This window comes from Mesoplodon mirus, assembly GCF_964341445.2.
Source record: "Mesoplodon mirus genome assembly, chromosome: 7".
Classification (NCBI taxonomy): Eukaryota; Metazoa; Chordata; class Mammalia; order Artiodactyla; family Ziphiidae; genus Mesoplodon; species Mesoplodon mirus.
The window spans coordinates 21,644,425-21,716,513 of NC_138983.1; positions in this window are offsets into that span (position 1 = coordinate 21,644,425).

Here is a 72,089-nt window from a genome sequence, read left to right on the forward strand (position 1 = left end):
GGGAAGATATTATTTTTTTAATGGAAAAATAATTTTTCCTTCAGCCCTGGATCCCTTTGTTTCCTGTTAGGATATGATCATACATCCTTAAGGAAATTTAGCCATGTAATATTGAAGAAATCAGCTTTCTCACTTCTCATTCCTGAAAAACTATTTCCATGTATCTCATTATTAATTATGTAACACTATTGGAAATTCAATATTGCTCATCTGGTCACAACTCTTACCTTACCTGTGAAAAAGCAGTTATTAAAGATTGTTCCCTATGTAAAATTCCATATTTAAAATTTGAATATTCTAAGCTCTTATCCCTTAAATCCATTTCTGATATTTGAGAGAGAATTGAAATGAGAGAATATACTAGTATTCACTCATTCTAGCTTTGCTGAAATCAAATACCAGTATTGTCTATCATCCTATACCCCCTTTCATTTTCCCAATGTATCTGGACACACATAGTATAGCAGAGTGAGTAAGATCATGGATTTTCAAGTCAGATAGACTAAGATTAGAATCAAAGTTATATATTTTATCAATTTTGTGGCCTTGAGAAATTATTTAACCTTTTTAAATGATAGTTTTCTCTCTGTAGAATGTTGATAATAAATCCTAACTCTTAAAATAATTGTGAAAGTATAATTAGATTATGTATATGATTTTTATCTATTTTCTGCCATGTAACAAAAACTCAATAAATGACATCAATCATGATCATTTACAGCTTTGAATTTACAAAATTTTATCTCAATTGGAATACTCGAAATAGGTTCCAATTCTTCATTAACAATGTTTCAGCATGCTCGGAAAAATTCTAGGAAAAAATGTCTACATATTATTCAATAGGAGGGGAATAAATTAAACAAGTTAGAAAATTAACCTTTTTCAGACATGGCTATGACTTCTCGAATGCACATCTTGAAAAAAATTGCCTTGTTCCTATCGCTAACAATTCAATACTCTAGGGACTGTTGAATAAGGAGGGGTTGTTATGCAGAAGGACAAATGGAGGTATCTGGGAAAAGCCCAAATTGGTTCATTTGGTGCTTTTGTATGAGTTGTCAAGTCATACAAAAAGTCAGTAGGAAAATAAGAAACTTCTTTATAATCAACATCTAGTACCTTAAGTACTTGACTTCAGCTCTGTGCTTGACTTTGGAACATATTTCCCTTTGCAAAGGCTGTGAAACTGTGCAATTTCAGGCAATTTGCTTTTTGTAATCCAAATGTGATTTTCTAATCAACAGTTGACTGTCATTTACACCATTCTGTAGGAGAGCAAACATGCATCAGATAGAATTTGTATTCCTGGAACGCTAATGAGTATATTGTGAGGAGATTATTAGCAAGAGAATATTTGTTGCTATGAACCATCAGACCCTTTTCAATTAAGTTTTTAAAAATGAGATGCTGAAATTTTCAGTGTTAAGTTATGTTTAGCCCCATCTCCCAATAATAATCCAGTAAACATGGGAGAATCACAGGACACTGATAACAACACCTGCTGACCAGGTTACACTGTCTGCGCTAATGAGAGTCATTTTCAAACCTGCCTGACATCCTACCAATTTTAAAGTGTACTTCACTTCAAACACACCATTAAATTAGTGGAAGTAGGGTAGTGAGGCACAACTAATCATGATAGGCTACCAGAGCCCATCACTGTGAATTTACAATGTTCTTTTAAGGGGACTTTTCCCATTCCCCAAAATAAAAGCCATAAGAAACTTCATTTTCAAGGATAAGAGTTGTAGAGAACCATTTAACTTTATGAATATGTTTTATTTTTTAACTGCAATTAAAAATCTGAGAACTACATATGGGATATATATATATATATATATATATATATATATATATATATATATCCCTGGGAGTCTATATTTTACATTACATTACATGAACCTGGAAATGTGTTGTTTCTGTTTTTTCAATGAGTCTAAAATTTGCTTTCAACCTCCTCTGTAAATGAAATTTGCACAAGTCAAGCAGAATTTGATCTACTTGAGATATTCACCATCATTTGATGTACTCTATAAAGATGTGTTAAATTTAATATGCTTTTCTGCTCCAAATGAAAACTGTAATTATTAAAAGTGTATACAGCCAAATGAATTCGTTATGAAAGTTAGTTTTATTATTGTTGTTGAAAAACAGTAAGCTATTAAAGTGCCTTTAATTTTTCTTTTGTTTGATGGTGTTCATATAATTCTTTTAACATCTTTATTGGAGTATAATTGCTTTACAGTGTTGTGTTAGTTTCTGCTGTATAACAAAGTGAATCAGCTATATGCATATGTATATCCCCATATCCCCTCCCTCTTGCATCTTCTTCCCACCCTCCTAGTGCACACATCTAGGTGGTCGCAAAGTACAGAGCTGATCTCCCTCCTGGAAATAAAAGCAAAAGTAAACAAATGGGACCTAGCATCTTTAATTTTAAACACCTCTCTCACTAAATGTAAATTGTAGACACTGGGGAATTTATTCATTATTAAAATAATAAACATAAACTAAGAAGTATTTTTAGTGAGACATAGAGTTCATCCATTAACTTCAATGGTATATCTCTGCCTGCCCACACCCACTCCCCATCAAAAAAAAGACTAGGAAATATTTTGTGGGAAAATATCTGAAAGCAGTTCTTTTGCCCCTTTGCTGTTTGCCCATTTCTGTTCCCCTTTAACCTTGAAAGAGCCTAAGTAATCTGTTGATTCTTTTCCTATATGAAAAGAAGAATGAAGAATTAAGTAGTTGAAGAGTGACTAGCTCTCTACCCCCAATAGCCCCCTTAGCAATACTGCAGGCAGATTATGTGGGCAAGATAACATCTGAAGAGAGAGTCAGCCAGCCTGCACACAATGGAGAATGATGCAGAACCCAACCTCCCGACTCAATGACTCACTGAGATTCTTCCTCCCTCCCCCTTTTTTCCTTTAAAAACTGTCATGGCTGAGCAGCCTTTGGAGTTGGTTTAGGGACATGAGTCCACCTTCTACTCAGATTACTGGCTTTTCTGATTAAAGCATCTTTTCTTTCTACTGACACTCACCTCTCAAATTATTGTCTTTTGAGGAGTGAGTAGCTGAACCTGAGTTTGGTAACATATCTACTTTTGTTTGAAACACAATTTCAAGAATTTTTTTCATGTTCAAATAATGCACAACACAGGGGAAACAAGCTGCTTTAAACTAATGTTCCATTTATGACTTTTAAGTTTGCAAAGTACAGTATGCTACTTAATTTATGACATGATGGGGTATTGGGGAGAGGTTGCTTTCTTGAAAAGGTAAACTAGCACTAGCAATAAAATAAAATAATACAGAAACAGCACAACAAGCTTCAAGGATTCAAAATTAATGAAATTTTCCCTTATGATTTTTTTTTCCTTATTTCTGGTATTTTATTGTCCTCCATATCCTTTTCCTTTGCCAGGGAGGAAAACATTCTCCTCTACCCTTCTAGGTTCTTCTGACTGATCTAAAAATGAAATTGGCAGTAGACAGATTAACAAGAGAAAACCAAACAACATTTAATAACATGAGAGAAGCCCAGGTAAAATGAGTAACTCACCAATATGACTGAAACCCCTCACCTTAAATACCATCTTCAGCTAAAGACAAAACAGGATGTTGGGGGTAGGGTTTGGAGAATTCAAAGGGGAACAAGGTAATTAACATGGAGATGGAAAAACAAATGTTTGGTAAATAAATGTTGGCTGGTCCTTGCAGAGACAGTACAGAGTGGGCTCTGATCTCTGAGTTTTCCACACCACACATAGCTCATATTCTTTGAAGATATCTTTGGCTCTATTCTGGGAACAGGCCCTCTATATAATTTTTATTTTTAATTTTTTAAAATTTTATTATTATTATTATTTTTAGGCAGCTAGGGGAAAAATAAAAGTTTCTTCCTGAGTCTTTTGGGCTTTGATTATTTTCAGCTCTAAATAATTGACATACCAAAGAGCATTTTGGGCTGGCAAGTTTTGCTCCCCTATACCTCTTTACAAATCTATTAGCGTTTCTCATATAGCTTAAAATGGCTTCCTTAACTTCTGAGTCTAGTACAATTCCACACAATTAGGTGTCAACATTCTTTCACTGTCCCAATTCATGAGAAAAATCCATTTGTAACAGTTCATCACTTATTCTAGATTAAGAAATTATAGTTTATTTATAACCTTTAAATGAAATTCTTTTCAATCATGTTCCACTCTGTCCAATCACCCATAAACTTAGATGTGCAATCATTTTGGTTAGACTCAATATATGAAGGTGTACATTAAGCAAGACTATTTATAGAGGTGGGTTCTCTAAGAAGTGGATGCAGGTAACATAGGGAGTTCAGTGCACATCCTTGACTCATTGTTTTTAAACAAAGGAAGAAAACAAACAAATGGTCCAACAATAAGGAATTATTAGACAAATGATGCTACCAATAGGTGATAGAAAAATATTTAGTAGTAATAAAGATTAATTAGAAATACTTTGAAGGAACATAGAAAATTATATGTGGCTAGGATAATCAAATATCCCAATTTGGGATAGTGATCAAGATGGCCTTATAGTTTCCCTCAGCTTGAACAAATTTTAGGCAGGCTTCCTCCTTCCTCCAGATCTCTGATCTCCATTTCCTAGAGCATTTACTTTAGGAAACTTGAAATTGCAAATTCTTTCTCTGCCACTGGGAGATATAATTTTTTTTAAAGTTTTTTTTGCCAGTTTTACTGCCAGGACTGTCTTTCTCAAGGGACTGAGAGCCATCCTCTGAAAGTCATCATCAAAGAGAACAGTACCCTTATTTCCCAGTCTCTGTGGGAGCGTAGGAGCCTGACTTCAGTGACTGTCCTGTTCCACATTGTAAGACTACCTCCTTTAATGAAGATATGATATGAGAAACTTTATTTTCCCTTTGGATAAAGCCAAATAGCAATTATAGATGGCTTATGGTCCCAACCCATCCCCATCCCAGCTCTTAAAATCTGTCCACTTTATTTCAGTGGAGTTGAGTTCAGACTCACTTCTGGCCTCTCTCCCCTATTGAAATAGCTTTGCGAGAAGTCTTGTTTGCAAAGAATTATCTAAATTTCTGTTTAATTCTGATTAAAAATCCTTCAAAGATCTTAAGCTCGAGTACTCAAAAAATGTAGTAAAGGAAACTTTAGCTTTGAAGATTTAATTCAAAAAATTCAAAAGATCAATCATTAAAATTTGTACTTACAAAATCAGTGTAGGAGGTGAAAAAATAAATTATAGAAAATTCAAATGATTACACATTTTGTTTTAAAAATTTAAAATATATCTACTTGTAGAATGTATTAGGGTTCTCCAGAGAAATGGAACCAAGAGGAGATAGATGGATAGATAGATAGATGATAGGTAGATAGATAGATAGATAGAGAGAGAGAGAGAGACATAGATAGAAGAGGAGATTTACTATATGAGTTGGCTCATGTGGTTAGGAAAGATGAGAAGTCCCACAGTTTGCTGTCTGCAAGCTAAAGATCCAAGAAAGCTGGAGGTATAATTTAGTCTGAGCCCAAAGGCCTGAAAAACAGAGGAGCTGATGGTGTAACTTCCAGTCCAAAGCCAATGGTCTGAGAAGTGGCAAGCTGATGGTGAACATCTTGGAGTCTGAAGCCCCAAGATCCAGGAACTCCAATGTCTGAGGGCCAGAGAGGATCAATGCCCCAACTCAGGAAGAGAGAGAATTCACCCCTCCTTCACCTTTTTGTCATATTTGGTTCCTCAACGAACTGCATTATGCCCACCCACATTGGTAAGTGCAGATCTTTACTAAGTTTGTTTCAAATGTTAATGTCTTCCAGAAACACTCTCATAGACCCACCATAAATAATGTTTAACAGCTATATGGGTATCCCTTAAACCCAGTCAAGTTGACACATAAAATTGAACATCACATAGGGGCAATATTTTAATGAAGTCCTCATTCAAAATTAGATGGATTTAGTTTTTTTCCAGAATTGTATCGAGTTGGGAAAACCAACTTTGCATTAACAAAGTTTGGTAGACTATTCAAAGTAGTCATAAATAGTGATTATTTGATGAATTTTATCTTATAAAAATATGAATTATAAATGAAGGCACAAGTCAGTATCAATGAAAATATTTGGGCTAAAATATTTATACATTTCAATATTAAAAAGTAAAATTAAAAATATCCTCCTGTTAGCAAAATCTGATCTGTGCATGGAATGGTGGCATACCAACAGCACAGACAGTATTTTTCCAATTAAAAATAGTACATTCTCTTAGTAGTAATTTTCAACAAAGCAAGGATCTGCAACAACTAATAGGAAAAATGGAACAATTTACATGTTTTTTATGTTTAAAGATATTAAAAGACAAGGAATTGTTGAAAATTAGATTAAATAAAGTTCAGAGAGAAGAAATTGTTTTTCAAGCTTGGCTAATGATCTGCAGACTTTTTTTTTCCCCTGAGGATATTTTGCAAAATACCATGGTCTAAGGCTCTGGTCTTCTCAGGTAGAGAGCCTCCTGTAGGGAAAAAGGAAACCAGCAAACATTTGGGGCTGGAGTGAAAAGTTAGAAATCAAAAGGACTCAAGCACATTACTCAGTGTCCCAAAATTTGGTGATTTCAATGCTCTATGGGTAAAATGGGAGATAGATTAAAAGCTTCTAAAAAGCAGAGTTAAATCTCCCATCCCAATAGACAAGGAACAGCATACTGTTTGAAATGGATCCCTATCAACCACTCCATGGATATCCACTGAAAATTTTTTTCCAGATCTAAAAACTGTTTGTAATGACAGTCTGGGCTTGAATCTCACAGTTTTTCAGGGTTGAGAAGTCCACGACCTACCAAACTCACAATCAGAATCCTGGAAGTGGTATCACCCTGAGAGCAAGAGAAAATTACATGTAGATTGTATCAAACTTGCAATTTAATGAAGTTTCACTTCAGTTTCTGTTTAGATTGGGGTTAAAACCTCCTGATTTGCCCAAAGGAGAAAATAACATCAGTTAAGTGTCTATATAGTTCGTGTAAGCAAGTCTGATATATATGTGACTTGTAAAAAGGCAAAGATACATGATTTACAATTAATAAGAAAAGCAAGAAAGATATGTACCAGATATTGTATACAAAGAATTAGCTCTGATGAACTTGTTAAACACAACATAAAAACATAAGAAAAAAATCAGTGAAAATATATAGAATTTCACTAGAGGGTTTAAAAGTTTTAAAGTAATAAAACGGACTTTCTGAAATTGAAAAAATGCAGTTTCTGAAATTAATATCCTAATATACATGTTTAAAAGCACATTGGCCACAGAACACTGAATTAATGAAATTAAACAAAGATCAACAGAAAATATGTAAAATGAAATATGGATACAGGGAGAAAGAGAGAGAAAGAGAGAGAAAGGAATAGAAATATAATGAAAAGAAAAATCTAGATTAGAGTTTAAGAGACAAGTAAGACACACTTTTATAAGGAAAAAGAAAATATCAACCCACAGACCCAATGAACACAGCAAATAACAATCAGGATAGATCCAAAGATAACCTCTCTTAAGCACATTATAGCATAAATGCTAAAAAACAAAAACAAGGGGAAAATACTCTAAAATTCACTAGTGAAAACACCACACATTGCTCTCAGTGAAGCAAAAGTCAGATTGGCAGCTGACATCTCAACAGAAATGAGGAAAGACAGAAGGAAATGTAATAACACTTTTAAATTGCTGAAAGAATATAACTACCAACCTAGAATTGTATACCTAGAGAATATACCAAAAAGGAAGGTGAAATAAAGATGTTTTCAGATAAACCAAGACTGAGGGAACATGTTGCCAGTAGCTTTGCAGTAAAAGAAAATAATTTCAAATAGTAACATGGATGTGTAGAAGGTAATGAAAAACAATATAAAAGGTAAATCTATGTATACATATATTGTCTCATGACATTATAATTATGTATATAAAGTGAAAATACGTAAATTATGTATATAAAGTTAAAATGATGCAAAAGGTGGTAATATATCAAATTTAAAGGTGTTAATATTTGAGCAGACTAAATTATTTGTATCAGACATTAATAAATTAAGAATGCATATGCTAATCTGTAAGGTAACCACTACAAGGATAATAAAAGAAAGTGTAACAACTAATAAAAGGAAAAAAAAAAGAATCATAGAAAGGTTTGATTAGTCTAAAATATGGCCAGGCTTCCCTGGTGGCGCAGTGGTTGAGAGTCCACCTGCCGATGCAGAGGACACGGGTTCGTGCCCCAGTCCGGGAAGATCCCACATGCCGTGGAGCGACTAGGCCCGTGAGCCATGGCCGCTGAGCCTGTGCGTCCAGAGCCTGTGCTCCGCAACAGGAGAGACCACAACAGTGAGAGGCCCGTGTATCGCAAAGAAAAAAAAAAGATGGCAAGAAAGCAACATCAAAGAAATATAAAACAGAAGATAAGTCTATACAAAATGAATAACAATATGGTGTATATTAACACAAACTTATCAACAATTTTAGTAATTACATAACATGTAAACATGTAAATGGAATATGTGTGTGTATATTTAGATATAGTTATGAACTTCAGGTGGATGGATAGATAAATATAACTTCAAACATCTCTATCATTTCATAACAATATAAAACAGCTCATTTTTTGAATTCCCATTACAAATACAGCTTAAATTTAATTTACTCCATTTTTTGTTCACCCTCAGTCCGTCGTTTGTGGTTTAGGACAGTAATTTTATTTTATTTTATTTTGTTCTGCCTTATGAGGCCTTATGAGGCCTTATGCTGCCTCAGAGGATTTTCTCACATATTAATGGTTAAGGATTGGTGAGCATTTGATATTCATCCACTCCATTTCTTGGGTGATCATAATTTTAGCTTTTATCTGTAAAGATTTATAAATAATGAATTCCTGTTTTCAGTTTAATCTTGTAAAAGGACTTTTGATTATTTCTTTAGTTGTCCTCTGCATTTCTCTCCCACTTAGGCAAAAAAGAAAATACTGTCTTATAACTTACAAACAGAATATCATATGGAAGTCTGGGCACACATACACCATGTTTGCAGGTAAAGATAATGTGATGATCCTTTTTTATCCACAGTGGCACACAGGATACTTAGTTCACTTTCGTTGGTTCTAGCTAAGCTCAGAGGCTATAGTTTCATAAATATAATTTAAATCCATAAATAAATATAATGACTGACATTTCATACACTGAATTTTAGTTGCCATTCTTCTGTCTACATTATGATATAGTGAACTATGCTGAGCTTTTAACTCAAACATCTTGGAATTTCACTATCTCATACTAAGGGACCCAGGCATCTACTGGGAACATAGTCATTAGACTGTGATACAATGAGAAGAAAATATTATACACGTAAAACCACTGAAATTTTAAGGTTGGTACATTATGTCGATGAATATATTGATTCAAAAGAAATGATTTTACTTTATCCATGCCATCTCAACAAAACTTAACCTCATCCTAACTGTGTTTTTGATGATACTATATAAATAAATTTAAGAATGGAACCCTACTAGATTTTATTAAATAGAAATGAATATGAAGAAAATGTTATATGTTTATATGTTAATGAAATCATCCATTTCATGTATATGTTGCTTTACTCCAGCAATAACTCATAGTGACAAATAAATAATTACTTCTACTGGTTCAGTGTTATCATAATACAAGCAGAAACTCTAGATTGGATTGAGAGAAGTAAAAGTAAAGGAGATCAGAGTTCTCTGCATGTGTGTGGCCCAGGACTGTACAAAGTCCTATATTTTCTTAAGTGCAGCATATCATGTGGCTTATTAAAAATGGGTAACTAATATGTTTAGGCAGATGACCTTGAAAATGAAATCCTATTTATCCCAACAATGATTAGAAAGTAGTGGAACAATTTCTCATGAGCCCAAATTTAGAACAAGTGTTGTGAAGCCCCATAAATAGCCTTGTTGAGTTTCCAGTAGCCAAAGAAAAATGTATGAGCCTCTTAAAAGCAGACTGGCCTGGAGAGACATTGAGGCCCAGCAAAGAGGGATGAAGTAGTAACATTTACTGTCCAAAGGAGGGAGACCTGGTAGGGATAAAGACCAAGTACCAGGAAAGAGAGATGTGGACCATCAAAGTCAGATCCCAGCCACAGCCTTGCACAGTGCAATGCAGATAGAACCCAAGGATGGTGGAAAGAATGCTGATTTAATTGATATGTATAATAAATCTTGCCATATCTTGAAATGGGAACTCTCTATAAAAATTAAGTTAGTTAAAAATAAAAGCAATTGTACTAACTTAACTGAACTGAGTGAATATGTACCTTGAGATTTTCTCACACCCAGAGTCAAATAATTAGTGGAAAAGTGAGATTGTTAATATATTCATGATTAGTTAATAAGTGACAGATACCATCAGGCTTTTGTTGTGGAAGAAAAATCACTGACACTCAATCTTTTAATCATTATGAAGATTAAAATATGTTAAGATATAAATACAAAACATTCATTTATATGAAGCATAATTCTATATGAGAGATAGATTATAAAAATATGGAAATTATTGGATACAGTAAGAGATTTTCTTTTATAGGTGTTTAAATATCTCTTGCATATATAGTGTGATATAAAATTTATATATGTCATTTTATTGATAACTTTTACAACATGAAATATTATGACAGAAAAATAACTAAAGATTGTATATCAAAGAATTGTCATCATAAAATTAAATAGCAAACATTAAATTTATAAATTCAGTATTTAATATTCCATTGAGACAAATATGATTAGAGTCCTTTTGGCATGTAATACACAGAAACATATAATATAAAAATTATAATTAAAATATTACTGTAAGGATACAAATTTTAACTGTGGCATACTTTACAGATTTATTTGTTAGATGTTTTCCATAGCTCTATGACACAAGTACATTTTAATGATCAGTTTTATTACAAAGGTAATTATGTTCATTATAGAAAATTTGGAAATGCAAAAAAGCAAACAAAATGAAAATAAACACAAATTTCTATGACTATCTGCATTTTGTGTACATTTTTGGGGAGAGACCGTTTAGAAAAAAATTCTATCTAAAGCCCATCATTCTGTAACCCACAAATGTAACAGCTTATACTTCTCATGAGTTGACAAGAATAATCTGGGAATTCTTGTCCATTGACAGTCTCAAGCCCTGCATCTCAATGCTCAATGCTGTAGGTTCTGTGATCAGACTGACCAGCTGCCATCATGGTTCCAAAGCTTGTTCTACAACCTTAAGCATAGAGTTTAATCTATGTGCGCTTTACTTTTTTCCTATTGAAAACAGAGGTAATAACATACCTAACTCATAGTTAACTTTTTGTAACAATGCCAAGAACATACTACAATGCATAAAACAGGGATAATTATCTAACCTATAGGGTGAGTGAAGGTTAGTCAGAAACTAGAGGTTGGTCTATATGAATGCCTAATACATTCATAGTACTATGCTCCATAAACGTTCTTAAAAACTTATACAGTTTTTGTTACAGTTACTATGCATATTAACATTATTAAAGTTGTACAACGATCAGTATACACCTACCAAAATAGGTTGCTTATCTTCAAAAACAGTGAATGTTAGACATCTGTATACCATGTGTTTTAACCACATTTCTTTAGAAGTTGTTCTTATTCTCCTTCATATTTCAATAATAAGAACCCAGCCTTTTAATGTCCAAAATCAAAACTATTAAAATTGATTTTGGAGGTTACCATGGATCCTTACTTTCTTATTTGAGAAAAGCAATATAGGAGGATAGATCATTGCCCACTTCTTCTCACCACCTTTGGCTCTGAACATTGCTGCCTTAGCTCTGGGCAGCAATCATGACACCTTTGTCATCTGCTCTTAGTCACCAAATGAGAAATGGCCGGTCTGAGGCTCACAACCATTCAGCAGATTAAAGGGCCCACAGACATCTGAAAGAAAGGCCATGATTTCTAGATATTGCTAGGCCCTGCACTAAATAAGGAAGAAACCATTTATGAACCCTAAGGGCTGGTTTTTATCTCATAGCATCCTTTTATTTCTGTTTTAATATAGTCTAAAATTACAGGTTTAACAAACTATAAAACAGTATATACCATGTGTATAGTATGTTTTCTTATATATGATATGTACTTAATATATATCCAGATATATACATTTTAATTGATTTTAATTGACTAATTATATTTTGAAGATATATATGTGTGTGTATACATATATATATATATATATATATTCCAATGCACAGCATAAAAAATTGAGTTTGATGAAAAGTAACTTTCAGTTGATTATTTGAAACACAATTCAGAATTAACCCATTCAAGGATGTTCATACAAATCTTGAAAATATAATATGTACCCTACTGATACAGGTAGAAAGTAAGGGCAAATTCTCAAAAATATAGCTTCTAGACCTTCTAACTTCACGTCTCTGGGTTTCCGCAAAAAGCAGAAACCAAGTCAAGGGATGACATGTGTGTAGTTTATTTTGTGAAGTGATTCTAGCACAGATGAGCATTATTAACATACTGGTCAAGTTAACCCCTTTCCAAATTACAGATGTGTAAATGTTGGCAGTTTCCAAAAGATGCCTGTCCCAGACTGAAGCCTCAGAAACAAGCTGGGCAGAAAAAGAAGATTCAGCTGAGGCAAGATGTGGTCACAGCCGAATGAAGCTGGTTACAACAAAAATGGTTTGCGTGAAAGAAAAGCACAATGGGATCTTGGAGCATGGGGATCAGTCACAGGACAAGTGCTGTGGAGTCTTGGGAGGCCTCAGAAGTATGTGATTCATCCATAAATAGGTAAAACACTACTTAGTAACTCTTATAAGGCAAGGGTTGATTTTTAAGACATTCTTTATCCTAAATGATATTTTAGTTTTGAAAATAGACAGTGAGAATAAGATTAAGTTTCCTCTCTAATATTTTCCAGTTGTTAGAGAGAATCCTAAGTGTACACTTACAATGTTTGCCCTTTTTGTTATTTTTCTTCCTAAGAATTCAACTACAGTGTTTGCTTCTTTTAATCTCTCTTTCTCAAAGAACAAAGCATAGCTGAGTAAGAAAAAAATAAAGACATTCTTATGATGTTGTGTGTTTGAGAAAAGAATACAAGATACACATCTAAAAGATGCTACCAAGTAGCTAAGTATCCCTCCATGAGTCACTTAACCTCAGTCTAGTTTTCTATAAGCATAGGTTATTCAGTTCAAATAATATACATTGTCTAGGTTAAGAGAGCAGACCTGCTTTTGGACTCGTTTAAAAGCTGATTAATATCATTGTCTCCTATTAATTGTGTGATCCTGGTTATATTACTTAGATTCTCTGTGCATCAGTTTCCTCATTTAAAAATAGGGGAAAATAACAGTACCTATCGAGTGCATGTAATGTGCTTAGAGTACTCATTAAAATGTGAGTGCTGAGAAAGTGTTCACCCAGAAATATGAATTGATTTGCCCAAGGTCACATAGCCAGACTGTTGACTTCCATCCCATTTAATTCCATGCCATTCCCATAGTGTCTTACCTGATGGTCTTTATGGTAATTTTTGCCTCTAAAATTTATTAATACTGTTTTTTAAATTAATATTTATGTAATAAGCTCATCAGTAATCACTAATCAAACAGTTTAGCTAATCATTATAGGTAGATTTTTTCATTGCTTTTGAGGTGATTTAAAAATATCTGGGTAGGGCTTCCCTGGTGACACAGTGGTTGAGAGTCTGCCTGCCAGTGCAGGGGACACGGGCTTGTGCCCCAGTCTAGGAAGATCCCACATGCCGCGGAGCGGCTGGGCCCGTGAGCCATAGCCGCCGAGCCTGTGCGTCTGGAGCCTGTGCTCCACAACAGGAGAGGCCAAAACAGTGAGAAGCCCGCGTACTGCAAAAAAAAAAAAAAAGAAAAAAAATCTGGGTAAACGTCCTTTTTTAAAAACATTTATTTGGAAAGTATCTGGGACTTCTTGCTCTTAAGGATTTATTCTGGTTCTTTTAGAAGAATTGCTACATTTTAGAATCTCAAGCCTTATCCAGTTTGGGTAATGTAGAAGACTGACAAATTGATTCTCCAAATAGATTCTCTAATACCTTTCGGTGATACTCAGCATAAAATGGGCTTATGATGCAGAGTAAGACCAGAAATCAGCAATCTTAAGCCAAACGCTGAGTAGAAGAGAAATTCCATGGGGATATCACTATGGAAACCAAAGAAGCTCAAGTTAGCAATATCAGAGGAAGGGAAAGTACAGCACAGGAACAGAGCCGCAAACAAAGTAAACCTCAAACCCTGTGGTCACAGCTGGAGCAGCATTTATAATCCCTTACAATGCATGCCTTTATTTCAGATTTCTTCTCCCAAGATGGTGCTAGACTCTGTAAACAACCCTGGCCAGCAAAGACTAGGCATTCCAATTCAGAATCACTACTTCATAACAAAACTTATTTCAAGCTACATTAGGCATCCACAGCTGGGCTAAACACAACTGTAATATAATGCTTGTTCCTAAAAAATAAAAAAGGACCTTTCATTCAGTAGCCAGTGAGCTGAGACTGCTGTATCTTAAGATCTCCAGTGAACTTCAGAGTTAAAAATTAGGTCCTGGTCTTCAGAGTTATAAATTAGACCCTGATTTTCCCTTTGTCTTAAGAGAATTCAGAAGAAAAGATCCAAATGATTTGAAGTGGTTTTACAGAACATCCACACCTTGAGAAATGTTTTGGGAAAGAGTTGATATCCAGACATACCCATACCATAAAGGGATAAATAAAGATTCTGATTGCTGTCCTTGAATGTATGCAAGTCATGTTGATTTCATCTGTACATCATTCACAGCATTTTCATCAAGGTTGTACATTCTGTAGCCTAAAATCATGTATATTGTGTCACTCTGTTAGTTCCAAGCAGTAAGGTATGTTGATATATTCTGAACAAAGAGGATCAAATACTAAAGTAAGCACAAACTTTAGAATATGCTAACACGCTCATATTTATTATTGGTGATCTAAGAATCACCTAAGGAGTAATTTTTGTCTCCTTACCTATATCTACCTCTAAAATTTCCTTATTTCCTCCTATTAGATTAACTGATTCTTTAGTTTGCATTTATCACACCTATCTCTTATGCTTGGTCTTTTATAAAATTAATGCTGGTCTACATTTCCCTCTGATATTACAATATTAGACAAGCTGGAACTCTCAAAATTAAGCTGTTGTTTTGAATTTCAGAAACTTGGAGATAGAACATCAAGTTCTGCTTGCTAAACATGTCATAAAAAACACTGCCTGGGGCTTCCCTGGTGGCGGAGTGGTTGAGAGTCCGCCTGCCAATGCAGGGGACACGGGTTCGTGCCCCAGTTCGGGAAGATCCCACATGCCGCGGAGAGGCTGGGCCCGTGAGCCATGGCCGCTGAGCCTGTGCGTCCGGAGCCTGTGCTTCGCAACGGGAGAGGCCACAACAGTGAGAGGCCCGTGTACCACAAAAAACAAAACAAAACAAAGCACTGCCTTCCAGAAAAACATGGACAGCAAAGGTTTTTGCTCCTCCTTCCCTAGAGAAAAGGACATGTCCTGTGATCTATATAAATCTACACAGGTCTTCACTCTCCAAGTTACCCCTGGATCTCTGAGGGCCACTGATGACTCAAGTCATAATAGTCCAAACTGTAACATGCTCCTTGGTAAACCCCTGAACGTGGAGCAAGAAAATTCGGATTTTCAGTATTATTTTGAAACCAATGCCTTATATGATTTGAGAAATGATAGTATTGCTGTTCGGGGAAATCTCCTTCTTTTTCTGCTGTGAACTATTAAAAGATAAACTCAGGAATATTAAAAATTTAAGTTTATTTGATCAAAAATCTATTGGAATCAGGCAGCACCAAACCAGAAGTGGTTAGGAGCACTCCACCCACCAGAGCCAAGGGCCAGACTTACCAGAGAAAGTGAGAAGCAGAGAAAGGAAATTATTTGATTGGTTATAACTTAAAACCTAGTTGGCTGCTTGTAACTGTTGTCCCTAGTGTTTTGATTTCATAATCTCGAGGCACTTCCAGGCTTAGATTCTGGTTTGCTTACATAGGCCACCACAGCATGAGAGCCGACTCAATCTAATAGCCTCCTTGTTTAACTAGTTTAACACGACATTATATATTTATTGGCATCGGAGAAGGTATAAGATTGGATTTTAGAGATGATCTATTCTAGTCCTCTCATGATTTAGATATAAAATGAATCTAACATAAATATTCCAGGCTTTTGAGCCATTTTCAGAATCTGCTATGAAAGTATTGGGTTTCTGTAGCTCCTCTGTTGCAAGCAGTACTGTTTGAGGATTTTCAGGGAATTAAAAGGGAAACAAATGGTAACTTGACAAAAACTGTAGATGCAACACTTGCTGAGATTCCTGTTTTAGTCTGTTTAAGAGCCTTTATCACACTGTGTATGTTATATAGTCAGATGTGTGACAGATTTCATTTATAGAGGAATCATTTATATATGAAAAAATACATGCAAAACAGGGGCTTTTGTACATAATGTTGAATTACAATGTACTCTGGATGGTTGTACATAAGTATACAACATACTTATATAATGGCTAATGTTTTGTTTATTTTTATACTGTATTTTTTATTACATCTTTATTAGAGTATAATTGCTTTACAACGTTGTGTTAGTTTCTGCTGTATAACAAAGTGAGTCAGCTATATGTATACATACAGCCCCATATCCCCTCCCTCTTGAGCCTCCCTCCCCCACATTTCCTATCCCACCCTTCTAGGTGGTCACAAAGCACCGAGCTGATCTCCCTGTGCTATGCAACTGCTTCCCACTAGCTATCTATATAATGTATTTTATAATGTATTTTTGCCTTACAGATTAACTATGCACTAGACAATAGTATAAATTTTGAGAAACATATGGAATCTAATGTTAATCTTTAACCTTGTCAACAAATCTCTCACCTCAACTCCTGCACCTATCCAGAGATCCTTAACATGATGAACTAGTTGTTCTGCTATAGATCACTCAATTAGAAAATAATTTGAGAAGTGAGAGCTTAGAAAATAATCCTGTGTGGGGAGGTGAGAGTTACAAGGTAAAGGGAACTGCTGCAATATTAAGGTAGATATTATTGATTATATTTTTCACAGGAAGGAAAAGTTGTTCAAGAATTTTTCAAACCACACAGCTAACAAAGAATGATATGGCAATTAATGCCCGCATATTTTGATTCTAAGTACACAACCCCTTTAATATTCAAAAAAAAAAATTTCACTTAAGTAATACGTTGCATAATTCTCCTCATACATTTTGAAACATTACAGATAACATCAAGATTCAATTTAAATCATAACCTCGATTCTAAATTTTCTACAAAAATATTTGTTTTTTGTCTATTCTTTCAGAATATTTTCTTCCACATTCAACACACACACAAGTATGTCTGCACAGAAAATGTGATGGTCTTTTTTTTTAAATAAATGATAGCATACCATACAATTTTCCTAAACTACTTTTTTAAAGACAATTTTTATTTTAGAATAATTTTAGATTTACAGAAAATTTGCAAAGATTTGCAAAGATGTATATACAATGTTTCCATATATCCCTCAAGCAGTTTTCTTTTATTAACATTTTACGTTACTGTGGCACATTTGTCATAGTTCATGAACCAATGCTGATATATTATTATTAAAGAAAGTCCATACATTATTCATATTTCTTTAGTTTTAATCTGATGTCCTTTATTCTAGCATAGATCCATGCGAGAATATCATATTGTGTTCAGTTGTCATGTCTCCTTCAACTCCTCCTGGCTGTGACAATTTCTCAGACTGCTTTTGATAACCTTGACAGTTTTGATAACTTGTAACCCCATGAGAAAAAACTTCATCAACAAGAGAACAGTAAATATACACAGTTCTTTTTGCCTTTGGTCTCATTTTCAAGATTACTTAAGTCAGCAACACTTTCCCCCATCCCCTTTAATGAGATTGTTTCATATATTCCTAACACAGATTGTTTTGTCACAGTCTACATTCTAGCCTGGGTTTCCCCAACGGCCTACATTTTTTTCTTTAAATTTGCATACTTGAATGTATATGCTTTGTGTTGTCAAGTTTCGTCAAGTTCTGCTGTCAAGTTAGTTTCACCAACTCCCCCAAAGCTCCCGTACTTCACATAGTAAAACCTCCACATCCCAAAACTTCTGATAACCATATATATGTTTACAGTCTCTATTGTTTACTTTTTCCAAATGTCATGTAAATGGAATGATAGTCTTTTCAGACTGGCTTCTTTCACTTAACAATGCAGATTTAAAATTCATCCTTTTTTTTTTTTTTTTTCATGGCTTGATGGCATGTTTCCTTTTAGTGATGAATAGTGTTCCATTGTATAAATGTACTGCTGTTTATTTATTCATTAACCTACTGAAGGGCATCTATGTTGCTTCCAGGTTTTGGCAATTATGAATTCAACTGATATAACATTCATGTTCCAATTTTTCTGTGGACCTAAGTTTTCAGATAAGTTGGGTGATACCTAGGAGTACGATTGCTGGATTATATGGTAAGAAACTGTCAAGCCGTCTTTCAAAATGATTGCAATATTTTGCATTTCTACCACAGACAATCATGCCATCTGTAAACAAATATGGCTTTAGTTCTTCTATCCTAATATATATATCTTTCATTTGCTTTGCTTATCTTATTACATTAGCTAGGACCTTCAGTATGACATTGAATAGGAGTGGGGAGAGAGAATACCCTTGCCTTGTTCCCACTCTCAGAAGGTAAACATCAGGTTTCTCACAATTAACTGTGTTGTTAATTGGGTTGGGTTTTGTACATGTTCTTTATCAAGTTGAGGAACTTCTTCCCTATTCCTAGTTTGCTGAGAGTTTTTATCAAAAATGGATGATGGATTTTTTCAAGTTCTTTTCATGCATTAATATCATCTTTTTTTATCTTCTTGTTGCAGTAGGTTAATTAATTTTTGAATGTGAAACCTGCCTGGAATAATTGGTTGTGGTGTATAATTATAATTATTTTTTCTACATTATTGGATTTGATATGCTAATATTTGTTGAGAATTTTTAAACTATGTTTATTTGAGATGGTCTTTAGATTTCCTCTTTTGAAATGTTTTTATCTAATTCTGAATTAGGCTAAAGCTAGCCTCATAAAAATGAGGTAAGAAGTGTTCTTGCTGTTTCTACCTTCTGGGAGGAATTTTGGAGAACTGGGATGATTTTTTTTTTTTTTTTTTTTTTTTTTTTGCGGTACGCGGGCCTCTCACTGTTGTAGCCTCTCCCGTTGTGGAGCGCAGGCTCCGGACGCGCAGGCTCAGCGGCCATGGCTCATGGGCCCAGCCGCTCCATGGCATGTGGGATCCTCCCAGACCGGGGCACGAACCCGTGTCCCCTGCATCGGCAGGCGGGCTCTCAACCACTGCGCCACGAGGGAAGCCCGGGATGATTTCTAATTTAAGTATTTAGTGATATTTGCTAGTCAAACCATCTGTGCTTTGTGCTTTCTTTGTTGAAAGTTGATTAACTTTTATTCAATTACTATAATAGTTGTAAGGCTTTTCCGGTTATTTCTTGTCTCATGTGAGTTTTGATAGTTTGTGACCTTTAAGAATTGTTCCATTTCATCTAAGTTGCAAATGTGTAGGTATATATTTGTGGAAAATGTTCGTTTCTGATCATTTTCTTCCTCTCTCTCTGTTTCCCTCTTCTCCTTTTCACAATTATTTATCTTGAGTACAGATATATCAATTTTACTGATCTTCTCCAAAAACCAGTTTTAGATTTTGTTGATTTTCTCTATGGTTGTCTTGTTTTCAATTTCATTGATTTCTGCTCTAACTTTAATATATCCTGTTTCTTCTCACTTTCAGCTGAAATTACCCATCTTTTTCCAGTTTCCTATGATGGAAACTTAGGTTATTGATTTCCGTATTTCTTTTTTATTTTCTTAAGTATGCATTTAAAGATACAGATTTCTCTCTAAGCAGTGTTTTTGCTTCATTCTATAGACTTTGATCAAGTTGTGTGTGTATTCATTTTCATTTAGTTCAAAATATATTTTTTTAATTTCTATTAAGACTTCTTTCTTGGGTTATTTAGAAATGCATTATTTAATTTCCAGATATTTATGGATGATCTGGAAATCTTTCTCCTATTTATTTCTAATCTAATTCCGCTGTGGTCAGAGAACACACTTCGTATGATTTCTATGTGTAATTGTTTCCTAGGGTTTCCATAAAAAAGTACCACAAACTGAGTGTCTTAAACTACAGAAATTTTTTCACTCAGTTTTGGAGGCTGTCCAAAAATTAGAAGTCCAAAAATTAAGCTATGTGCTCTCTGAAGACAAAAGGGGAGGATTCTGCCTTGCCTCTTCCAGCTTCTAGTAGTCCCAGGTGTCCTTTGACTTGTGGCAACATAACTCCCATCTCTGCTTCCATCTTCACATTGCTATTTACTCTCTAGATATCTCCACCTCTTCCATTCTTATAAGGACACCAGTCATATCAGATTAAGGCTCATTCTCCTATCCTCATTTTAACTTGATTGCATCTGCAAATAAGGTCAAATTCACAGGTTCCAGGAATTAGAGCTTCAACATATTTTTTCAACCTTTAACATTATTCTTTAGAATTTTTAAGGTGAGCTTTATAACCCATTAAGTGGCCGATTTTGGTGAATGTTCCATATTGGTTTAAGAAGCATGTATATTTTGCTCTAGTTCAAGGGAGTATTGTATAAATGGCAACTAGATCAATTTAATTGATAGTGCTGGTCAGGTAACGTATCTTTATGGATTTTCTGACTACATAATATATTAATTACTAACAGAGTGAGTTTTTTTGTATCTCTAACTATAATGGTAGATTTGTCTATATTTCCTTCCAGGTCTGTCAGTTTTTGCCTCCTGTATTTTGATGCTTTCTTGTTCGAGACACACACATTGAAGATTTCTGTGTTATCTTGGAGAATTGACTCCTTTATTATTATGCAATGCCCCCTCTTTATTATCCCCTGATAATCTTTTTTGTTCTGTAGTCTGTTTTGTCTGATATTAATAAGGCTATTTCAGAGTTTTGATTAGTTGTCATGTGGTATATCTTTCTCCATCTCTTTACTTTTAGCCTAGGTCAGTCTTTATGTTTAAAAGGAGTTTCCTTTTTTTTTTTTTTTTGCGGTGCGCAGGGCTCTCACTGTTGTGGCCTCTCCCGTTGCGGAGCACAGGCTCCGGACGTGCAGGCTCAGCGGCCGTGGCTCACGGGCCTAACCGCTCCGCGGCATGTGGGATCTTCCCGGAGCGGGGCACAAACCCATGTCCCCTGCATCAGCAGGCGGACTCTTAACCACTGCGCCACCAGGGAAGCCCTACAGCGGTTTCTTGTAGACAAAATATAGTTGGGTGATGTTTTCTAATCCACTCTGATGATCCCTGTCTTTTGATTGATGTATTTAGTCAGGTCACATTTAAAGTGATTGTTGATATAATTGGATTATTATCTATCATGTCTATTCTGTTTTCTATGCATCGATTTTGGTTTTTATAACTTTATTACTTTCTTTGCCTTATCTGTTTTTAATTGAACATTTATATGATTTCATTTTATCTCCCCCTCCTTAAAATATAAGATATATTTCTTTTGAAAATAAGTTTAGTAGTAATTCTATAGTATATATTTTGCATTTTAAACCAGTTTTAGGGACACCTTTGCAGGTACTGCTTCATGTGTAGTGAGGGAAATATAACATTGTATTCCAAATTCATTCCTCTTCTCCCTTATGACAACTACAGCATTCATTCCCTTCATCTATATGTTATAATCACCTAATACATTGTTTCTATTATTATATTAAACATAAAGTTAACTTTTGATCAATTAAAAATAAGAAAAATAAAAGATTTCATTTTGTGCTGATTCATTCCTTCTCTGACTTCTTTTTCTAGATAGCTCTTTGTTACTGACATTTAGTATTTTATACTGACATAAAGAATAAAAATAAAAAAACTTAGCATTTCTTATAAGGAGGTGTGGTTAACATATTCCCTTGGGTTTTATTTGTCTGAGAAAATCTTTATTTCTCCTTCACATTTAAAGGATAATTTCATAGACACAGAACTCTAGGCTGGTCAGATGGTTTTTATTTCAACACTGAAATTATTTCATCCCCCTCTCTTCATACTTGCATGGTTTTTGAAGAGGAGTCAATGATAATTCTTATATTTTTTCCACTCTAAGTAAGTAGGTTCTTTTCCTCAGGCTTTTTTCAAGATATTCTCTTTGTCTTTGGTTTCCTGCAGTTTGAATATGATATGCTTAGGTGTGTGTGTGAGCTCAGGGCAGGACAAGCCTTGGTGTGTATCCCACTTGGTTTTGTAACTTCTTGACTCTGTGGTTTCTTTTCTGTCCTTAAGTTTGGAAAGTTTAAGACCTTATTATTAATACTTCAGATATTTCTTCCGATCTTTTCTCTTGTTCTCCTTCTGGTAATTAAAATGTACGTGTGTTACACCTTTGAAACTGGCACCATTCTTGAATGTTTTCTTGTTTTCATTCTTTTTTGTTTTGATAATTCAGTTCAGAAAGTTTCTGTTTACCTATATTCAAGCTCACTTATTCTCTCCTTGGCTGCAACAGTATATTGATGACCTTTTCAAAGTAATTTTTCATTTCTGTTACAGTGTTTTTGATTTCTAGCATTTTCTTTTGATTTTTTCTTAGAGTTTATATCTCTCTGCTTTCCTTTGCCACTGCCTCTTCATGCTGTCTACTTTTTCCATTATAGCATTTGGTAAACTATCCATAGTTATTTTTAAATTCCTACCTGAAAAATCCACATCTCTGTCACATCTGACTGTAGTTCTGATTTCTTCTTTGTTTCTCTTCAAATTGTGTTTTTTTCTTGTCTTTTGTATGCCTTGTATTTTTTTGTTGAAAGTCTGGTATACATCTGTAATAAGAACTTAGGTAAACAAGCCTGTAAGAAGTTATAGTAACCTGTCTAGAAGTTGGATTGTTTTCAATGTTTGCCATACCTATGAACAAAAGAGGTTTCAAATTATTCTAGTGTCCTTCTTCTTGTCTTTCCTCTTGTCTCTGGACTTTCTTAGTACTCCTACTGAGAATAAGTCTTTTTCTTGAAGCTTTTATTACTTTACTGGAACTCTTTTGTGGTGATGAGGTGGAAGGGAAGGGAGCCTTCAATACAATCTTCTGACGAAATCTCAGTCAGTGGTCCTATGTGTTAGATATGTAACATTCACAAGTGTTTTTCCTTTGGCATATTTTCCTCCTGCCCCCCACCTCCACACATACGTTCTCTCTCTGTACTCTACTCTTTTTTGGGATTACAGCATTATCAATAATTTCTCTTGAAGCCCTTGACCCCTTTTGACTACTCTTCCTTACCTTGGTAAGTCTGGAAAACTAGTAAGGGCAGCAGTGGAAGGAATGTCATTTTCCTAGCTGGGAGAAGGCTATGATGAGGTCTTACCACCTGGAGCATAATTTTCCTTATGGAGAAGATGCTGTGCTTATTTCAGAATTATTAATTCTCCCTACCCCGGTCAGATCTACATGGGGATCTTTCTTGGATCTCCACTGTAAGAACCCGGTGGGGGTGGGGGATATTCCTAGAGATAAAGCTCCTGGAAGTCTTGTGTCCCTGCTAATACTGTAATCCTCAGGGGTTTCTCAGTCTCATGCTATTTCATACTGAGCCTCCAGAAATTTATCAAAATTGACATTAAGCGAGAAAATATAGTCACCAAAAAACTGACAGTAAGTGTTCCTTTCACTTTACGCTATGTAAGATCTTGGTTGTGTCTTTCTGGATGAAACTGTGTCTCCAGATTTCAGGGTGATAGTTTGTCCTGCAACCTCTAATTTCTAATGGGTCCATACAAATTTGTTGTTTTCAGTGTGACCAGTTGTTTCTTTTTGCAAGAACAGGAATAATGATTTTCAAGCTTTTTTATTCTTTTTGGAGCTGAAATTAGAGTCCCAACTTTATTTTTAAACACAGCAATATACCTTGGAAATGTTTCTATGTTGAGTGCAGAGAACTATTACAGATTATAGATATAAAAAAGTGTGAGTTTACAATTTTGTTAAATGGATATTTAGGTGTTTCTAGTTGTTATTTATATTTTCTCTTGCAAAATAAACTTTTGCACAAAAAATAAACAGTGTACATGTTTTAAAATTGCTTAAGATATTTCTTAAAATAAATTTTCCTTCATAATTCTCTATTTTTTCCATTTATTAGTCTCTACACTTAGGTTAGGCTATTATGTCCCAAGACCATTGACACTCTATTTAATTTTTTTCAATCCTTTTCCCCTGTTTTTTAGGTTGAATAATTTCTTCTTACTTGTTTCTGTTTCATTGTTCCTTTCTTATCTACTTTCCAACTTGGTCTCAATCCTATTTTAGGAATTTTTCATTTTACCTACTATAATCTTCCATTCTCTCATTTCCATTTGATGCATTTTTATAATTTTTATAGTCATTATGCCCTACTTCTTTATGTTCTTGAACATAATGATAATAGCTGACTAAGTCCTTGTCTGCTAATTGCAATGTCAGTGGCATCTTACATTGAATTTCCATGGAATCCTCCTCCCCTTTGATTTTTAAGTGCAAGTCTAATGTTTTGTTTTGTTTTGTTTTGTTATTAAATGCTGTATATTGTGGAAAACATGTTATAAAGAGCCTGAATTATGTTATTTTCCTTTAAGGAGGAAAATAACATGATTCAGGCTTTATTCTTTCCTCTCGCAGGTTTATAAATTACTGGATACAAATTTTCTTGATCTTGTCAAACCTAGCTTCTCAGTGTATGAGGTAAAATTTATTCTGATATTGCCCTTAATCTAGGGCATAATCTTTACTTTGAAATTATGTTATTTCTGGATTGTCAGTTCAATATCCATGGATCACAGTGAGATCTTAACATCCTTCCAAGGATAGCTCCCTAAAATTCCCAAGCTTTAGTGACCTCTGATACTTCTCTTGAGCTCTTAACCTCACAATACCTGCTCTCTACTTGGCCTTTCATGAGAGTCTTGCTCATGTGCAGCTCTCTCCTCAAACTCTACCTCTTTATGTTGTCATTTAGAAAGTGCCACCAAGCAGAAATCCAGAGTAAGCGTGGATTTCCTTTTGCTCAAGTGTCACATTTCAGTGTTAACTATGGTCCTATCCCTGAAAGCAATGGCATCATATCTGCTGGTAGTTTTATAGTTGGTTAGAGTGGAATAATACATACAAAACCTTTTACTTCATCACTACAGGAAGCAAAAGTTCCATGAAAACTCTTGCTTTGTAACTTTTGCCATAAAAAAAAATTTATTCTTATGTAGCCCATTTTAATTCTTTTTTATTTTAGGCTTTCCATTTTGCATTATTTACAAAATAGATCTTTCTGACCCCAAAGTGGGGATACAGTAAGCATAAAAATATGTATTCTTATGTAGCTCATTTTAATTCTTTTCATTTAAGGCTTTCCATTTTGTGTTATTTATAATGGAGATCTTTCTGCACCAGGGTGGGGATACAGTAAGTACTTGTTCTAGTTTTTAGTTCATACTAAGTTTTCCTTGGTATTTCTTTTTTGTTTTTAGCTATTTAAATGTGATACAAGGTATAATGTAGGTAAAATATTCCTATTATTACAGGATGTTTGGACGTGAGAGAAACTTATCTAAAAATCGAAATTCCCCAATTACAATTTCAAAAGGTACAATATGACAACTGTGACAAATGTGCCCCCAAAGCAGTCTTTCTGGTGTTGTTTCACTCCTCATTATGTCTCCTCCTGCAATACAGTAGATTCCCCAAAGAACCTTTCCTCCCTTCTCATCTCTTTATATTCTCCCACCTTCATGCTGTGTAGAATATCGCTTACAACTCCTCCTATAATATTTCCATAGAATTATATTATTTCTTTTAAATATGTGCCTCAGAATTAGGACTCTCTCCAGTCTGCACATCCCAAACATTTCTTTTTTTTTTTTTTTTTTTTTTTTTTTTCGGTACGCGGGCCTCTCACTGTTATGGCCTCTCCCGTTGCGGAGTACAGGCTCCAGACACGCAGGCTCAGCGGCCATGGCCCATGGGCCCATCTGCTCCGTGGCATGTGGGACCTTCCCAGACCGGGGCATGAACCCGTGTCCCCTTCATTGGCAGGCAGACTCTCAACCATTGTGCCACCAGGGAAGCCCCAAAACATTTCTTACTTGGAGTCTCCCTACCCTTTCTGTGCACATCAAAATTCTTGATTGCTGAAAATGCCATGAGAGCAGGGAATCTTTGTCTTATTTACCATTGATAACCATTCCAGCAATGACAAATACTTCTAATATATCTTATGCTAATTAACAAACCCTATACTATATATATGTTCCTTTTTAAAAATACTGAAGAATATTTTATATACAGTAACTTTCATGTTTTTAAATTACACAGTTCTGTACGTTTTGAAAGTTATATACACCCAGGAACTCACTACCACAATGGCAACACAGAACATTTTTATCAACTCTAATATTCTTGTACTCCTTTGTAACCCAGATCTCCCTCTGCCTTTGATCTTTAAGTAACTGTGAATCTGCTTTATATCATAAAAATTTAGTTTGAATTTTATATAAAGGACATTATACATCTATTTTCTAATTGTGTGTGTATGATTTCTTCCACCAACTTAATGATTTTAAAAATCAAATATCATAGTGCAAGTATCAGCAGGTTTTTTTTCTCCTTTTCATTATCCAATAGTATCTCATTTTATGGATATACCATATTTTGTGTAAAACATTTACATTACAAATGTTGATGGACATTTGCATTGTTTCCAGGTTTTGGCTATCACAAATAAAACTGCTATGCATATTCACATAAGTTCTCTGTGTAGACAAATGTTATTAGCATTTCTTGAGCAAATACCTAAGATTGCAATGGTTTGGTCATATGGCAAGTGTATTCTAAATTTTTACAAGCCTGACAAACAGTTTTCTAAAATGATTGTTCCATTTTCATTCCCACCTGTACTCTATGCAAGTTCCATTTGCCCCACAGCCTTATCAACATTCTATATGGCTAATCTTTTAATTTTAGCCATTCTAATGGGCATGCAGTTGTAAATTGTTTTGTTTTAATTTGAATTTCCTAATGACTAATAATGTGTAATTTTTGTGTATGTATTTTTATTTAAAACATTTAATTTTTTTTCTTTGTTACTTCTACAGATACCTGATTAAAGAAACTATCATATATGTTCATTAGTAACTCTAAATTTTTCTTACATATACATAATCATATATCATAAAACCATTATTAAAATTCTTTTTAAAGTATATCATATCAGATAATCATAATCTCTTAACAACAGTAGAAGTTTAGGCACTACAGGTGCATGTCTTAGTAAAGTTCTTTGACCTGACATCAGTTCTATTCAATTCAAATCCTAAAATAGTTACAGGATGCATATCATAGGTGATGCACTTCACTAAGTATAAATATGTCAGTAAACTTAATTCTATAGACTGAATGTGTCCTCCATAAATTCTTATGTTGAAACCTAGTTCCCAGTGTAATGGTATTTAATGGAGGTGGGGTCTTTGGCAGGTAAATTAGGTCTGAGGGTAGAGCCCTCATGAAGGATATTAGTACCCTTATAAAAGAGACCTCAAGAGAGCTCCCTCTCCCTTTCTGCCGTGTGAGGACACTATGAGAAGAAGACCATCTAGGAACCAGGAAGCAGGATCTCAAGATGCCAAATCTACTAGCGCCTTGATCATGTACCTTCCAGCCTCCAGAACTGTAAGAAATTATTGTTTGTTTTTTGTAAGCCACCTAGTTTATGGTATTTTGTTAGCAACCCAGGCTGCCTAAGACACATACATAACTTATAACATATCCTTTTTCTTAAGAATTTAAGAGACATATCCAAATAAAACCACTGTAAGAAGTTCAAGTTAAAACCTAGACTTTCAGCATTTCCAATTTTATTATTTTACCTTGTGGAGAAATCATGTGATTAACTAAAAGAGATTATGATATCACCAATCATTTCTACCCTTTCTTTTGCTGTTATATCATTCATGAATACTGTGTCATGTTTAGTGTGACTCACTCAGAGATAGCACAAACACTCAAAGTCCTCTCAAAATATCAGGCAAACTGTGGTTCATAAATTGAAAACATTGTTTCATAACTGAATTTATGGGCATAAAGATTGAGCATATGTAAGGACAGCCCAGAGGACTGAGTAGCCAGTTAACTAACTCAATTCAATGAACACATTTGGTGAATGGGCAAATTAAAAAGCTTAAAGAACATGATTTAATCAGAGGGGGGAAAAAAGAGGGTCCTAATATAATAATGAATATATGGTCAGAAAGGAATTATCTGATTCTAGTTTTACTTAAACTCCAAAATCTGAGCATTTTGATCTAGTGGCTAAGATTGCTTTTACAAGGTTGAATTTGATATAGGTAAGTTTATGTCTACTGCCCTCTCACAACTCAGTTAAAATAATGTAAGTAGAGCTTTTAACCATTTAGTTATTTTATCTGAACAAAAGGTTGTTTTATAAATCTTTGCAGCTTTGCTTTGGTTTTCATATTTTCTTACCCATTATGTGTCCCTTAATTCTGTCATTTCTAGGTTATGCACAAAGGTCTTCAGAGTTAAGCCATATCTTGGGTTAAACTGCCGATCTACCAGCAAAAGTACCTGGTTAAAAAATTAAAATGAACAAACAGAAAAAGCATTCAGAAAGAGAGAAAAATGTCTATTAATTTTTGTTGTTTAATTTAACTTAATCTTATGCAGTGTTTGACAATGTTTCAGGTTGGATTAATGATCTCTCCATTAAAAGATAATACAGAAAAAAGCTATAATATTTCAACATGTTTATTATTTCAGTTGGAGTGGATTTCTATAAATGAATCTCATGTTTGATATTATAAAGAAATTAATAATTAACACTTAGTGAGTGCTTCCTATGTATTGAGAGACAATACTGCACATGTCACTTACATTTCTGCATGTCTGGTGATCAGGGACACTGACAGCCTTTTGTTCCAGACTATCTTTTCAGGAATGTTTATATAGCAAACAATCTTGGAAGATAAAATTAATGTCTCTGTTTGGAATACATATTTTCTCCATCCGTGTTAAAGTTTGGTCAGGTGGGTAGTTTTACCTGCAGGCAATTAGGAAAGATTGTGGATCCTAAGCTCAGGATTAGGAAGTTAACCCACTCTGGAATCATGTGTGCAACACTGGAATTGTTTCTTGAATGTTTATTAGTGCTCATTTGTATAAGATTTATTGCTTATGGATAATATACAAAATCAGAACAGTAATCTTTTCTGTAAATTGTATTGTTCCATCTCTTATGTGGATCAGTAAGTATAAATTATTTTATATTATTGTTATTTTTATAAGCATCACTTATTTAAACTATTTTTATAAGTACTTAATAATTAACAAAAATTATTATAAAAAAAAAAGGATTTCCCTTTACTCCCTGAACTTAACTCACTTCTAAGGAGATGTTAACATATTGTAGTTTTGAGGCAATATGTAGTTTCTCCTTTAGTTTTATTTAGTAAAAAATTAATCTTTTTTTTTAATTGCTGCCTTGCAAATATCCTAATGCCTGAGCTATGTAATTCTTAGTTAAAAGGATAATGACTTAGAATCAATTTTTATTGCCTGCAATATAATTTAAGGAAGTCTAACAATCTCAATTACAAAAAAGTAGAAAAGTAGAAAGTTAGCAACTGATTCTGTAGGGCGTATGTGTTTAAGCAACTCACTCAATGGGCAGCCAGTTTCCTGAAAACTATTTCTTCAGCATTCTATGGATGGTTACAGTTTCATGAATGTACAAAATTGTCATTATTTCTTTAATGTCATTCATCGTCCTACCCATCTGGTATTTCATTCAGACATGTGTTAGATGACTTAACACAGTGACCAGGTTGTTGAAGTTCTCAATATTTTCAATCTATAATTTGTGAATCAATTTGGACAATTTCTATTTCCCTGTCCTTGAGTTTATAGTGCTTTTATTCTGCATTGTCCAATCAATCTCAGGTTAAGCCCATTCACTGAAATGTTGATTCTAAGTATTGCATTTTTTGGGTTTAGAATGTCCATGTTATGTATTTTTTTAGAGTTTCCATTACTCTCCTGACATTTTACTCCATGTGGAAACTCTGACCTCTGGGTCCTCAGCTCATTAAGTCTGCCACTTTCTACTTGAGCTCTATTCCTCATTAGCCTTGTGAACTGTGGAGTTCCTTCAGGGGGAAAGTGAGATAAACATAGATCCTGCCCCCTGTCCTTCCTTCATTTCAAGAGCCGTTCCACTTTTATTTTCTGCCAGCTTTTGTTTGCTTTCCAGTGCCTTCAAACAGCTGTTTATTTGGTTGATTCTTTTCCAAAGTTTATGTTTGTTGCAGGCAAGAAGGTGCTTGTTGGAAGCTAGAAGTTCAGACACATATATGTAATTTTTCCCAATTTTTGAATATTAATTGCTTGCATTTGATGAATATAAATAAATCTTATAAGAAGATGTTTACCATTTATGTACATGCAACCTCTTTTTTTTTTCCCCATAGAATATACAGTAGTCCTAGAAGTGGAACTGCTGGACTAAAGATATAGCTATGTAAAAGCTTGTTGATACACATTGATACTTTTTGCTAAATTGTTTCTATAAAGAGTTCATGAATTTACATTCTCTAACAGCAGCTTAAGGACAGTCTCACCATATCCTCATTACATTAGACATTATAATTGCATTACTCTTTCCAAATATTACAGGTAAATTATAATTGTTTATAAAAGTTGGCTTCATATTAAATTTCACTTACTTTATTATTAATACGATGAGGCTGCACTTGCCTGTCCTGTTCTATGGATTACCATATGACTAGTAGGTTTTCTAAGGTAGTAAGAACTGAATGGCCATACAAAACATTTTATTCACACCTTTGCTTTGGATATGTTGTTTTTATCTTGTCAAAATTGTAAAATTTTCATAATCAACCCAGCTGACAGCATTTCAACTACGGTTTCTAAGAAGGTATTTCACAGGGCAGAACTGTTCATAAATTCCAACCCAAGAGCTGCCACTAGGTCAGAGGACTAAAACAAAAAAAGTGACAGTATGATAAAGCAAGGCCAAGTTGCTAAAATAGTTACATATTTCCAGATCTGGTTAAACACAGTAAAACAAAGCAAAATTTTTTGATAGGAGGCGTGCAAAAAAAAAGAGGATACAATGTGACATTTTTTACTATCATATAAGGTTGAATCTACAGAGGACAATATTTTATCTCATGAATTATATGTCCTGCTTAATAGGTTGACAGTAGGTTGCAGGATGCCTTAAATTGTAGAGTACAGGGAAATGAGTGTTGTTCTAGGTGAAAGAAACTGAACTAATACTAAAGTAACACTTTGTCTTCAGTACCATTAAGATTAAATTTATAGCCAGATAGTGAACACCAGCTATGTGTCAAGCCTTTTTGCCCCATAGCTTTCTATATATGATTTTAGTTAATTATCACAGTGAAGTAATTGTCAGTACTATTAGTACCTATATACAGAAAAGAAAGTGAGACCCTAACCTGCACACTTACTGCAGTCACGCAGGTAGCATAAATTCAAGATTCCACCTCAGATTATTAGCCTTTAAATTATAACTTAATAGCAACTTTATTATATGACACATAAAAAATATAAGATATAGCAATAGAACTTTCTTGATATAGACTTAAGCTGTTCCTTGCATTAATATGAAACAGACCTTGACTTTTTCCCATATGTATATATGTATAGTAATTATATAAGTATATATATATTCATATATTTTTATGTATATGTGTGTATATGTGTAATATATACCTAGTATTAAATATTTATCTGAATTTTTTCTTGATCTACAAATCTATCAGCTCATGGATACAGATGAGATCACATTTGGGATCATAATTCGATTTTGGATGACTTGTAAACCCTCATCTGCATGACTCCAAACTACAGCCCTTTCTCCCAGAAACGTCTGAGGGCACCAGCGGCAGTCTCACTTGTCCTCAGAAATGACTTTGTGCCAACCAAGTGCTGTTGCTTCCCAGTCAGCACCCCGAGCATCTTCAAGCTCCTGAGGGCACTCTACCATATCTGTCCTCTATGATGCCTGCTTAGTATCATCATCTATCTCTTAAAGCTGACAGTTTCTAAAGTAACATACAGTGCTATATTTTCCTTAATCCTCTCTACTTTACCAGAGTTATTTAATTGTGTGCTTAATATCATAAAATGTTCTCATCTTTCTCTTTCTTTAGACAATTTACATTTTCCCTACTGCGTATCCAAATATAATTACTTTTATGCTTTTTCCCTCCTTTTCCACTTTATCCCCATTTAATTAAAAAAATTGTTTATCTTAGTTTTTACCTTTGTAATAATTCAATATTCAAAACCTTTCCTACAGTTTTTTTTCTTTCTTTCAGCTTAGACTAGTCTTTATTTTAGTTATTATAGAAGAGGCAATTTGTGAGTTATTTTACTTTCAACCATCTCTCGCTCTTCTCTTCTCATACTTTTTAAGTTATTTCTCCATTTTAGACCATATAACATTTGTATTCTATGCTGTCAACCTTATACTCATTTTTGTTGGTTTGTTTTTTGCCTTACCATCTGTACCATTTTTCTAGATTCCACATATATGCATTAATATACGATATTTGTTTTTCTCTTTTTGGCTTACTTCACTCTGTATGACAGACTCTAGGTCCATCCACATCTCATTCAGACCTGATTATAGATTGATATGAATATAGATGCTGCTTAAATTGGACGGCTGCCATATTATATTTCTATTTATAGGTAGCCTTGTTGTTTAGTGTTAAAAAAAAGTCCCCTGTGGGTAGAAATTTGAGCATTATATCTGGTTATCATCTTTACCTGGAAGAAAAGATGGCAAGAGGTATGGATCTTCAATGATCAATGTGCTTTGGCTGACCATTTATCTTTATACATAGCTGGGAAAAAAATAAGACTGAAGAATCAGTGAAAAGTAGGTGTATCTAGGGTAGCTATGGGAATTGACACAGAGTGTAAGTAGACCCACTGCAGAAGAGGCTCTCATTTGTCAGGGAGACATATATGACTCAATTAGTGGAATCCAGCCAGTGTCTTTTGTCAGCAACCCAATACTTTCAGTATACTCATAAAATCTTGGAAGGAGGAAAAGAAGTGAAACCCATAAATAGTATCTGGTTACAGCAGGCAGATGGATGGGTTTCAGCATACATGACATTTTGCAGGACCAAATTTTTACAAATTACATGAGTTGGTGATAGAATCTATTGTGATCATCACAATAGATTCTTTAAAATGCACCAGTAGGTTCTTTAAAATGCACCAGTAAATCATGGGTATTAATTTCTACAGCCTTGAAATCAGATAAATCCCTCTAATAAACCCTTTCTTGTTTGGAACACATAGAGCATATTCTGTTTTCTTAAATGATCCATGACTGATATAGCATATCTTGTCATCCACATAACACTTTTCCTATGCAGAGGTATATATATTATTTTTTAGGTTTTATCATATTTTCCCACTTTATTTTACCCTCCTTCTACACAAATACACACACACACATGCAGGTACACAAATAAGTAACCCCTTTGAGGACAGGGACATTGTGCATCTAATTTATAACTTGATTGGTGACATTTAGAACAATGCTGGATACATAGTAGATGGTCAAAATTATTGTTTGGCCAACTCATCATACACACACAAAAATGCCCCAAACAATAAAACAAACACACTACATATCTGTTAGATACCATTCAGTGGTAAGTCAAAATTTTTCAAACTCCATTTAAAAGCAAAGAAGTGGTTTACTTCTGATACACATTTGATTTATTATAGTTTTCAAATAAATGAGATGTTCAAAGTTGAAATCTGTAGGTCACTGTAATGATAAAGTCATTAAGGGGGTGGTATTTTCTTCTCTAATATTATGTTTTATTTAACTGTATTAAATAAACTGATTCTTGATATGGAATAATTTTTCCTTCAACTGAAAAATAATTCTGGAACCCTACTACAACTCTCAGTTTTTTTTAGTTAATGGTTTTATGGAAATTTTATTATTAAAGTTTGCAAGCAAGCTCCTCTTCACACTGTTTACTGATACTAAAATATACTAACTATTCCTTGAGGAAAAAAAGTCCTAAAAGATAAAGTGTGCATGTCCTATGAGAAGAATAATAATATCCTATTAAATGGCATTTAAATATCTACCAACATCTGGATAGTCTACAGTTTCTCAATTCTCTTTATCCTGGGGAGTTTTAATACAATGATACCCCTGTAACTCAGGCCAAAATACTTTTGTTTCTTAACCTACATGTTTGGCAGGGTATAAGTGTAAAAGGAGTGAGATAGGAATCAAGCCACCTATGTTTCTATTAGGACTTCTGGTTTTGAAACCGTGAAACTTAGATTGCACGAACTCAGATTACTCCGGGACTCGAGCCCAACCAAAATCCAGATTGGGACTTGAACCCACTTTCTTTTAACTGAGATCACACACCTGGTATTAGGACTTAATGAAGCTCAGGTTCTTGATGTCTCATCGCAGGAAGAATTCACTGAGAGACAAAAGTGATAAGTAAGAGGTGGATTTATTTAGAGAGAAACACACTCTGGAGACAAGAGTGTGGGCCATCACAGAAGGTGAGAGTGGCATCAGGGTATGGGGTTGTCAGTTTTTATAGGGGTGAGTAATTTCATAGGCTAATGAGTGGGAGGAGTATTCCAGCTATTTTGGGGAAGTGGTGGGGATTTCCAGGAATTGGGCCACCGCCCACTTTTTGACCTCTATGATCAGCCTTGGAACTGTCATGGCACCTACGGGTGTGACATTTAGCTTGCTGATGTGTTACAATGAGTGTATACTGAGGCTCAAGTTCTAGTGGAAGTCAACTGTTCGCTTTCTTGGACCTATTTTATTCTAATCCGTTTATGTCGTGTCCTCGGATATGTCATTCTTTTAAAGGTTGTGCCCTGCCTCCTTCCCTTCTGTTTCAGTTTGACCTTGTAAATGTTGCCTGACCTCAGAAATACTTTTCTTGTGTGTAAAAAAAGAAAGGTTAGATATGATACACATGGCCAGCTCTAGGCTTTAATATTTTCTGATATTGTTTCTTTTTTTTTCTGATTCATTTACTTTGTCTGTGTAAGATTTAATAAAACTACAGCCCAAAACAATGATTTGGGATATCACTCTATATTTTCCAAAACCATGAGATTGAAATGTTTCCTGACAGTGTCCCTTTCACCAATGCATCATTTAGTCTTAATTCAGGTGGGTTTGGGTCAGTTAATGTTTTCACACACAAGGAGTCAAACGATTAGTAGTCCCAGGAAGACAGTCAAATGGGCCATTTGACTCAGTAATTTTAGACTGATAAGAAGAACTTCCATCGTAGGCATATTTTTTTCTTAGCAGATGACTCATGAAGAATGGGTGCTATATACATTACCTTCTTTTATAAAAAGATAGAGTTATTAAGTGAAAATAATACATTCTTTAGTGTGAAGAATCTGATACAGATTCATCTGGTGAGGTTGGAGAAGTCCTGTGACTTTTCTGAATGTTAATTTCTCGTTCAGCAAAACTGGATGCTCACAATATCAGTGATGGGGCAGGGTGACTGGTTCATTGCCTACCATATAACAAAAAAGAAATTTTCTGAAAGTTTCTATTATTTGATGCAAAGGAAAAATAGGAAGACATAAATAAAAGAAAATAAAGAAAAAAATAAACATTTTTAAAATGGAATGCTTATCTTGGATATCTTGTGACCCATTCTGGAATAGACAACAATGGATCCACTAAAGCATGGAGTGAGAGAAGGATAACTGCTCACTCTTCTTTTTCTAAAATTTTCACTAGTTAGCTTATGCCTAGTTTAATCTAAGAATCAGTCTCCACTACAGTTTCCTTTTTTTTTTTTTAATGTCAGACAAAGTACAGAAGGGATTGTTGGTAGTGGCAAGAGGTCAGAATAATGTAATCTAATATGAGCTAGACTTCCTCCTGTGGAAGTGTAGCTTTCCTTTGCTAATGTTCTTTGACTTGACCAAAAATGCAAAACATACAACTTCAGGAAAGGTGGAGAAGACAGTGATGTAACTTCAAAGGGAACTCAACAAAGGCATTTGTGATTGCGGCAAGCAATCTAGGAAACTGCCAACAAGGCCAGAATAAAAATGAATTTGGGAAATGCACATGGGTTTTGCTGTTGCACTCACTTTCCAGAAATCCATTAAATGTTGGCTTTGTCCAAGGCAGAAATGAGAACAAATAAATATTTTATAAAAGACACCTTCAATTCCCAAAGTCAAAGCCAGTTATTATTACATTGGCTTATAACATAAAGCAAGGAAAAGATGAGTCAGAATAACGTTTTGTTGGTGTTCTGACTTGGGTGTGACTCTTTAATGAATTGCGTCTGAAAGGAAGAACAATATAAATGTCCACCCACCAGGCTCAGAAGACAGAGAATGAAACTCATTTATCCCAATTGCTGGATAAGCCAGAGATATTTTAGGCAGAAGTTATAAACTGATGGGATTTTTGTTTATCTGATGTGAATAATAAAAAGGAAAATACTATATGTCAGATTTGCATACAGAAAGAAAACTACATTTGGTCATTGAAAAGATAGACTTCCTTGTGATGGCAGGTTTTTAAACAAAGATTTAAGGAAATATGACTCTTTTTTTGTGAAATGAAGTAAACACTACTATTGCAGGAAAACAGTTTTTGAAACTAGCGGGGTGCTTCTTTTTCATTATTGACAAGGATAGATGAAATAATTAGTCTGATTCAGGACAAGCTGCAATGATATAGCTTTTGAGCATTTGTTAGAGTTCAGACAGAAAATATTATGTAAAACTTACTGGTCCTTCAAATGTCACGTCCAATCACACTTACTCTTGAAACAACAATCTCTGTTAAAGAGGATGTTTCTCTCAAGGTGAGAAATGATCTTTTTTGTTCAATGGTAAACAAGTACTGTTTTCTTTTAGAAACACCATGCCATTGATATAGTTCTTTGTTTGTAAAAGAAGATCCAGGGAGTGACTTTCTGAAAGATTTTCTATAAATAATAGGACACCATGGTCAAATTATTTCAGAAAATATTGCATGTTGTACATCCTATCTAGAGAATCTCTAAGAGGTTTCATAGTATGCCTATTTAAGAGGCCGTGTGAGTTATTAACCCAAAGAAACTAGTTTAAAATATGTTTTTCTTATGTTCTGTTCATAGCACAATTTTAGCATAAACCACTTTTATTTCAAAAAGTGTGATTAGATGGAATTCAAAAGAATGCCTAAATAAACCTTGAATGGATTTGAACACAGAATGGAAAATCTTCTCTTTCTTTACAGCTACAAGAGTGAGTCAAGAACTGACACAACTATGATATGATGATAAAAGATATTGGAGACCAAAATAAGGAACTGAGATGATGAAATAAATGTCTTACCAACATTTTTTTATTTATCTTTCTTGTCAGAAAGTCATTAGTGGTTTCTATTTCTTTAGAGAATCTTTTTATTATAGCTAGAAAATATGACTGTTTGGAATATAGTAATTCTTCTAGAAGGATCATCCCTCAAAAGAGAGATTGGGATTAAATGTATAAGAAAAAGTCTTTTTAAAAGAGAAGCAAAATGGTTTGTAGGGGTTATAAAATGTGCGGGAGGGTTAAGAGGAATTAAATTTTATATCTTTTAAGGAAATAATTAAATTTGAATTTATTTTGCAATGTAAGGTTGCCAAATCTTTATAGCCAGAAAATAAAGCACCAAAGAACAAAATGAATTAAAAACAGAATTTACAGTTTTTGAAGAGGCACAGAAATTTTCAATAAATTAGATAAAAAATTAAGTGTATAATGAATACCTAATCATTCAATGTATTTTATGGTTGAACACTGATAGGTATTTGGAGGAAATTTTTGAAAGAAAAAATTGCTTTAAAAATTTAAGGCACTTACTAAGTGGAAATTATAGTCCATTAAACTGCAAGGTCTTTTAAACTTATATTCTCATAAGGTTAATGACATAGATTAAAATGCTAAAACTGAGGACTAAATATGAATATGGGTAAGGATGAGTTCTTCATATTTATGCAGTATCCATACTTAGCAATTTTTCTTGAACCTATACATGAACTAAATTATCACAATAATACTCTACATAATATATCATAGATAGCATTTAAAATTTACAATTGATGAATCTGAGATTAAATAATTTATTTGGTTGATTAAATTTGCATGATGTATCAGATAAGAGGCTAGATTGTGTTGCAGTAACTAATGGTCACAAAATGTGAGTGCTTAAAATAACTAATGCTTATTTCTTCTTTGAGTTACATACGCATCTTGAGTTAGCTGAGATTCCATATCGTCTTTACCTGGGATCCCACTCTAACAGAGCAACTTCTACATGGAAAAGGGAAAACACAAGATAGATACATGCTACTCTTAAAGCTCCTGTCCAGAACTAACACCTGGCTTCCCTGCCCATATTCCCCTAACTGTATCAATCTCATGACCGCTTTTGAGTTCTCTAGAGTCAAACTTTTAATCTCCCCTCAGACAGGGGCACTTCAGAAAGGAACCAAAGTACCTGGTGTTGTGAACCATGAATGTTGCTCACCATTCCAGTTCTAGCCACTGCAGTCCCTGACCTACAAGTTCATCCTGAGAGGAATTCAGGATGACGCATTCTGTGCTTTGGATATATGGACTACTAGATAGTTAACATGCATATCTAAGGAAGAATTTCAATGGCCCTGCATTCTTACATCTTCCCAGACATAAAAAAGCACTAAAATCATTAACAGAGCTGTCTGATCCTTTTGTGTAGCAGTAACCTTTCACCTAGATCTTTTTTCCCCCCCACATGCTTATTGGAGTACAGCTGCTTTAAAATATTGTGTTAGTTTCTGCTGTACAACAAAGTGAATCAGCTATATGTATACATATATCTCCATATCTCCTCCCTCTTGAGCCTCCCTCCCACCCTCCCTATCCCACCCCTCTAGGTGGTCACAAAGCATCGAGTTGATCTCCCTGTGCTATGTAGCAACTTCCCACTAGCTATCTATTTTACATTTGGTAGTGTATATATGTCAATGCTACTCTCTCACTTTGTCCCAACGTCCCATTGCCCCAATGTGTCCTCAAGTCCATTCTCTATGTCTGCATCTTTATTCCTGCCCTGCCACTAGGTTCATCAGTACTGTTTTTTTTAGATTCCATAGATATGTGTTAGCAAACGGTATTTGTTTTTCTCTTTCTGACTTTCTTCACTATGTATGACAGACTCTAAGTCCATCTACCTCACTACAAATAATTCAATTTCGTTCCTTTTTATGGCTAATATTCCACTGTATATATGTGCCACATCTTTATCCATTCATCTGTCAGTGGACACGTAGGTTGATTCCATGTCTTGGCTATTTAAAATAGTGCTGCAATGAACACAGTGGTACATATATCCTTTTGAATTATGGTTTTTCAGGGTATATTCCCAGTGGTGGGATTGCTGGGTCATATGGTAGTTCTCTTTTTATTTTTTTAAAGAACCTCCATACTGTTCTCCATAGTGGCTGTATCAATTTATATTCCACCAACAGTGCAGGAGGGTTCCCTTTTCTTCACACCCTCTCCAGCATTTATTGTTTCTAGATTTTTTGATTATGGCCATTGTGACCAGTATTCACCTAGATCTTGTCTGCATGTATTCCCCAACCAAAATTCATATATATCTTGGCTCCTCCCCTCTCTCTTCAAAGCAGTTCCTCAGAGTTATCTGAGAGGCTGTCTCCTGGTCTACAGTCCTCGGTAATACACTGAATAAACTCAACTCAAAAATCTTATGTTGTGTGCATTTTCCCCCCCTGGTGGACAGTTAAACAAATATCTAGCCAATATTTAGTAGTAGAAATAAGGTTAGAACAAAGGATAGTTGACAATTCAGAGTGTTTTGCTTCATTATACATCTATCTTACCAAATAAAATATATTATTGTATATTAGTTGGTTTTAGTAAAATGCATTGGATATGTGCTATAAAAATCAGAAACATAATGGTAAAGTGCATATCAATTTGATCCTACCAATTTCTTGCATTTAAAATAAAATGAGGAGGTTTCCATTTCCATTCACAAAGGATTATCTATAATGATAAGTGCCCTCCTGCTTTAACAAATAGAAAATTGGCAAAATATATTAAATAACTGTTCTTGGACATTAGATAACAGGCACAGTGTGAAAATAATCCCTAAAGGAAAAGAAACAAACAAGGTGAGACTTTTCTCTAGTTTACTGTCTGAAAGCATTTTCCAGCTTCAGTAACACATGGGAAAGCCAAGCAAAGACCAGCAGTCTCACTGAGATAAGGAGACATAGGTAGGTCAGGGAGAACAAACCAAGTAAAATATTTCAGAGAGGAGACTTTAATTGAAAATAAATACACACTTGTGTGTCAGAAAGAAAACAACCTGGATTAAAAAAATCAAGAAATAACAATCACAGAAGAGCTATAAGATGAATAAATTCCAGAACTTAACACAACCATGGGATCATTCAAAGTTCCTGTAGCAATACAGAACTAGAAAAATTGGACTTTAAAATTATAGGGCCTCCCTGGTGGCGCAGTGGTTGAGAGTCCGCCTGCCGATGCAGGGGATACGGGTTCGTGCCCCGGTCTGGGAGGATCCCATATGCCGCGGAGCGGCTGGGCCCGTGAGCCATGGCCGCTGGGCCTGTGCGTCCGGAGCCTGTGCTCCGCAACGGGAGAGGCCACAACGGTGAGAGGCCCGCATACCGCAAAAAGAAAAAAAAAAAAAAAATTATACATACACAAATATATTCCAGTGTTTAAGGAAAATGTGAACACAAGAAGGAGCTAAATGGAATTTATTAAAACAGACCCAAACAGGATATCGAGAGATGAAAAATACCAAATTTAAAAAAAATATATGACAACTGATTAGAAACAACACAAGAAAAGATTAGTGAACTTGAATACATAGCAATAGAATTATTTAAAATGAAGTACAAAGAGTGTGAAAAATTAAACTATCAATGAACTGTGAACCAATATCAATGGGACTAAAATATATGTAATTGGAGTCCCAGAAGTAAGAATTAAAAAAATGAAATAATGGCAAAAAGACCTTTAAAAAATTAATGCAGGAAAGAAGAAAGAAATAGAGCACATAGTATAATTAAATAAACAAATTAACTTTGATTTAAAGTGGTAAACTTCAACCAAAGCATATTGATAACAATGCACAATCTACCTATATTCTGTCTACAAGAAACTTTAAATAAAAATACACATGTAGGATAAGAGTAAAGTTGAAAGACATACCCTGTAAACATTACTTTAAAAAAAAAAACTGGAGAGTCTATATTAATATTGAAGTAGACTTCAGAATAAGAGCACTTGCAAGTGGTAAAGAGGGACATTTTATAATGATAAAAAGAGCCAATTAATCAGAGAACATTATAATTCTATGTGTGCATGCATCTAATAACAGAGCTTGAGGATATATGAAATAAAAATAATGAAACTGAAAGAAGAAATGAGAAGCTAGGTAAAAAGGCAAAGAATTTAAAATAAAGATCATTAAAATACCCTCTGCAGGCACCAACTCTAGGATTATTTCTCTATTTTGATCACCACCCCTTCCATTGATAAAATCTTCTGGAAGCACCCCATCTCAGATATATAATAGGGAATTAAATTATAGAGGGATATATATAATAGGAGATATATATATATATATATATATATATATATATATACACACATATATATATCTCCTATTATATATATCCCTCTATAAAATACATATATATATATATATATATATATATATATATATATATATATCCCTCTCTCTCTATATATATATATATATCCTCAGATATATAATAGGGAATTAAATGATAAAGCATTGTCCTTATTGGGATAATTCTTTAAAGTATTAAGAGAGGAAGTTATAATTTCAGAAGTGTTAGAATTAGTAGTTAACAGAAGAGTTCCAAAGGATGAGAAATGTACGGGGTGGAAAGGAATTTGGTATCTACAACACAGCTATGCCACCCCTACTATATATATTCTTTTTTCCATGGACAGCACTGTGGACTTGTGCATGATTTATTAAAATAGTAGTTTTCTTGAACATTTTAATTTCTATAGTCCTTAATTCACATTTTGTTTACTGCCTCTTTTTTTCACCCTTCCCTTTCCCATTGGCTGTCTGAATGCAGACAATCCAGCAGAGGACTCCAAGACTCAAGGAGATAATGAAATCAGAAGAAAGGAAAATGCAGGATTCCCAAATCACCACTTAAAATATGGTGCCCAGGAGGTCCAATGGAATGGGCACACCAAATCCTTTGAGTGTGTGAGTGAAAAAACAGGTTTCTATTGTGTTAAATTATGGAAACTTTGGCACATTTGTTGCAGCTCTCCAGATAACTGATTAATAAAAACAATTTGAAGTTAAGCAAGATATTTTACTCTGTTCTGGGTGCACAGTGCCTTAGTGATACATATGAAACACTTCCACATGAAGTGGCTTTCTGTGATGGAAATCTGGATCCCTGGTGTTTTGTTTTGTTTTGCTTTTGTGACACTAGACTGTTAAACTGGATTCTTGCTCCTGATTACATTGGTTTTATGACTTATTCGGGGGAATATTACCATCACATTTTTCATAACTTTGAACAACTGCAAAGTGACAACTTAATGGAAAATTGAAACCACAACTACCATTGCTAACATTCCTCCACTACTTGGTAAAGAACAATGGATTTTCTTTCCAATTAGTTTTACAAGTTTATATTCAAACATTTTCTAATACAATGTTCACTTAGCTGGTTATACAGCCAGTACTGCACGTCCATTCACATTATAAAATGAAATGGAGATCAGGAAAATTATTTATTGATAAACTCAACCCTTTTTTGAAGCAATTTAATATAGACTGGTATTCACTACCACAGATTCATCTCAAAGCTGTTACTTCCACATAAGGTAACTATGGTTATTAAATCAAATACAGCATTACAAGTCTCCAGTGTAATTAAAAAATGAACCTGAGCTATTTTTTGTGTTTACATCCTTCGTATAACTATCAAATATAATGCTAGCCTGTTGGACTCAATTTAACTGTAAAACTGTCATCACAAAAATGGCTATACTTACATTAAAACGATACTGTACTTTTGAAATAAACTGAAAATAAATTTACAAACGTGATTGAGGTAAAATTTTTCTAACCAAGAAGATTTTGTTTTTTAATTTTTGAAAGGCTCTGATATGCTGTTGTTAATCATGATTTGTTTCTTATACTGAAGCCAAAGCTTCAGATACATAGTTGCAGATTTAATTGCATTTAAAAATTTACTTATCTTCAGTATTTTATTAGAACAAATGTTTATTGAGCATTCACTACCAGTAGATCATACAAAATATATGGTTACAGTAAAGTGAATAATGATAATACTAATATGCTAGATTATTAATAATTGATATCACCCTGGTTCTCTTTCTCTGTCTTTTTTGTTTCTCTATTTGTTAGATATAAAATGGAATATGATGTGTGTGTTAGTATCTTGTACATAGTAATTTAAAGGATTGAGTAATTTCATTTTGATATGTTCATATGTGTATGAATAGTAAATATCACATATAAGGAAAAAAGTCCTTTTTTCAGTATATTAGAATGATTCAAAAGAGAATTTTTTCATACATGCTCTAGAATGTGTTCATGCTCATTAAAATAATATTTACATTTAATGTTTAAAAATCATTTTAGTTTTCAAAGAATTCTAACAAGCAATTATAATTTTTCTGAAATATGAAACTGCTCATCTTTCTCTAGATTTTTTCAATAGAAAATGATAAAATAAATGTCATTTTTAAAATTTTAAATAATTTTAAGGTATAAATATGAACAGTTCTTTTAAGTGAAAACCAAACTTTTATTTTTCTCATACTAGAGTTAAGATAATCACTATTAACACCTAAAATTCTTGTTTTATTTGTTTTTTTCTTTCTTCAGACAGCCTTGAGAACTTAATTCATTATTTGTTTGGTTTACTAGATAAAATAAATTACATTTTATCAAGGTTGATAAAATTTTGGGTTTTCATGTCCATTTTATTTCTTCATTACTACTATGACTCCGTAAGTGTGCACCATCACTGCTTAATAGAAGCAAGAACAAGTCACAAGTCAAGGCAAGGAAACTGCCCAATGACAGCCAGCTACGGTGTCTGAAGTCTAGAGCACACTGGCAAAATCATAACCAGCTTCTTAGATGAAGAGACTTTGGTGGCATATTATTTTTATAAAACCAAGGAAAATTCTTCTTTAGCATAAATACACACACACACACACACACACAAATATTCAGACCAAGTCTAATCATGTGCTCTCCTAAACTTCCTGGTTCCAGCCATTAGCCTCTTCTCTGATCTCTCTACTTCTCCTGTGTTCACCTTTGCCTTCCTGAAATAATTATCTACAGAGCAGCCATGAAGATCACCTTAAAATATAAGTGAAAACACCTCATGCTTATGCTCAAAATCTTCCATATTGTCATTTCACTGAAGATGAAGTCAAATTCCTTATAATGATCTATAGAGGCCCACTCGTTCCATGCACCACCCTTTACCTCCCTTATTTTTCATCTTCTCACTTCATTCTGCTTCTGTCACACTTGCTTCCTTGCTATATGTGCAACATACCACATACTCACCTTGCCTCAGAGACATTTCACAGGATTTTGTTTCAGGTTGGAATCCATATCCCCTATGTATCTGAACTTTGATCACTTCCATAAAGTCTTTGATCAAATATCTCCTTCTTAATGAGACCCAACCTGAGTACCTTACTGAAAATTACACCTGCACACAGCCAACCCTCCAGATCACTCTTACCTTACTATAGTTCTTTTTCTTTCCTTTTTAATTAACTGTTTTATTGAAACATAATTAAAAACCATAAAATTCATCTGCTTTAAATTTACAATTCAATGATTTTTTAACATATCTACAGATTTTAACAACCATAACCACAATCTAATTTTTTAAAATTTCTATAACTCCCTGTCCATTTACAATCATTTCCTATTCCCCTAGGCAACTTTTATACTTACCTATTTCTGTCTGTAGAGATTTGTCTTTTTGGACATTTCCTATAAGTAGCATCATAAAATACATGTTATTTTGTGTCTGGCTTCTTTTATCTAACATGATGCTCTTGTGTTTCATCTATGTTGTAGCATGTATCAGTAATTATTTCCTTTCTATTGCTGAATAGTATTCCATTGTATGTATATATTTCCTTTTGCTTATCCATCCAGTAGTCGATGGACATTTGGGTCATTTCCAATGTATTGGCTATTATGAACAATGCTGCCATAAACATTCATATGCAAGTTTTTGTTTGGACATATGTGTTCATTTTCCCCATACTCTAGTTTTACAGTATCCATGACCTTCTTACATGTCATAAATGTACTATTTATTCTGTTACTTACTTGCTGATATTCACCAAGCACTAGTATATAAAGTCAAGGATTTCTGTTGCTTTTGTTGAGAGTGCCTAGAACAGATCTTGGTAGATGGTAAGAATTCAAAATGTTTGTTGTATGAATGAAGCAATGTTTACATATAGAGTGTATATTTCTGTTTCTAGACATATATTTTTAAACAGCGTATTTCTTCATGCTTCCACTTTTTCATCAAATATGTATTTAGCCTCTTCTATGCTGTAGGAATATGTTAAGATTAATATGTATAAAAATGGGTGGGAAGGGATGGAACTAACTTTCAAATGGTAAAAAAGAACTGAGGTAGGTAGAACACACCCCCAAAGATATCCACACACTAATTCCCAGAACTTGTGAATATGTTAAGTTACAAGGCAAGGGTGAATTAAGGTTACAGATGGAGTTAAGGTTGCTAATCAGCTGACCTGAAAATAAGGAAAATATCTTGGATTATCAAGATGGGGCCAAAACATAATCACAAAAGTACTTTATAAGTAAGAGGGGCAGAGTCTGAGTGAGAGTAGGAAATGGATGGTAGAAACAGAGTGTGGGAGTGATGTGATATGAGAAAAATTCAATCTACCATTGCTGGCTTTGAAGATGAAAGGATCCAGGGAATATGGACAGCCTAGAAACTGGTAAAGGCAAGAACATAGGTTCTCCCCTAGAGCTACCAGAAAGGAGTGCAACCCTGCTGATCCCTTCATTTTAGCCTGACCCATTTCAGACTTCTGATCTCTAGAACTGTAAGATAATATATTTGCATTGTATTAAGCTACTAAGTTTGTGGTAGAGCAGTAAAAGAAAGCTAATAGAGGAACCATATGTACTAACTACACAGGCAGGTAAGAGAAGGGGACTAAATCCCCATTATGTTAATAAATGGTTGTTTTTATTTTTTTAACATCTTAATTGGAGTATAATTGTTTTACAATGGTGTGTTAGTTTCTGCTTTATAAAAAAGTGAATCAGTTATACATATACATATGTTCCCATATCTCTTCCCTCTTGCATCTCCCTCCCACCCTCCCTATCCCACTTCTCTAGGTGGTCACAAACCACCAAGCTGATCTCCCTGTGCTATGTGGCTGATTCCCACTAGCTATCTATTTTACGTCTGGTAGTATATATATGTCCATGCCACTCTTTCACTTTGTCACAGCTTAACCTATGACCCAGCAATCCCACTACTGGGCATATACTCTGAGAAAATCATAATTCAAAAAGAGTCATGTACCAAAATGTTCATTGCAGCTCTATTTACAATAACCAGGACATGGAAGCAACCTAAGTGTCCATCATCAGATGAATGGATAAAGAAGATGTGGCACATATATACAATGGAATATTACTCAGCCATAAAAATAAATGAAATTGAGATATTTGTAGTGAGGTGGATGGACCTAGAGTCTGTCATACAGAGTGAAGTAAGTCAGAAAGAGAAAAACAAATACCATATGCTAACACATATATATGGAATCTAAGAAAAAAAAAAAAAAGGTCATGAAGAACCTAGGGGTAAGACGAGAATAAAGACACAGACCTACTAGAGAATGGACTTGAGGATATGGGGAGGGGGAAGGGTATGTTAATAAATGGCTGCTCTTGTGTGTACTATACTCAGCCCAAAGTAAATTTTCAAAGAAGTAGGAGTCATGGTCTCTGCTCTTGAGGAAAAATAGTTTACAAACTAGTCAGAATTTCCAATGGGCAAACACGACCATATGGCAAAGATGTTAGAAGCACAAAATTGTGCCAATAGGATAATCAACTATCATTTACATGACCAGCCATCCCAGAGAACTGGCAAGCAAGGAGCATCACTGTAGCAGCTGTTTCCATGGCCCCAAATCCTATGATAGTGACTGAAAAAGAAACAAAACAAACAAGCAAATAGAAACCTCCTGACATGTTGAAATTGTGAAACTGAGAGGCAGCATGGTGTAATCAAAGGGAGTATGGAGCTACCTTAGACCATCTAGATACCAATCTCAACTCTACCCCACAATAGGCTTGTGACCTTGGGTGATTTACCTAAGCATCATCTCCTTCCTTATCTCTAAAATGAAGTTGGACCCTTCCAGCTATTCTCTGGGAACTGGTGGGATCACTTCCAAAATAAGCCATATATTCTTTCTTTATTCGTTTTTTTAATAAAACAGATATAATCAAGGACAATTTTAGTACAAGGAAAAAGTTTGTGTAAAATTTACTTAGTATTCAAAAAATAATTATTATCTACCCATTTTTTGCCAGACTATCTCACACCCTTATAAATACATTAACACTTTCTCATTTATACTCAAAGCACATAATATAATTTATTTAGAAAATATGTAAATTTATATAGAGTACATATATATAGAAAGAACATATTTAATGAAGCATAAAAGTTTTATAACTAAGCCAGTGTATTTTGGAGGTTCTGAATACATAACTGAAAGAATAAAATAAATTTTGATGTTGCCACATGATATATGTATGTGTATATATATATATATATATATATATATATATATATATATATATCTTATAGGAAATTATATCAGATGATTATGGAGGCTGAGATATCCCAAGGTCTACAGTCAGTAAGCTGGACACCCAGGAAAGCTGATGGTGTATTTCCAGTCTGAGTCCCAAAGAAGGAAAAGAATAGTGCTCCAGATCAAGGCAGTCAGGCAGGAAAATTCTCTCTTACTTGGGGATCCATTAGTGACCAAATGCTGTTAATTTCATGGAATTCCCTAGAGGTCTCAGGAATACCTAGGAGAGAACTATCCATGCCACAATAATCCACTTGCAATATTAACCCAAACTCTGGTGGCAGTTATCCAGAGTTATGAAAAACATTTTGCTTTATGAGGTAAACCAGAGTGGGATGGGGGGAAGGTTTGATAAGAGATATAGTACGTAAACAGTCTGCGTAAAAATCATATGTAGCTTGAAAAATATAAAAGTATATAAATGATGTACTTCTAAAGGAGAAGAAATGAGACTATGCCATAATAAGCAACTTCAGGTCATCAAAAACTATAACAACTTTTACAAGTAGCAATAATATATATATATATATTTATATATATATACACACACATATATATTTCTTTTTTTTTTTTTTTTTTTTTTTTTGCTGTACACGGGCCTCTCACTGTCATGGCCTCTCCCATTGCAGAGCACAGGCTCTGGATGCGCAGGCCCAGCGGCCATGGCTCACGGGCCCAGCCACTCCGTGGCATGTGGGATCCTCCTGGACCGGGGCACGAACACCTGTCCCCTGCATCGGCAGGCGGACTCTCAACCACTACGCCACCAGGGAAGCCCTACAAGTAGCAATAAAATATTTTTAAGAAGATATACTTTTTAAAATAAATAAGCATTTACTCTTATATATTTCTATAAATATATGCACATATTTAAGCAAAAATATGAGTCTCTTATTCAGATATTATTTTGGTTACTTTTAATTATTATTCTCAAATATTTCTTAAGACTTTATGATCTTTCTTGGTAAAGTCAATTTTTTTCAAAATTATAATAAGTAGTTTTGACAACATGAATGAATTAAAACTAGCCATTGTTGCTTTCTTTTCAATAGAGTTTAAAATACCAGTCAGTTACAGAGTATGTTCGCTTATCTTCTGAATAGATTTTTTAGAATGTAAGTCTGCAGTAGTATGTATAATTTAGCTAAAGCAACTAGGAAAAAAATGAAGCTGTATTTATGCAAATTAAATAAAATAATAGCAAGTACCCCAAATATCCATATTTTAAAGGTTCCTCAGTAACAGTTTTTATTCTAATAAGTATGGAAGATTATTATCTTAAATAAATAGCATTTATTAAAAACTGTCATGTACTCTACCTCATTATTTGTATATTATTTCATTAATTATCACAGAAACCTTATTGTTTAAATACATTATCATATTTGTAAAGTTATACACTTATAAGAGCTTAAGTATCTGGTGACAGAAATAGGAGTGCAAACTCAGAGGGGTCTTACTACTAATCTATAGTCTTAAAAATTCACTCTAAATTTTCAAGTGATGTAATTTAAAAGTCTCATTTTCTCATCAGTAAAACTGGAGTAATGATAATGGACTCAGGCATGTGTATGTGTAGGTATATGTGTGAGGTGAACAAGTATGTAATTAGATAAAATATTATATGAAATTCCTTAATTCAGTTTCAGGCACAGACAAGGTACCACCTTGGCATCCCACTAAAAGATCTTAGACAAACACTCCCCATCTGGGTCTCAAGTTTATTACCTCCAGAATAAGAGAAACACACATTTTGCTATGTTGAAATAAGGAGTACTTGTCATAATGTATATGAAAGCTCCTCATGATGTATAATGTGTATATGTATATATACATATAATATATGTATAATCAATATGACAGCCTTTTATTGAAGTCCTTTATAGTTTTCAGTTTATACAGCACTCTAAATGTGTTTACTAGTAGTATAAATAATCCTTCATGTTCCATATTATATCTCCTAAATAGACATCAAACATTGAGTTCTTATACATTAAAATAGCTTTCCTTTTTTTTTAATGGTACTTCTAGAATAATTTCTTTTAAATGAAGGAGATGATAGTATCACTCCTTTCTAGCTGTGAAATGTAGCTCAATGACTCTAATGTGTATTATTTCCAACTACTCTCCTCAACTTCTTTTAAAAATATATATTTTTAAATAAGCAGTACTCTGTTGCTATAAGACTATAAAGTAAAGCTATCTATCCCAGCAATACTTAGGCATATTTTGTTTTGGTTTTCAAGTTGATGGTTTGAATTTTTTAATCTTTATTATCGAAGACAGTAACTTCAGGGTTACGAATATATTATTGACCTGATTCCAATCCGATTAGATACCACTCAACATTGAATCTTTAAAAACATGTAATATCTTTTGGCTAATATTGGGTACTGGGTTCACACAGACAAATCAGGCTTCCCTCATGACAAATAGAAGATCAAATATTATGGTCAGGGATTAGATAAGAGAGAATATGAAGTAGTAAGTGCTACAAATAAATGTACAAGATGAATAGTCATTAAGGTAAAATAATCAATATGTTTAGATTAAGGATTTTAGATCTTCAGAAAAGACACAAATAAAATTAGTACTTTCTGAGATAAAGTTGGGATAAACACTAGAATAATTCCTATCTAAAGATCAAGTTTAATTTTTTTTTAGCAAAAACTGCTAAGGAAAAACATTACAAAGCTGCTTTATGCTTTAAGTAGAATAACCCTCTTAGATATCAAGCAGGGCTCTTGCTCTTAACTTATGAGTGAATTATTAAAGCTCCAAACTAAAACAACTCCGTGTCCATTAGAATCCAGGGAAATTGGCATTTAAAAATTTTGCTATCATTCTCCAAGTAACGATGACACCTTAAATACCAAGCACTGTTTATTTGTATTTCTTGACATTTCATGTACATCGCACACTTATTAAATGCACTTTAAACTAACTCGCTTTTCCCAAGCATATTTTATTAAAGTATACCACGCATAAAAAGAACACTAAACTTAAATGTACATACTCATAAATTATCAAAACATGGATGCTTATGAAAGAAGAGGACAATAAATAAAACACCTGATGCCCCTGGTTCTCCCTTAATCACACTCCTCTCCTTCTCCCCATAGGTACATAATACCATATATTTTAAGACTGTAGATTAATTGGTATTTAATAAACACTTACATAGAAGGATCCATATATAAATATATTTGTATATATTTAGTTATATTTATGTTTCTTTTTTCCTTATTTGCCTTTTTAGAAATAGTGTTTTGCTGTGCAATTCTCTAATTCTCTTCTCTGTTATGCTTTTCTCTCAGGTACACACGAAGAGTAAAACTGTTAAAATGTAAGATATGCATGTATTCAAATACAATGGATGATTCCAAAATGTTCTGCAGTGTTGGTAGTAACACTTTGAGCATTTTTACTAGCCAACACTTTATATAGACAAATAATCAGCTATAGCATATTAAGATACATTTTAAACTTTTAAAAAATTATTGAAATATAATTGACATTAGTTTCAGGTATACTACATAATGATTTGACATTTGCATACAATGTGAAATGATAACCACAATTAGTCTAGTAACCATCTGTCCCCATACAAAGTTATTATAATATTGTTGACTACATTCCTTATGCTGTATATATTACATCCCTATGGCTTATTTATTTTATAACTGCAGGTCTGCACCTTTTAATCCCCTTTGCCTCATTTTCTCATTCCCCTATCCCCTCCCTTTTGGCAACCACCCTCTTCGTTCCCTGTTCCTATGAGTCTGTCTTCATTCTGTTTGTTCTGTTTTGTTTTTTATATTCCACATTTAAGTGAGATCATGCAGTATTCGTCCTGCCCAGCCAACTGCTTGGCCTGAGGCATCCCAGTATGTGTGGAGACAGGCTGGTGGGCGAGGCCATTTTCCAGCACTAATAAGCTAGAGGGAGGATTCCAAAGTGGCGCTTGCCAACACCAGTGTCTTCATGATAGAATGAGCTCCCCTAAATCGTTGCTGCCAGTATCTATGTCCCAAGGGGGAGCCCCAGTTGCCTCCTCCTTCTCTAGGATACTCTCCAAGATCAGCAAGTGAGTCTGACCCAGGGTCCTTTCACATTACTGCCTCTGCACTGGGACTTGGAGCAATGTGAGATTTTGAGCATGCCCTTTAAGAGAGGGGTCTATTTTTACTGTAGCCCTCTGTCTCCCCTGTACTGAAACCCCACTGGCCTCCAAAGCCTGACAGTCTTGTAGCTCATCTTTCCAATGCAGGACACCTGGATTAGGGAGTCTAATGTGGGGCTCAGAACCCTCACTCCTTGGGGAGAACTTCTGTAGTTGTGATTATCCTCCAGTTTTGGGGTCACCTACCTGGGGGTATGGATCTTGACTATACTGCATCTTTGCCCTTCCTTCCCTTCTCCTTGTGGTTCCTTCTTTATATCGTTATTTTGGAAAATATTTTCTGCTAATCTTCAGTTTGTTCTCATAAATATTTGCTCTCTAAGTACTTGTGATTTTGGTGTGCCTGTGGGAGGAGGTGAGCTCATGGTCTTCATACTTTGCCATCGTGGCCATGCTCCCCAAGGGACACATCTTAATTTTAAAGTGGTTTAAGTAGTACTATACAAAGTTAGGGGTTAAAACATTATATTAGTAATATTGATAAATAACTCTGTTAACCCATAAATGTTATGCATATACTCTTTGCATTGAGTAAAACTGAGTCTCATGGGTCACAGTCAATGACCATGCAGCCTAATGTTTCAAATCAATGGAGGCATCCATGGTTAACAACAAAGCATTGATCTTCATTACTTGGTATAATTTTGGTTCAGATCCAACGCTTTTGGGAGTGTGTTTTTCCTCTTGAACTACATTAGCTACATCAGGAAATACATGCATGTTAGAATCTACTACTAGTTTCTCAATTTGCTTGCTTCTTTTGTTTGTTTGTTCTCTGCCTATGTCCAAGGTAGTTTTCAAAGACCTGGATGTTTTCTACCACCTGTAGTTACTTCTTCTATTTTGGGCATGCAGATTACTAAAGATTTCCTAGCAGAGTTGCTGTGAGGTTTGAGCTCTTGAGGAAATATAAGCTGATGTGACTTTCCCTTAAGCATTCCTCTCATATACACTGACTGTGCATTGACATCAATGACCTATAACTATAGACAGCAAGATCCAGGATGATATGGTTCTGTCTTCCATCATCTTTCAATAGAAATCAAATTAGGGTTCATTTAGTTTTAGGGCTTTTCCAACTTTAGTGATCAAAGTTCTCGGTGGTTTACCTTTCTTCTTTGTAATACTTAATTTGTCTTGGTCTTTCCATCATTTTTCCATGTCTAAGAGTTTCCCATCTAAAATCAGTAGTAAACTGAAGAAAGCTTATACCAGAATGCTGCTATTCTTTGCTTTCATCTAATTTATTTTAGTTGGGATCCTTTTTTCATACTTCTAGTGTCTGATGTTCTTTGTTCACTAAAGAAAACAGGATAGTGGTGACGATATCTGTGTGCGAATGTCTGTCAAAGCCAGGGTTACTTTTCTTCTAATCTATTTTTATGTTGTTCTTAAAGTTTCCTATGAACCACTTTTCTGTATTTGCCCATTTGAAACAATAAACTTTTCCTCCCCAATTAATGGATAAATTCTGCAATTCTTGGATTCATTCTGAACTCTCTTTATCATCCCACACTTTAATTGTTAAGGAGTTGCCACCACCAACTTCCAGTAACGTTCAAAGTCAGCATGTGGGTTACCCATGCAAAAGAACTCCTTCAGATGGAGACTGTGCTGTAGGGTTTTACTGTTGCTCAGGTCTCCAGTGAAATTTATCAAGTTAATTTTCTTTAGCCTTTCAGATCCTTCCAAATTTTCAATCTTTTCAGCGTTATTTAAAGCAAAATCAAAACATTTAAGTTTCTTGAGGTTGCTAACATTTTAAATTTTTTCCACTGAGATTATTTTAAAGGTAGAAAATTCTGGTACCATTTATCAATATGATCTCTTTCTGTTTATTGCTGATATAAAGAGAGTTCCTCCAGGGGAAAAATTACACAGTTACTGTGTTTGGCATTCTATCTAATGAAGTATTCTGTTATCCCACCCATAGCACCTTTCTTGTTTTGGGGCCTGGGAAGCCTGCCTGGGATCCCAAGGACTGTCAGTAATAATTTAAACTTCAATCATTAATATATGAATGTTCTGTTTGTGCCACATGCTTGCCAGCACTTTGTATGTCAATATTTTAAAAAACTTTAGCCATTCTGGTGGCTGTGCCAGAATGTGTCTGTCACTGTAATTTTAATTTACATTTCCTTTATGACTATTGATGTTGATCTTCTTTCCTATGTCTATTGGAAATCTGAATGTCTTCTTTTCTGAAGTGTTTGCTCAAGTCTCTTAGTCATTTTTCTATGTGTTTTTTAAAATCTTTTTGTCTTACTGATTTATAGGGGTTCTTTACCAATTTGGGATATGAGCCCATTGTCTATCATATGTGTGGTAAGTGATTTTTCCTACTCTGTTGATTTAAATATGTTATTGTGAAATTTTTCAAACATTTGAGGGATAATTTGTGGGAAAAGTATAATGAATCTTTATCTATCATCATCCAGCTTCAAGAATTATTACTCCATGGACAATCTAGTTTCACTTTTACCCTATCCATTTCTATGCACAATTGGATTATTTTAAAGTCAAGGTTCCAAGATATCATATCTCTTTTTATTTGTAAAAATGTCACCATGAACCTCTAAAGGATAAGAACAAATTTCCACAATGTAACTAAAATGTCCTAATTAGATATAATGTGTCTAATGAATGACAGGTTTTCTTATATTTAATAAAGCTTGATGTATCAATCTTTTCCTTTATAAACATTGTTTTCATTGTCTTGTTTAATTCTTTCCATATTTTAAGATGATAAAAAATGTCCTATACAATTGTTTAGAAATTTTATTACTTTTCCTTTAGTATTTGGATTTAAAATCAATCTGGACTTGATTTTTATGTGTTGTTGGGGGTCAGGTTGTTTTATTTTTTTAATATATAAGTATCTACACAACATCTTAATTGAGTTTCTTTTTGGTATGTTGCTCTGCACTCTGTATTGCCACATTACTGTATATTGAATGCCTATGTATGTGTTAGTCTATTCACGAACTTTCTATTCTGTTCTATCGGTGTATTCATCTAACCTAGCAGAAATATTACACTCTTTTAATTATGACAGCTTTTAAATAATTCCTGCTAGCTAGTACAACAGATACTTCAATGATGTTCTTCTTGAAAGATTTCTTGGCTATTCTTGGCCCTCTATACATTTCAGTGTATATTTTGAATCAACTCAACTTTCACAAATGAAAAACTAAAGTGTTGGAAATTATCAGATTTGCATTTACTCTATGAAGCAATTTGGAAAGAAGTAAAATGCTTGTAATACTCAATCTTCCAACCCATGGGCATGGGCTATCTGTTAGCCATCTACTCTCTATCTATCATCTTTCTATTCATCTATCTATCATCTTTATATTCTTTATTCTCAATAATAGTTTTTATTTGCCTATCCAGAAGTCTTGTACTGTGTTTATTAGATTTATTCCTACTTACATGATATGTTTTGGTGCTTTTTTTAAAATGGTATTTTATATAATACTGTTTTTATTTGTTATTATATAGAAATTCTCTTGATTTTTTCACTGCTTTTGTATTCAGCTACCTTGTGTAACTACTTATAAATATATATATGCAAATTCTTTTGGATTTTCTATATATTCTACGTATTCATTTACATAATCTGGGAATAACCTTTTTTTTTTCTGATGATTCTAGCTTACATTTCATTTTCCTGGACAAGGAATTATTAAAATATAAGGTAATTTACCTTAATAGAAGCAGATATGAATAATTATGAGTTTCTTTTTTTATAAAAACACCTCAAACATCTAATCCAACTTGATATCAAAGAGAAACATCTAAAAAACTTTCTTCTTTTACTTAATTTTAAAAAACTCATTTATATTATAGAATAGGTCCATTACCCTTTTCCCAATGATGTTCACTTAATATAGTGTTCTGTAATGAAGTATGAGGTATATATATTTTTATCTTCTCATTTTCTGACTTTCTCTCTTCTATCCAACTATCGACCATCCATTCTGTAAATGGTTGAATCAAAAACAATCACAGGACAAGGTCAGGAAATATTCAGGGAATACTTTTTATATACTAAAAAGTATGCCTATTCCCAAAATGTTTAATACATATACACATGCATATATCTAAACTCATGAAATATTTATTTTGAAAAATCAATATGGTAGCTATCCTACTCTAATTTTAAAAATAAAATAAAACTGAATCTTAGAGAACTTAAGGAACATGTCCAAGGAAACTCATTAATAAGTAGTGTATCCCATAAAGAAAACATGATATAGCTAGTCCTCTCGTCTTTGTCACTTTATATATTAATTGCTTGTTTGTTGTTGTTTTTAAAAAGGTAGAAAAAAATTTATCCAGTATTTATTTTTTTCAAATTGTAGGAGAATATGGCTTTCCCCCAAGATATGAAGACTCAAAACCTACTCTTTAAAAGTCTTTAAGGGCTTCCCTGGTGGTGCAGTGATTGAGAGTCCACCTGCCGATGCAGGGGACACAGGTCCGTGCCCTGGTCCTGGAGGATCCCACATGCCGCAGAGCGGCTGGGCCCGTGAGCCATGGCCACTGAGCCTGCACGTCCAGAGCCTGTGCTCCACACACACACACAAAAAAAAAACCAAAGAGATAAGACTACTTACCTAAAAGGAAAGATAAAAATAAAAAATTGTTAATATTAAATTGAGGCAAGAACATTGAGCAACTAGAAGTTTTTATTCATTGCTGGTGGGAGTGTGAAACTGTACAACAATTTTTTTTTTTTTTTTTTTTTTTTTGCGGTATGCGGGCCTCTCACTGTTGTGGCCTCCCCCGTTGCGGAGCACAGGCTCCAGATGCGCAGGCCCAGCGGCCATGGCTCACGGGCCCAGCCGCTCCACGGCATATGGGATCCTCCCAGACCGGGGCACGAACCCGTATCCCCTGCATCGGCAGGTGGACTCTCAACCACTGCGCCACCAGGGAGGCCCTGTACAACAATTTTGATTCAAAGTTTACCAGTTACCTTTAAGTTATATACTTTTCATGAGACCTAGCAGTTTCACTCCTAGGTACATGACCAAGGTGTATATATATATATATATATATATATATATATATATATATATATATATATATACACACACACACACACATACATATATATATATATATGTGTGTGTGCAAAAGGACCTGTTCATGAATATTCACAGCAGCTTTATTATTAGTAGATCCAAATTGGAAATACTCATTTTTCTACCAAAAAGTAAATGGATAAACAAATCACTGTACATTCATATAATGGTATGCTACTCAGCAACAAAAAGGATAAAAACTACTAATACACAAAAGAATTTTATGAACAAAAAAAGTGAGACAGAAAATAGTATATATTTGTTCAGTGCTGGTCTCAGCCTATCAATAACCAATGTTGTGGTTGGATCAGCTCTTGTGATTTTTATTATGGTTGCAAGATTCCCTTCAGCAAAAACCATCAGGAAACTTTGAAAGAAATAGAGGTTTATTACTTACAAGACCTGGAAATTACACAGAACACATGGAGCCACACAGCAAGTTCATGGGGAGAGAGAGAACCCATGGACCTAGAATTCTGTTTTTATTGGGGTTGAGGTTGGGGACCCACCCAGAGTTTTTCAAGTTCATTCCTTGTCAGGGTATTAAAAACCTAAGGGTGGGAATTTAAAACGTGGGAAGAGAATAAAACAGGTTGCCCAAATGGCCTCTTATTGAAATCAACCAAGATTTCTAAAACAAAGAAGCCTCAGTGGGGGCAAGTGGCCTGTCTCTTTATCTAGTGGAGTGGCTGGCCCTGTGTTCATTTACCATAGACATCTTTGAAGGAAATTCCTCTTTGTAATGGATTCCTCAGCAATTAAACTTGCAGTCATGCCCTTGTATTGCAAAAAATAAAAAAATAACTGTCAGGGCTTACAATATAATATTGTATGATTCTATTTATATAAAATTCAGTATAAGGCAAAACTAATCTATGTCAAAAGAAATCAGAATACTGGTTTTCTATGTGATAGGGATTAAGAGTGCTTTATACATAAAGGATTATTCTGAGATAATGGATATGTTCTATTTCAAGATTGGTGGGATGGTTGTATCTGGGAGTAATTATCAAAAAGTTATCAAACAGATACGAAAAATGAATGGGTTTATTTTATGTAAATAATCTCTCAGTGTAGTTGACTTAAATAGCAAAGAATTAAATTTATATGTTATGGCATATTAGTTACAAGAACCAGTACGGAGGATTATTGAATTCTGTGAACTGTAACAAAACTAAAATCTCAATACAAATATTAGCATGATGAGTAATTGGTCAATTAATTTCAAAATTGGTCAAAATTTGGTGTCATTAAAAACAATGCATAACTACTTTGAATACCTTGTTAGTTAAAATACATAGGATGATCAATAGCAAGTTCTTTTTATTGTAGGGAAAGATCTTTCCAGTGCAAGTTTCTAGTAGTGTGGTTCTGCTGACTCCAGTTTCACTTCATTTTCTTACATAACATAAATTGTTATGCATAAGAAGTTTATTAATTTGAATTTTTTGAAGAATAAGAATTTGAAGGCATTACAAACTGAGGACAGAATCCTTCCAGATTTTTACACTATTTCCCCTCAGTATTTTACACTTCTTTCAACCATATCTAATTTATAAACTTTTCTTTAAAAAAATCTATTTACTTTTAAATTAGTTTTCATAGAAACATCAGAAATTAAAATGCTTGACACATAATTCAACATTGTGAATAATGTTTTATTAATTATCCAATTATAACAAGTACAACAGACATTAAGTGGTTTAGAAATTCATGTCCTCTCTTTTGGAGGGAACCAAAGTACATAATGTACCTGAATCACAGTTTTCATATATTTTGGTCTCAAGATTCATTACAGTCTTAAAATCTATTGAGGATCCCAAAGAGCATTTTTTTAATGTGGTTTTATCTACCAATATTAGCTGTATTTGACATTACAACTGAGAATTTTTAAAATACTTTATTTATTTAAAATAAAAAACCTATTAATGGTTGATATAAATAACATAATTATGAAAGATAGTTGTATTTTTCAAAACAAAAATAACTAGTGAGAAGAGAAACATTCTTTTATTTCTTTTTATTTTTTGCAAATCTCAAGTCTTGAAGGACTTGTTTAATAGAAGACAGCTGGATGTTCAATCTGTTGTGATATGCTACTTAGGTTGAGGTATGTTTAAAAAAGAAAACAGCCACACATACAAATATATATTTAGTAATGGAAGTACTACTTGTAAAGTCTGTTAATATTATTTTGGATATCATTGTTCATGTTATGAGAAAAAACACCAAGGGATAGTTTCTTAAAGGTTTGTTTTAATGTAGAATCTGAGTCCCTATCGATGAACTTTTCTTGCTGTATTATGTTAAAATCCATTGAATAGATCTTTTACTCCTGCAAGGATCTGTACCAACATGAATTTGTCAATTAGAAATTATTGGTTCGCTGAGTTACATAGAACTTCCAAATGTTGATTCAATTCATTGTATCAAAAATTGCATTTGTTTAAAATCCCACAGATATTATCAGATACACCTTTAAGTACTGAGAAGTTGTCAATCTCATATGGCAGATATAGGTCTTCCAAAGTTCTAATTCTCACTTGAAATATCAAATTGTATCTTTGGTTTAAAAAGTCTACTGTTTTCCTTATGGGAATAGGCTGACTTTTTGTTCCTTTTTGGAGAAAAGTCCACAAATACTTGTCAATATGCATAGTTCCCCTCTCAGACACTTTTTCAGGTAAAAACGGTGTTGTGTGAAAAAAGCAGCTAACTCAACACGACTCCAACGACTGTACAAGCATTTTTCCTATAGACAACCATCTACTATGGTTTTCAACAAAGTGCTCCTCGTTTTGTAACACAAAATACTAAATAAAATAGAATAAAAAATAAAATGTACTAAAGTGTTGAGATTTCATAGAGTTAATATTATTCACTTTCACTAAGGACATTCTTGTGTATTACTGGCATAGCATTCTGTTAGTATGTGGTGACGGAGAACACGGTGATTACTTAGCAGTCTGGTGTGGTTGTCGTGATTCTTTCTATGGCATTGTTTTACCACTTTTGCTTTTGTAACATCAGGATAAATGTCAACACAATGAAAAAAGGCCACTAATGTCTTAGTGTTATTATGAAAATAACTATAATGTTTATGTTTATAAGCTCATTATCTCTTACTGATCAACACTGATGACAGTAAAATATCCAGGAGACCTTAGTTCAAACAAAGAAGTAACTGTACTTAATTGAAGGAGGTCATTGTTAATCCTAGTCAATAAAATGGCTAATAGATAAATCCCTTTATAAAGATACCAGCTCAAATTCAGTCTTTAAAATGACACCTTCTTCTGAATATCTGTAAAGACAAAAGACAAAAAATTTTTAAAAATTTTTAATTTTTTCTTTAAAACTGAAAGTAACCAATTCTGTCATTCGAAGTTTCTTTAATGCAGTTTCCTCCAATACAATGCATTACTTCATTAATCTCATTGTTTGGTATTATAAACCAAAATTCTACTATTATATTTGTTTGTTCTTGTGCCTGCTCTAGGTAGAAAATTAGTTTTTGAACAAATTCAATATATCTAGAAACAAATTAAATGTCCTGAATTTCCATTATGTTATTCGAGCAGAATTTTATTCTTTTGCAGGTGAACTTTGCAAGTGTCAACGTCTTGAACTTCTGGGGCTGAATCACAGCCTCTTCATCCGCAAAGTGAGAGTTTATAGAGATGTAAGTACTTAGTTGGTTAGAATTTTTGCCTTTTGTTCTGTCCTGTGCTATATTCTGAAATATAAATATAGGATGGGAAAATAAAAGTTTAGTTCTAAAGAGAAGAATCTTTGCATTATGCTCATGATACCTAAACTACTGCCTCCCAGACATCAGTCAAATGGGCTGATACAGCATCCTGTGTAAAAAATAGCCAACCTGCTCATTGGAAATTCTCACTTCATAATTGCCGTGACAGTGACTGTAACAGCCCTCACAATTTATATGTAGATCCACCCTTGATGTAAGTGTAATTAGAACCCAGGCATTCATGCAAACTTGAAGTTGGTCTAAAATTCAAAATTCCCCCACAACTTTAGTGACAATACATCATTCTTTAATGTATCTTCCATTGTATAAACAACTGTAGATGACTTAAAGGTACTTTCTGTTGATAGTCTTGGTTACCTTGCATGGTCATTTCCAGCATCCTTCAACTCCCATTTAGGTTTACCCTTTCTTCCCATTGCTTTTTATCTAAGAGTCAGGGTTTTGGGTTTTGGTTTTTTTGTTTGTTTGTTTTGGAAGGAACTTTCCCTCATTTTTCTCTATATATCTCTCAATATGAACATTACAAATTTCTCCTTCACTGAAGCATTGAAAACCACACCCTGAAGGCAGCTGGGATAAAGTCTTCAGATTTCACCATGGACTCAATCTATAATTCTGACCTATAAAGTGAGAGAGGCCAAGTGACGAAATGGCAGCCACCAATTACACCAGAGAAGTGGCAATTGGCTTGATCATTCACTGTGTGCTTTGCTAATGTGCAATAACCTTTGCAGATACATTAACCAGCCCCAAAGTAAAAAGTTACAATTGACAGAAGCTTGACTGCTGTCGATTTCAGTGCTTTTCATCTGCAATAGCATCCTCATCAAAATTCAATGGCAATTCTTAGCATTTTACTAGGAAACTAAACTGAAGACCATGTGAATTGTTTCAATAAATTGGAAATTGTAACAGTGCATCAATTTCCTTCCATTTTTCTTGGATCTATACTGCTTTGTTATTTTGAAGTTAAAATCCTTTGTTCCTTTAGCAATTGTTTCCTTCACTTATTCATTACTTCAAAAATGTCTCAGACACTAAAACTTATGGAAACTAGTAAGATGAGGCACATGCCTTCAAAAAGTTTTAAGCTAATTGGATAATCAGTAGATAATGTAAGTGCTATATGAAAATAGTACCTGCAATTGTGCCAAATAGCATCTTTTGGGTGACTTTTGACAGATGTGACCCTTGTAATATCATATCTATAAATTTACTTAATTAGCTTGTGTGGGATGAAAAAAAGAAACAATTTAAAAGCATCATTGTCAATATATTCACAATACTGGATTTAGCACCCCAAAAGTGCCCTGTTTTAAAAAACCTGAAATAAGTCACTTTTAATGTCACTCAATCCTCCTAGCCCTGCCCGAAAAAATACAGGGAACAAATTATTGAACAATCTCCCTGACAGTTACATAGATTTCTGACAAATGGATGCTTCGGCGTCCCCATTGTTTACCATCTCCACAGACAGAACTCAGTTAATGAAATGGCTAATTAGATTTCTGTAGTCCTATAGTCATTGTGTGTGAGGTGACATTTTGTCAGCATTTCTCTTGTGGCTTCTTCAATGTGATATGGAACATTTTCCCTTAGCCAGCTTGGCTTTTGTTGTTTTGTTGGAAAGGCAGTTCCCTCTGTCGGTGTAATGATATCATTACTCTCCCAAATACAGCTCCGCCACTCAGCATTTAAATAGAAAATAATAGAAAAATGATCATCTGATTAGTCAAAGAGGCCATGTTCAAAATCCACTTCCAAAATCTAATATTAGAATTGGATTGAGTTCAGAGTGGATAAAGGACTTAGATTTTATTACATACTGTAGTACATATTCATTGACCAGCAGAATGTGGAAGATGAAGTCCTAAATTCTTATTCTTATAATTCGTAAGTAAATTCTTCAAAAAAGCAGTGGCAGTGGGACTATTTTAGACAGATTTTTTTAGACTTTAACACCCATAGCCAAGAAGTGAAAGATCAGTACCAAAGAGACAATCCAAGTACCAAATAAAAATTATTTAAAATACTGGAGTGATAAGTAGTACTACTATTTAGAATTTAATAATTATTAAGTATGAAAAATCATAGAGATTTTATGTGTTAGAATTTTAATTAATATAAGTTTATTTTCTAGAAGTTCTACTAACTTTTACTTTGAGCTACCTTTCTATCAGGGTGGCATAAATTTGGTATTAATCATGTTAAAAGTCCACACTTTTCCAGGAGATTGTGTCAAAGTTTATACTTTTTAACTTGATTTGGGGGTGGATGTTGGGTATAGTTCTCAAAGCCAGCAATCCACTCAAGCTTCCACTGAGATATCTTCAATCTATTCAGACTTCAGGTCTAAGCCCAACACAAATTACACTTGAGATATTCCTTCATGTCCAAGAATGCCACCTGCTACTTCTGTACTGTTCAGATGCATGGAAGCCATCTACTTACCTTCAGACCAGGCACAGAAAATATCTTTGATTCTAAGAAACTATACCTACCTAGATACAAGATGGAGTGTGTACATAACTTCCGTTCCTGCCACCATAGCCATTTTGTTCATAAGCCCATTGAGCAGTGACAAAGGTAGCTGAGGAAAGACTGGTAGCTACAGAACAGGTCATCCTATCCACTTGATTATTAAAATCCTCCTCTGTTGAGGCCATCCTTTCATGAGTTCCGACATAGGACATAAATATCTTCAAGTTTTTTGTTCATTCAGAGGGGTCTATTCACATATCTCTTCCCCAAATTTCTTCTATCACCAGTTTTCCAATCATGTTCCTTTTAAGTCCCTTACCTTCAGCTAAACCACTGGCTACAGCCTATGAATCAGTGTATAATTCCATGTCTGACCATTTCTCCTTCTAAGTGAACAACCACTTTGTTCCTGAAGTTCTATCCACTGAGAGAATTTCCCTTTATCACTATACTTCAGGGTTATCCCAGAGAGGGACTTACAGTGCTGCAGCTATCTACTTTGGAGTGGTGCCTGAATATTCTGCAGAACCAGCTATAAACTAGGCCCTCTCTTCTTCTACCAAGTGATTGTAGGGAATTTCCCACAAGACCAGAGGTGCAGGCTGAGGGAACTAGAGAGAGATAGCAATGTTGCAGGAGTGGGGACCATGGGCATTTGGACCACTTCTTCATGTAAATAATGTGTGCCTTCAAGTCCTCTCAGGCCATTCATTATGGAGGCCAAGAAGTCCCGTGATGTGCTGTCTAGAAGCTGGAGAACCAGTGGAAAGACAGAGATATAATTCATTCTGAGTCCAAAGGCCTGAAGACCAGGGGAGCCCAACAGTGTAAATCCAGGTCCAAGGTGAAAGCCTAAGAACCAAGAGTGCTGACGTCCTAGACAAGAGAAGATGGACACCCCAGCACACACAGAAAGCAAATATATTTTTCCTCCACTTTTCTGTTCTGTTCAGTCTACCAATTCAAATGTTAATCTCTTCCAGAAACATCTCACAGACATACACAGAAATAATGTTTTATCAGCTATCTGGGCATCGCTGATCACAACACAAAAAAATATATATTTCAAAATCCAGGCAGTTCTCATCAACTGCATAGGGTAGTCCAAGACATGCCACATTGCCTAGAACGCATCCTACTTCAAGTTCATTATTTGCCCAGGAATGTTTTATGTGGTCTTTTTCAACATTATTGAATTTTTAATTTTATCCACCTGTTTTAAGACTTTAAAAGAATTGTATTTGGGGAAAAAATTCTAGTGTACATTTAATTAGGTGGATTCTCAGAAAATAGTCAGACATTACTGTTCCTTATATAACCACTGACATAAGTATATTCTTGATAAGATGACCTAGAAAATTGTAGAACAAAGCAATGAAAGAAATAATCCATGTAAAGGGGCTTAGTAAAAGGTCAAAAACAAAGTAATCACCCCTCCAAATTATTATTATTATTACTATTTTATTATCACTATTTTGTTTAATAAGAAACATTTTAATGAAGAAGACTACTAAATATTTTGACAGAGAAAACTCATTGAGAATTTTCCCCTTTACATTAACAAGGGGAAGCAAGAAAGGAAAAGATTTTTTTTTAATGAATGTTTATTTATTTTAAGTGAGCCATCAGTATTGCTTTAAATTCCAAATGGAATTTTCAATATTGGCAATGAAGGAAAACTATCCTTTTACTTTGGGGGTAATAAATATAACATGGGAGATACTTGAGAAAATCACTTCAAAATTCTAGTACACAATTTTACAATCAGTTTTCAAACTACAATCACACTTAAGGAGAATAAAATTTGAAGAAAGTAAAGGACTCCAATTAAGAGTCATTAATATTCAAGTTGAGTAGTCAACAATCATTTTTATTTTGATGTATTTAGTCCTTGGTTCACTTGTAATATTTCTGAATATGCTGAAATGGCCCTGTGAATAGCATAGAAGAGAAGCTAATTTAGTATCTGTTGAAGGAAGAAAAAATTTTTTAATGACCTATTAAGTGATTATTAAATGTTTTAATTTCCCTGAATCAGAATAGTCTCCAATTCACATACAAAAATGTGAATAATAAAGCCATCTTAACATTTGACATTCTTTCTAAGCCATTAACACCATTTTTTTCCTGTTCAGATTACTCCCATAACATTGGGGAAAACATTATTTGCAAATAAATAGCATGTCCTTTAAACCTCTACTGCTGTGCAATTTAGGATAAGGAAATAAAGAATTTATCTCAAAAAATATTAATGGGTCTCTACTAGATCTTATTTCAGATAAATTCCCATTACTTGCAAAGAGTTTTCTGATTTCTCTTAGGATAGTTTTAAAAAACATGATTATCTTTTTTCTTAGTGACAGAGTCATCTGTCAAGCAACATCTCCAGCAATGGCATGTACACTGAATACCTTAAAAATAGATCAGAAGTAAAAGCACATGCAATGTAATGCCTTTTTGCAAATTGGGTTCTTTTTAACTAACATATCTTCCTACCTTGATGCTGTGGCTTTTAAAGAGCTTTATAAAAGCAAATAAGTGGTTTTATAGTTTTTGAGATTTCTTAAGAACATTTATATCTTCTTTATTTGGGCTCTTGCATAAGAATGGAGTTGGAAAAACGTGCTAACGTGCAAGTAAGTCAAGTTATCCACACAATTTTTGCACTAAATAGAAAGTAATTTCAGGTGTGGCCACTTTTATGATTTAAATACTTATGATGTGTATTAAAATCCATAACCTTCTTTTGGATTGATCCAGACACAGATAAAATTTTAAAATAAGAGAGCATAAAAGAAAGAAGAAATGAACAACTGAACTTCATATTAAATAATGTTGAATTCATTCTAGTCATCCTTTTTTGTGTACTCTATCCAAACTCTGTTGTGTAACTGTTATATTTGGTTTAGTGGAATGAGCAGAAACTATGAAGCAACACAGAGCTGAATTGAACAGAACTTAGCCAGACACTGGGCAAAATAATTATCCTTTAAAAACCTAAGTTTTGTCATCTACAAAATAAGTATAATAATGGCTATTTTATATATTCACTATTTGTATTGCATGAGATAATCATAAAATTACTGGGAAAAGATTAATGTAACAAGATTAAGAGCCAGAAATCAACCCACGTAATATAGTCAACTGATCTTTTCATAAGGATATGAAAAGCTACTCCATGTCATATGTCATTAAGAATTGAAAATTAAAACAACAATATGATACCACTACACACCTAGTAAAATGCTTTACATTAAATGGGGTGCTGATGTGGAGCAACAGGAAGTCTCACTCATTGCTGGTTGTAATACAAAACAGTACAGCTATTTTGGAAGACAGTTTGACAGTTTCCTAAAAAAACTAAACATTTTCTTACCAAAAGATACAGCAATCACACTCCTTGGTATTTAACCAATGAGCTGAAAACATGTCCACAAAAAAACCTGCACATGATTATTTATGATACTTTTATCCATAATTGCCAAAGCTCAGAATCCACAAAGATATTCTTCAGTAGGTAAATGGATAAATAAACACTAGTACATCCAGACAGTGAAATATTATTATTCATGGAAAAAAGCAATGAGCTGTCAAGCCATAAAAAGATATGAGGAACCTTTAATGCACATCACTAAGTGAAAGAAGCCAATCTGAAGAAAACTATACTGAATGCTTCCAACTATGTGATATTCTAGAAAAGACAAAACTATGGAGACAGCAAAAGATCAGTGGTTGCCAGGGTTAAGGGCGAGGGAGGGAGAAACAGAGGATTTTTAGGGCAGTGAAACTATTCTGTAGGACACTATAATGGCAGAACATTTGTCAAAACTCGTAGAATTACAAAACCAAATGTGAACATTAATGTAAGCTATGGACGTTGAGTGATGATGATGAGTCAATGGAGGTTCATTGATTGCAATGCATGTGGCACTCTGGTGCAGAAGGTTGACTGTAGAGGAGGCTGTGTGGAGGGGGCAGGTGATAATGGAAACTGCCTGGACTTTCCACTCAACTTTACTCTGAACCTAGAACTGTTCAAAAAATAAAGTCTGTTTAAAAAGAATAATTCTCTAAATCGGTAATTATAACTAACTTCATAAGATAAGAATATTAAACTATCAGAAAAAAATTATTTTTTTTCACTTGCTATATTAGAAGGTATCATTTGGCCCACTTATTGGTAGGAAGAAAGGGATTTTAGTCTTCTGTGAAAAAGACCACAGATATAAATCTTCTTTCTGAGTTTAGAAAGGCTTTGCAATCTCTAACCTGAAAATGGGGTTCTGAATTTTCTATTGATTATTATTTGTATGCCAGTTTTAATGCGCAATTGGTCTTTTGTTGATATAGCTTGAAGTGTTACTCTGACAAAAAAATTTTAAAGAGTTCAATAAATCTTAAGAAGCCAAGGGAGGACAGGGAAAAAGGTAGCAGAGGGAAATAAAAGCTATAATTTCTGAGCAAGAAGATTGCCCAAGCAAAAGATCTTTGCCTAAATGGGGTTGAGCAGGAATGGTAAAACATCCACACACACAGCAATGTTTAAAAATCCAAAGAGGTAGTAAAATCAAAGGCCTCACTTTCCAAGTGTCCAAGACGTAAACCAAGGGAATCCTATTGTACCCAGAGTTCTCACTCAATTATCAGTCTCCCTAGGAGTGAGGCTTATGTCACAAAGCCTTACTTTGCAACTATCTGCCAACCCTCAAGAGAGTATGTCCATTAGTATCTTTCTGGCAATTGTAAGTTCAAGGACATCCATCAATAATAAGTGACAAGGCTGATACCTGTTGGTGGGAGTTTACCTGAGGATGTTAGAACACTTCATACTATCAGTGTAAATACAGATACCAGGCAAAGAAGGAGCACGGGACATAAATGAAGTTCATATAACATAACCAACTTTGTATAGGGCAGAAACTAACTCTAAAAACTGGTAATGTAAACAAGGGCAAGAAAATGTGCTCTTTAGAAAAGGAGAACTGCACTTGGATTGGAATTTCAGTTCCAAGACATTAATTCATGTCTCCATTCATACATTCATTCATTCATTCATTCAAAAAAGTATGTTCAATTTTCCAGACACTGGATTTTATGACTTGAAGTTAACATTAGCCATTTTTGTAATCCTCATTTTTCATCATTTATAAGAAGGTGTTAATAATAATTGCCTGCCTAAATCAGTACAGTGATTTTTTTAATTGAGTGATATAATATGTTGTCAATACTTGAAGACTATACACTATGAATATAATGGTTATTGTTGGATAATAATAGTCATGTCCTCATCAATTTTGATACAAACACAATTCACATTTAATCTTTATTTTTCCTAACTTGTGTTATTGATATACAAGTCACATTTTTCCCTAGTCTTGGAAGCTCACACTTTTTTCTACAATTACCTGGAATTGAAAGAATCTTACTACATTTGATACTCAAAGTTCAGCAAAGGTTCTTTCAATTTTTTGTGAGAGTGAGGTAGGGTCAGATGTTTATTTGTATTCAAGAGCACCAAATTCCATATGACAAATGACACAGTTGGAAACTGAAGTCCTAATTCTAGGCTACTGGGAAACACAAAAGAAGTGAAATTAAGGATTAAGGGCTGCCTGCTACTAAGCTGCAGAACACTCCTTGTTCTAGAGATGAAATGATTTAATTCAATTCCACTGCAGAATGATGTGAAAATAAAACTGATGGGAGAGCAAATGGAAACAGCTGTGTTTTACTGCAACACAGGCAGTCTGCACATTTTGCTGCTTATTTATTATGAAAACAGAAATTGTAAGTGACAGGCTGAGGATAGTTCATAAAGCAAACATTTTGAAGCCTTGGATGTACTATTGCTTTATGAAAGGCAAGAAGCTTTTTTACTTTTTTTTTTTAAATTATACATGGTCACTGAATTCTCTTAAAATGATGGAAAACCTTTCATATCGAAAGGAAAATGCTTGGGATTAGAGTAAAACAAAGTTTCATAGAGCCCAAAATGTATGTTATAATTTTCTAAATTCTGAACTAGAATAATTTATTGATCAGAATTTACCTGGTTTAGAGACCTTGAGCACTAGACCCTTGGAGTGTAGGGTCTTTTCTGCCCACGTGATGAGAAGTTCAAAAGTAGGCAGAACAATGCTGATGCCATGGTTCAATGATCTGGATAGTGATCTAGGAGGGAATTTGGCTGAGAAGTTGGTCGACTACAACCTTGCACTATGATTACCAACCATTTTCTCTAATGGTCAGGCTTGCAGCTGAGTCTGGATACATTCTTACATACTTTTATTATTCTGAAAGATTTGTTTTCCAAAGGCCTATTTATTCCCTCCTGCTTTGTCAAGACAGGTAGAGGCTTTTCTGAAGCCACCCCTCCCTGCCCTGCCACACACACTAGATCTAAGTGATGTCTACTTGGTGATAAAAAATGACTACACTTAGAAGATTTTAATAACAATCTTAAAATCTTAACAATAATAATAATAATGTGAGATAATATAATCCAACTTGGATTTTTAAATTCCATCTCCTTCAAAGCAAAGTGGAGGATGACTTAGAAAAGGTCTAGTATTTGAAGGTTGGAATATTTGTTAGGCGATTATTCACAATGAATCTTTTTTGAAGATTAATTGTTCTAGAAAGAAAGCATTTAAAACAAGTGGTATAAAACTTTCATTTTTATGTCATTTTTAACATAGTCCATGTTATTAGGAATATCATTCTCTAAGAGTGGTTACTAAAAGAGAAAAATTTTTAATTCTAGTTTTCAACCCACTGTGTCTAATGCCTTCTGTACACTCAAAAGGATAAAACTGGATATTTGTGTTACTATCTTTTCTTATATTCAGTGTGTAATTATCTTATCAATATTTCTTTGCCAAATAAAGTGTCTACATCTTGTAAGTTTTATTGCAGGTCCATATAATTTTTTTCTTGTAAATTAAAATTCTTTTTTATTTTGATCTCCACATTTCTTTGGAACTAAATTATGAGGACTCAAGTTGAAAGTGTGAAGCAGTCATCCAGAGGAGAAAGATTTCAAATGAATCCATTTTATTTCATTAATATAGGGAAAATAATGTTGTATAATAAAATAAATGTTATTATTTAGGTAATTAGGAGAGCAGACTTTCACAGAAGGACTGTTTCCAACTGCTTATGAGACTAAGGATGACCCATTTCACCCTGATGGACCTCAGCATTTGAAACTTCAGAGCTCACAAATGTAGAAGTTAAGCCAAACTTCAGAAGGTTTTTCCTCTGAGGCCAGAGATTGTCTAACAATGTTTCCCAATGATCTGCTCCTAGTATTCACCACAAATCCATTAAATTTTTTAGATCTAAAAACTCATTTCTTTTCCTAGGCTGGATAGGATCTAAGGAATCTTCTAATTTAAAATATACATCTAGGGCTTCCCTGGTGGCGCAGTGGTTGAGAGTCCGCCTGCCGATGCAGGGGACACGGGTTTGTGCCCCGGTCCAGGAAGATCCCACATGCCGCAGAGCGGCTGGGTCCGTGAGCCATGGCTGCTGAGCCTGTGCGTCCAGAGCCTGTGCTCCACAATGGGAGAGGCCACAACAGTGAGAGGCCCACGTACCACAAAAGAAAAAAAAAGAAAAAAAATAATTTAAATATACATCTAATTCTAGTAAACTTGCTTCATTCTATTAATCCTTGTTCATTTAGTCAACATTTATTTAAGCCTACCATTGATACAAAATATGAGGGCACTAAGATGGAGAAGGAGGAAGAAGAGGAGGAGAAGAATTGGTCATGGTCCCTTGTTTCAAAGAACTTATAGACTAATGGTGGCAGAAGTAAGAGAGACAAGTGTGTGACCACATGGCTTCCAAAGAAATAAATAAATATTTTTTCAAATATCTGTATTTTTCCTTTCCTCAAAGATTTATCTTGTTTTGTTTTCTTTTGACTTCTAAATTAGAAACAATTGTGTGCTCCAATTTGCCATACCACAGTGGTTTTTCTTCCAACATATGGTATACTATTTAACAATGATCAAAACTATGAGACTGAAGTATACTTACAAGATGGATACTAGGGCTTCCCTGGTGGCACAGTGGTTGAGAGTCAGCCTGCCAATGCAGGGGACACGGGTTCATGCCCTGGTCCAGGAGGATCCCACATGCCGTGGAGCGGCTGAGCCTGTGAGCCATGGCCGCTGAGCCTGCACCTACGGAGCCTGTGCTCCACAACAAGAGAGGCCACAACAGTGAGAGGCCCGC